Source organism: Halichoerus grypus, chromosome 6 (assembly GCF_964656455.1).
Source record: "Halichoerus grypus chromosome 6, mHalGry1.hap1.1, whole genome shotgun sequence".
Lineage (NCBI taxonomy): Eukaryota > Metazoa > Chordata > Mammalia > Carnivora > Phocidae > Halichoerus > Halichoerus grypus.
The window spans coordinates 131305076-131377164 of NC_135717.1; the positions used below are offsets into that span (position 1 = coordinate 131305076).

Consider the following 72089-nt stretch of genomic DNA (forward strand, 5'->3'; position numbering starts at 1 on the left):
CTTATAGACATCTTTGCAAGGACACTTCCATGGTAACTAAATAGAAACCCAAATTTTGTTCTTATGTTTTCAGCCTTCATTTTCATTTAACAAGTTTCTTCTAAGAAGCTCTATTGTTTAGAATTCTGTCCTCCTCTCATATCTGAAAAAAAAAAAATCTCAAGAAACAAACTGAAGGTTGCTGGAGTGGTGGGGGGTGGGAGGGATGGGGTGGCTAGGTGATGGACACTGGGGAGGGTATGTGCTATGGTGAGCGCTGTGAATTGTGTAAGACTGTTGAATCACAGACCTGTACCTCTGAAACAAATCATATATTATATGTTAAAAAAAAAAAAAAAGAAGAAGATAGTAGGAAGGAAAAAATGAAGGGGGGGGGAATCAGAGGGGGTGACGAACCATGAGAGACTACGGACTCTGAGAAACAAACTGAGGGTTGGTGGGGGGAGGATGGGTTAGCCTGGTGATGGGTATTAAGGAGGGCACATATTGAATGGAGCACTGGGTGTTATACACAAACAAGGAATCGTGGAACCCTACATCAAAAACTAATGATGTAATGTATGGTGACTAACATAACATAATAAAATAAAATTAAAAAAAAAGAGAAAGACTTTTTTCCATTGGATATTCTTTCCTGCTTTGTTGAAGATTAGTTGACCATATAGTTGTGGGTTCATTTATGGATTTTCTATTCTATTCTATTGATCTTTGTGTTTATTTTTGTGCCAGTACCATACTGTCTTGATCACTACAGCTTTTTTTTTTAAGATTTTATTTATTTATTTGACAGAGAGAGACACAGCGAGAGAGGGAACACAAGCAGGGGGAGTAGGAGAGGAAGAAGCAGGCTTCCCGCGGAGCAGGGAGACCGATGCAGGGCTTGATCCCAGAACCCTAGGGATCATGCCCTGAGCCAAAGGCAGACGCTTAACAACTAAGCCCCCCAGGCACCCCATGATCACTATAGCTTTTTAATATAACTCTAAGTCTAGAACTGTGATGCCTCCAGCTTTCCTTTTCTTTTTCAAGATTGCTTTGGCTATTCAGGGTCTTTTGTGGTTCCATACAAATTTTAGGATGGCTTATTCTAGCTCTGTGAAAAATGCTCATGGCATTTTGATAGAGATTGCATTAAATGTGTAGATCACTTTGGTTAATACAGACATTTTAATAATATTTGTTCTTCCAATCCATAAGCATGGAATGTTTTTCCATTTCTTTGTGTCATCTTCAATTTCTTCATCAGTGTGTTATAGTTTTCAGAGTACAGATCTTTTACCTCTCTGGTTAGGGCTATTCCTAGGTACCTTATGGGTTTTGGTGCAATTATAAATGGGATTCATTTCTTGATTTCTCTTCCTGCTGCTTCATTATTGGTGTATAGAAAAGCATTACCCTGATACCAAAACCAGACAGACTCCACTAAAAAAGAGAACTACAGGCCAATATCCCCCATGAACATGGATGCAAAAATTGTCAATAAAATACTAGCAAATTGAATCCAACAGTGCATTAAAAGAATCATTCACCACCATCAAGTGGGATTTATTCCTGGGCTGCAAGGATGCTTCCATATTCACAAATCAATCAACATGATACATCACATTAATAAAAGAAAGGATAAGAACCATATGATCCTTTTAATAGATGCAGAAAAAGCATTTGACAAAGTACAACATCCATTCATGATAAAAACCCTCAACAAAGTAAACCCTGATTTTTTAAAAAGTTACTGAAACTAGGCTTCTTGCAACTGTATGTCTGACGTAGGTGGATTCTCCTAAAGCTTGTTGTGAGACCCCACTGCTAATATAGTGAGCATTCTGATGTTTCCATTTGGGTTTTCTCAAAAGTAGAGTCTGAGACTAGGATTAGGGTGCAAATAGTTCATTTCAGAGCCGAAAGAAACATCAGAAAGGTTAGGGAGGGGAGACACACAGAACGAGAACAGAAGGCACCAATAAAGTTTGCATCATCAAGCCACCAATCACTGTGGGAAATTTTACAAACCAAAAGGAAACTATGCCTCAAGGGTAATGAAGCTAGGGTATTTATACATCAATTCCTATTGTTCATTAGTTGATGGCTGCTCCCAGGGAGTGCTAATTGCTTGGTACCTCTATCTACCATATGGAGGCAAATGAAGCCTTAGCAGTCATAAAAAGCCCTCAGGAATAGACATGCAGGAACTGGTGGTTGGAAGTCCAGTTAGCATGCACTAAAGGTCTAGGAGATATGGATGGGGCACCAATGGCATCTGCTATAAGTATTGAGCTGCTGTTCCAGGCAAATAGGTATTGAGTTAATGATTACATTCACTGCATTGGTCTCTATAAGAAATATTTTAGAAGCACCTGACAGAAAAATTGTCTCCTTGCTAACACCAAGTCTAGGTCTAGTCAAACTTTTCCTTCTCTGATAAAAGCTCATAAATGTGCCCCAACTAAAAGTCATTGATTATTGTCTTCTTTCACTTACGCTGATGATAAAATGGAAAAGGCATGAATTGAACATGACCTTTGGATATGAGCTTGACTTACCTTGATAAAAGTAGGAAAGATGATTGAGATTTGAGTTACAGGTGAAGAGACAATTTCATCCTCCATCTGTATCCACTCTCATGTTCCCTACAAAACCCTCCCACCCTGGTTTCAGGAAGGACCACCCTATTCTGTTTTTTTTTTAATTTTATTTTGTTATGTTATGTTAATCACCATACATTACATCATTAGTTTTTGATGTAGTGTTCCATGATTCATTGTTTGCATATAACACCCAGTGCTCCATTCAATACACGCCCTCTTTAATACCCATCACCAGGTTAACCCATCTCCCCACCGTCTCCCCTCTAGAACCCTCAGTTTGTTTCTCAGAGTCCATAGTCTCTCATGATTCCTCTCCCCCTCCGATTCCCCCCCTTCATTTTTCCCTTCCTACTATCTTTTTTTTTTTTTTTTTTAGCATATAATGTGTTATTTGTTTCAGAGGTACAGGTCTGTGATTCAACAGTCTTACACAATTCACAGCGCTCACCATAGCAGATACCCTCCCCAGTGTCTATCACCCAGCCACCCCATCCCTCCCACCCCCCACCACTCCAGCAACCCTCAGTTGGTTTCCTGAGATTAAGAATTCCTCATATCAGTGAGATCATATGATACATGTCTTTCTCTGATTGACTTGTTTGGCTTAGCATAATACCCTCTAGTTCCATCCACGTTGCTGCAAATGGCAAGATTTTGGTGTGTTTCTTTTTTTGATGGCTGCGTAACATTCCATTATATATGTATAACACATCTTCTTTATCCATTCATCTGTTGATGGACATCTTAGCTCCTTCCATAGTTTGGCTATTGTGGACATTGCTGCTATAAACATCGGGGTGCATGTACCCCTTTGGATCCCTACATTTGTATCTTTGGGGTAAATACCCAGTAGTGCAATTGCTGGGTCGTAGGATAGCTCTATTTTCAACTTTTTGAGGAAACTCCATACTGTTTTCCAGAGTGGCTGCACCAGCTTGCATTCCCACCAACAGTGTAGGAAGGTTCCCCTTTCTCCGCATCCTCGCCAACATCTGTTGTTTCCTGACTTGTTAATTTTAGCCATTCTGACTGGTGTGAGGTGGTATCTCATTGAGGTTTTGATTTGGATTTCCCTGATGCCGAGCGATGTTGAGCACTTTTTCGTGTGTCTGTTGGCCATTTGGACGTCTTCTTTGGAAAACTGTCTGTTCATGTCTTCCGCCCATTTCTTGATTGGATCATTTGTTCTCTGGGTGTTGAGTTTAATAAGTTCTTTATAGATTTTGGATACTAGCCCTTTATCTGATATGTCATTTGCAAATATCTTCTCCCATTCTGTCGGTTGTCTTTCGGTTTTGTTGACTGTTTCCTTTGCTGTGCAAAAGCTTTTTATCTTGATGAGGTCCCAATAGTTCATTTTTGCCCTTGCTCCCTTGCCTTTGGCAATGTTTCTAGGAAGAAGTTGCTGTGGCTGAGGTCGAAGAGGTTGCTGCCTGTGTTCTCCTCAAGGATTTTGATGGACTCCTGTCTCACATTTAGGTCTTTCAACCATTTTGAGTCTATTTTTGTGTGTGGTGTAAGGAAATGGTCCAGTTTCATTCTTCTGCATGTGGCTGTCCAATTTTCCCAACACCATTTGTTGAAGAGACTGTCTTTTTTCCATTGGACATTCTTTCCTGCTTTGTCAAAGATTAGTTGACCATAGAGTTGAAGGTCCATTTCTGGGCTCTCTATTCTGTTCCATTGATCTATGTGTCTGTTTTTGTGCCAGTACCATACTGTCTTGATGATGACAGCTTTGTAATAGAGCTTGAAGTCCGGAATGGTGCTTTTCTTTTTCAACATTCCTCTGGCTATTCGAGGACTTTTCTGGTTCCATACAAATTTTAGGATTATTTGTTCCATTTCTTTGAAAAAAGCGGATGGTATTTTGATAGGGATTGCATTACACGTGTAGATTACTCTAGGTAGCATTGACATCTTCATAGTATTTGTTCTTCCAATCCATGAGCATGGCATGTTTTTCCAGTTGTGTCTTCCTCAATTTCTTTCATGAGTATTTTATACTTTTCTGAGTACAGATCCTTTGCCTCTTTGGTTAGATTTATTCCTAGGTATCTTATGGTTTTGGGTGCAATTGTAAATGGGATCGACTCCTTAATTTCTCTTTCTTCAGTCTTGTTGTTGGTGTATAGAAATGCCACTGATTTCTGTGCATTGATTTTTTATCCTGCCACTTTACTGAATTCCTATATGAGTTCTAGCAGTTTTGGGGTGGAGTCTTTTGGGTTTTCCACATAAAGTATCATATCATCTGCAAACAGTGAGAGTTTGACTTCTTCTTTGCTGATTCAGATGCCTTTTATTTCTTTTTGTTGTCTGATTGCTGTTGCTAGGACTTCTAGTACTATGTTGAATAGCAGGGGTGATAGTGGACATCCCTGCCGTGTTCCTGACCTTAGGGGGAAGGCTCTCAGTTTTTCCCCATTGAGAATGATATTTGCTGTGGGTTTTTCATAGATGGCTTTTATGATATTGAGGTATGTATCCTCTATCCCTATACTCTGAAGAGTTTTGATCAAGAAAGGATGCTGTACTTTGTCAAATGCTTTTTCTGCATCTATTGAGAGGATCATATGGTTCTTGTTCTTTCTTTTACTAATGTATTGTATCACACTGATTGATTTGCAGATGTTGAACCAACCTTGCAGCCCAGGAATAAATCCCACTGGGTCGTGGTGAATAATCCTTTTAATGTACTATTGGATCCTATTGCCTAGTATTTTGGTGAGAATTTTTGCATCCATGTTCATCAGGGATATTGGTCTGTAATTCTCCTTTTTGATGGGGTCTTTGTCTGATTTTGGGATCAAGGTAATGCTGGCCTCATAAAATGAGTTTGGTAGTTTTCCTTCCATTTCTATTTTTTGGAACAGTTTCAGAAGAGTAAGTATTAATTCTTCTTTAAATGTTTGGTAGAATTCCCCTGGGAAGCCATCTGGCCCTGGGCTCTTGTTTGTTGGGAGATTTTTGATGACTGCTTCAATTTCCTTAGTGGTTATAGGTCTGTTCAGGTTTTCTATTTCTTTCTGGTCCAGTTTTGGTAGTTTATACATCTCTAGGAATGCATCCATTTCTTCCAGATTATCTAATTTGCTGGCATAGAGTTGCTCATAATATGTTCTTATAATTGTTTGTATTTCTTTGGTGTTGGTTGTGATCTCTCCTCTTTCATTCATGATTTTATTTATTTGGGTCATTTTTCTTTTCTTTTTGATAAGTGCGGCCAGGGGTTTATCAGTCTTATTAATTCTTTCAAAGAACCAGCTCCTAGTTTCGTGGATCTGTTCTACTGTTCTTTTAGTTTCTCTTTCATTGATTTCTGCTCTGATCTTTATTATTTCTCTTCTCCTGCTGGGTTTAGGCTTTATTTGCTGTTCTTTCTCCAGCTCCCCTAGGTGTAGGGTTAGGTTGTGTATTTGAGACCTTACTTGTTTCTTGAGAAGGCTTGTATTGCTATATACTTTCCTCTTAGGACTGCCTTTGCTGCATCCCAAAGATTTTGAACAGTTGTGTTTTCATTTTCATTTGTTTCCATGAGTTTTTTTAATTCTTCTTTAATTTCTTGGTTGACCCATTCATTCTTTAGCAGGATGCTCTTTAGCCTCCATGTATTTGAGTTCTTTCCGACTTTCCTCTTGTGATTGAGTTCTAGTTTCAAAGCATTGTGGTCCGAAAATATGCAGGGAATGATCCCAATTTTTGGTACTGGTTGAGATCTGATTTGTGACCCAGGATGTGATCTATTCTGGAGAATGATCCATGGGCACTAGAGAAGAATGTGTATTCTGTTGCTTTGGGATGGAATGTTCTGAATATATCTGTGACGTCTATTTGGTCCAGTGTGTCATTTAAAGTTTTTATTTCCTTGTTGATTTTTTGCTTAGATGATCTGTCCATTTCAGTGAGGGGGGTGTTAAAGTCCCCTATTATTGTATTGTTGTTGATGTCTTTCTTTGCTTTTGTTATTAATTGGCTTATATAATTGGCTGCTCCCATGTTAGGGGCATAGATATTTACAATTGTTAGATCTTCTTGTTGGATAGACCCTTTAAGTATGATATAGTGTCTTTCCTCATCTCTTATTATAGTCTTTGGTTTAAAATCTAATTTGTCTGATATGAGGATTGCCACCCCAGCTTTCTTTTGGTGTGCATTATCATGGTAAATGGTTTTCCACTCCCTCACTTTAAATCTGGGGGTGTCTTTGGTTCTAAAATGAGTCTCTTGCAGACAGCATATCGATGGGTCTTGTTTTTTAATCCAATCTGATAGCCTGTGTCTTTTGATTGGGGCATTTAGCCCATTTACATTCAGGGTAACTACTGAAAGATAGGAATTTAGTGCCATTGTATTGCCTGTAAGGTGACTGTTACTGTATATTGTCTGTGTTCCTTTCTGGTCTATGTTGCTTTTAGGCTCTCTCTTTGCTTAGAGGACCCCTTTCAATATTTCTTGTAGGGCTGGTTTCGTGTTTGCAAATTCCTTTAGTTTTTGTTTGTCCTGGAAGCTTTTTATCTCTCCTTCTATTTTCAATGACAGCCTAGCTGGATATAGTATTCTTGGCTGCATATTTTTCTCATTTAGTGCTCTCAATATATCATGCCAGTCCTTTCTGGCCTGCCAGGGTGTTGCCAATCTAATGTTTCTACCATTGTAGGATGGGTCTGTTGCCAATCTAATGTTTCTACCATTGTAGGTCACAGACCTCTTGTCCTGAGCTGCTTTCAGGATTTTCTCTTTGTCTCTGAGACTCGTAAGTTTTACTATTAGATGTTGGGGTGTTGAACTATTTTTATTGATTTTGAAGGGGGTTCTCTGTGCCTCCTGGATTTTGATGCCTGTTTCCTTCTCCAAATTAGGGAAGTTCTCTGCTATAATTTGCTCAAATATACCTTCTGCTCCTCTCTCTCTTTCTTCTTCTTCTGGGATCCCAATTATTCTAATATTGTTTCGTGTTATGGTGTCACTTATCTCTCGAATGCCCTTGTGATCCAGTAGTTGTTTATCTCTCTTTTTCTCAGCTTCTCTATTTTCCATCATTTGGTCTTCTATATCACTAATTCTCTCTTCTGCCTCATTTGTCCTAGCAGTTAGAGCCTCCGTTTTTGATTGTACCCCATTAATAGCCTTTTTTATTTCAACTTGGTTAGATTTTAGTTCTTTTATTTCTCCAGAAAGGTTTTTTCTAATATCTTCCATGTTTTTTTTCAAGCCCAGCTAGTATCTTTATAATCGTCATTCTGAACTCTAGTGCCAACATCTTACTAATGTCCGTATTGATTAGGTCCCTGGCAGTTGGTACTGCCTCTTGTTTTTTTTTTTTTTTTTGAGGTGATTTTTTCCGTCTTGTCATTTTGTGCAGAGGAGAATAGATGAATGAGAGAACAAAATGCTAACAGGGTAACAATGACCCCAGAAAAATATACACTAAACAAATCAGAAGAGACCTGAAACTGGGGGAAAAGAAAGGGAAAGAAAGAAAAAAGAAAAAAAAAAGAAAAAGAAAAAAAAAGAATATGATCAAATATGATCAGGCTGGTGAATAGATCAGTGCCACACACTAGATTTTGGGCGTATTTTGGTCTGTTAGTAGAAACTGCCTCCCAAAATTTTAAAGAAAGAAAAACTTATATATGTACAAAAATAAGGGTTGATGCGATGAAGGGATGGAATATGACTGTGAAGATGAAAATTATAAAAGATTTTATAGAAGGAATTGATAAGAAGTTGGTTGAAAAAAAGAAAGAGAAATTTAAAAAAAAAAGGGAGAGAATGTGATCAGGCAGGAGACTAGAACAAAGCCATACACTGGAGATTTAGGGTATATTCTGGTCTGTTAGAAGAAACTGTATCCCAAAATTTTAAAGAGAGAACAACTTATATATATATATACCAAAAATAAGGTTAACTACTATGAAAGGATAGAATATGACTCTAAAAATGAAAAATAAAAAAGATTTTTAAAAAAGGGATTGATAAGATGTTGGTTGAAAAAGGGAAAAAGAAAAAGTCAAAAAAAAAAATAGAAAATTAAAAAAATTAACTTTGAAAGACTAAAGAATCATGGGGAAAAAGCCATGAATTCTATGTGCAGTATTCCCCTAGCGCTGGAGTTCTGCCTTTCTCATCTATCGGTAAACTTGGTCTTGGCTGGCTGTTCTTGCTGATCTTCTGAGGGAGGGGCCTGTTGCTGTGGTTCCCAAATGTCTTTGCCAGAGGCGGAATTGCCCCGCCCTTGAGGGTCGGGGCTAAGTAATCTGCTCGGGTTTGCAGCTTTTGTTCCCTGCAAGCTTTCTGTACAGCTTTGGAGGACTAGAGTGAAAATGGCAGCCTCCCAGTCTCCGCCCCGGAGGAGCCAAGAACTCGGGGCCCCGCTCCTCAGTGCACCCCCAGAGAAAAGCAGTCGGTCACTCCTGTCTCACTGGTCTCCGGCTGCACTCCGTGCTTACCCGGCCTGTGACCGAGCGTTTCTATCTCTGGCACCCAACTTGGTGTGGAGTCTCCAAACCCAGCAGATCCCTGTGGTGCGCTCCTGTGCCGCTCCTCCCGGGGGAGGAAGGGGAGTCTCCCCGGATCTGCTGCTTGTTGGGTCCCTGCTGGAGGAGCAGTGGCCCGACTATGCTGTGGGTCACGGTTTATGGCAAACCCGAGCTGAGAGCCTGCACCTAGCTCCCTCTCTGCAGCCGGCTTCTCCACTCCGATACTTGGGAGCTCTGCCACACTCAGGCACCCCCGGTCTTTCTGTGACCCCGAGGGTCCTGAGACCACACTGTCCCAGCAAGGGTCCCACCCCCCGCTTAGCCACTGGAGCAATGTCCCTCAGCGGAGCCGACTTCTAAAAGTTCCGATTTTGTGCTCCGCTGCTCTATCACTTGCCAGAAGTGGTGGACGGAAGCCCCCTCCCCCACCATCTATCCTCCTGAATATCGCCTCGGATTCACTTCTGTGCACGTCCTACCTTCCAGAAAGTGGTCGTTTTTCTGTTCAGAGAGTTGCTGCTATTCTTCTCTTCGATCTCCTGTTGAGTTCATAGGTGTTCAGAATGGTTTGATCCCTATCTAGCTGAATTCCTGGGACCAAACGAAATTAAGTCTCCTACTCCTCTGCCATCTTGCTCCTCCTCTCCCCCATTCTGTTTTTAAAGCTTATTCATTTCTCTTCTGTCTCTGTCTCTCCACCTCTCCCCAATACATTCATAAAACTTGATTCTCCTGTCTCATAATTGTTATCACATACTAAAAATAAAAACATTATGATATGCTCTACTTCATTTATGTTTCATTGGATTTACATATTTTTTGGAGGTGGCATGATATATATGGCTGATAAAAAGAGGATTGGACTAGAAATTTTATGAGACCTGAATTCTAGTACCAAATTTACCAACACATGAGTTGAGTGATCATGTACAATTCATTTACCTTCCCTAAGGCTCAATTTTATGATGAAGAAAATTCAGGTTTTGACCCTAGGGACCCTTCCAATTCTGAAAGCCTAATTCTTTAGTTGACTTGGAGCCTGGCTACTTCTGTCAATGTGGAATCTATTTTATTTTTTGTCTTAGATTTTTCCCTTCCAAAAGGCTCTCTAGAGTTAGACTCACTAGAGAGGAAGCAGGAAGCTAATCCCATGGTTCCATTAAGAGGAAATTAAGGGAATCTTTTCCTCAAGTTCGAGTCCTACTGCCTGTCATTCCACTATATTTTAATTTTTCACATTGCAAAGGCTTAGCCAATATTACTAAGTATCACATTGGAGAATTAGGCCTACTCTTTGATGACAGAATACCTTATCGGCTGACACTATAGCAGAACACGGTGGGGTGGGGAGAGTGATGACAGGGAGGGGGCTAGAGGAGTATGAACACCAGGAAAGAGAAATAAATAATGAGGCTAATGGGGGAGACAGAGAATGTGGGAAGACAAACTGCTTAATTTACTGTTATTATTTTTTTGCCTGACACCTCCTTTCCACAATGCCCAGCATAGCCCCAAGTCCTGTTTGGGCAGGTGATTTTGATGGAATGATGACATGACACTTTTAGAAAATGGCATTTATGAAGGCCAGAATTTACTTGGAAAGAACTACGAAACTGAATCAAAATCAAAATAAAAATTTTCCCCAAATGCAATCTTACTTTTATACTGAATGGGTTTACATCCATATTTTGGATATCTACCACCAAAACTTAACAGTTAATAAATGAATTTTTTTGAAAAAATACAGCTTTCAGCAAAATTTATATATATATATGTCTTGAAAGTTATTAACAAGTTCTCTCATTTGCTTATATAACTCCTTTCTTTTGCTTCTATAACTCTGGTCATTTTATGTCTAAGCCTGCTATATGTGTTTCAAAGGAGAATAGCCTGCTATTTAGAGCCTCTCAGCCATCATCACGCAATCAGACTGCCACTCAGCACATTGTCACCCAGACAGAAAAGAAATGCCATCTTATCTGTACAATTTGTCACCCAAATAGCTCTCTGAAACTCCTTTGCTTCAGAGTGAGAGTGGAAGTTAATCCATCCAACAAGCCAGACATGATTTTCCTAAAAAGGTCAGCTGATATGCTCCTCACAGAGACCATAAGCATGTATACAGCAAGCTACCAATAGTCACTTTAATATTCTTCCAGTACCATCACATTTGCACGTGGTATAAGAAAGTCGCTCAAGAATGGTGGTAAATCTGTGGGCTGACAGATTCTCCTATTTGCATTGAAAGAAACCGTGGAATGTCTCTTGGATCCAAGTTCTATTTGTGAATTTGGTGTGAATTTTTAGTTGGCCTTCTGTTCCTCAACCATAGCCTGAAATCTTAGAAACATTTGCTTCAGCAGGACAGCTAGCTCTTCAATGAGCACATTATTGAGCCTTAAGATCATAAACATGACATTCGTTTATCTCTACAGTATCACTCATCTGGATTCTTTTTTTTTTTGGATAAAGAGCATGTGCATGCCAGTTGGGGGGAGGGGCAGAGGGAGAGAGGGAGAGAGAAAATCCTAAGCAGGCTCCACACTCAGCGTGGAGCCCTATGAGGGGCTCCATCTCATAACCCTGAGACCATGACCTGAGCCAAAATCAAGAGTCAATGGTTAACAGACTGAGCCACCCAGATGCCCTGCCCATCTGGATTCTTTACACTAATGCAAGAGAAAGGCAGAAGACAAGTGGAAAGAAAAGAAAGGCTCCCTAGGACAGAAAGCTCCCCTTTCAGTCTACCTGCTCAGGGATGCATTTACCAGGAGCCTGAAGTTTCAGTGACCTCTTACTTTTTGGAGGCTCTTATAAATACTCACTTACATATGCTTATATTCATAAAATTTTTTTTACTTTTTGTTAAAAGAAATGATAGAAACTTGATGACCCACAAACTTAGTTTCATCTCTTTTGCTGGGGAATCCTAGCAACTCTGAATGGCCTTTGTCACCATCTGATTCCTGAATTCTAATGTGTAGAAACAAGAAGCCATAGAGAGCAGTTGAGTTCTACAATTATCTGGTGCACTTTATTAACAGTGGGAATTGATGTGGATAATTAACAGTCTAGCAAATGTTTAATATTTAACAAAATTTCTTTATATATATTCATTTTACTTTGTCTGTCCAGAGGAAGCTTTCAAAGAATAGTACCTGTGAAAAAAATTTTTCGATTATTTTATTTTATGTCCATGAAAACTTGAGAACTCAAGTTTATAGAGTTTGGCAATATTTTAAAGAGAGATTTATCTCCTAAACCACTGTAAATGGGATGGGCAGAAATGATAAATTTATCACAAAACAGAGATAGTATATTAAGAAGCATTTCAAAATTACAAAATTCTAATCTATCTCTTTCACAGATTGACTGTCGTATTCATCCCGAAGGGGAAACTATTAGTAAAAAAGGACATAATATGCTGATATTGGGCATATTTTATATTGAGCAAGACTATTTAAAATTCTTCACATAGCATATTCAGGCTGCATTTTAATTAAATGTCATGCAGAAGTGTTCAGCTTTTGAACCATGTGATAGTCCCAGGACAATAGTAAATTTCCAGGGAAAAACTGAGCGGCTAAAAAGTCATTTCTGAAATTGTCCTTTGTTCCTTATTATTTCAATTAATGACCTTGTTACTAAAAAAATATCTATTTAAAATATTTCATTCTCCAATAAGTGATTACCTTGTTTGATATCAAATGTCTTTACAGCATAACTAATATTTACATCACATGATGTTATTTTAAATGATTTTTACATACTTTATCTCACTTAAACATCACATCAACCCTATCAGTTTTATTGCCCTTGGGTTTCAGCTAAGAACATTGAGACTCAGAGTGGTTAACTATTCCTAAACCTCCAGTCAATATATTACAGGGCCAGAATTTTAACCACATCTCTAAAATTTTCTATTAACTCCCAAACTACCCTTTAGTTGAATTATAAATGATAGTTTAGCATAAACCACATTTTTAAAGTTTGCTGCCATAAGCACTGTTGATAGCTCTGTACTTGTGTTACTTTCTTTTCATTACCTCAAAAAGCAAGGCTCAAAAGAATAACTTTTATTTCCAACACGGATAGAGAGACACCAAATGAAAAGAGCCAGAAAGTATAAAACCAAAATAAATAATATATAGCTATTAAAAATGTTTTCAGAGGAGAGAAGAGAATGAAGAGTTATTGTTCAGTTGACACGGTGTTTGAGTTTTGCAAGACAAAGAGTTCTGGAGACACAGGGCCGTGATGGCTGCACAACAGGCGAATGTACTTAGTGTCACTGAACTGTACACTTAACATGGTTCAGATGGTAAATTTTATATGTACTTTAACCCAAAAATAATTTTTAAAAGATAAACAGATGTTCATAGTTTGAAATTTTTGAATTCTAGGGGAAATAGGACTAACCGCTAAGAGTCCTGGTCCAGGGCGCCTGGGTGGCTCAGTTGGTTAAGCGACTGCCTTCAGCTCAGGTCATGATCCTGGAGTCCCGGGATCGAGTCCCGCATCGGGCTCCCTGCTCAGCAGGGAGTCTGCTTCTCCCTCTGACCCTCCTCCCTCTCGTGCTCTCTGTCTCTCATTCTCTCTCTCTCAAATAAATAAATAAAATCTTTAAAAAAAAAAAAAAAAAGAGTCCTGGTCCATAAAGGTAGTTATTAATGTTTGGCTTGTATAATTAAAATGGGATCGGTTTTTAAAAAATTAGTGATATGGGAAAATGCTCATGATGTGATATTAAAGTGGGGGTAAAAAGCAAACTACAAAACCATACAGAATAATAGCACAGATTTTTTTCTTAAAAATTTGTACAAGTACTCAATAGAGATTAGAAAAAAAGGTACCAAAATAATAGTGATTACACTTCTAAATCAAGGGTGAGCAGAAGTTTTTCTGTAAAGAGCTATATAATAAATATTTTAGGATTTGTGGGCCACATAAGGCCTCTGCTTCATGTTCTCTGTGTGTGTGTGTGTGTGTGTGTGTGTGTTATGGTGGTGGTGGTGGTGGTGGTGGTGGTGGTGATTTACAACTCTTCAAATATGTAAAAACCATTCTTAGCTCAAGGGGATACAGAAAAAGGCCCAGAGCAGGATTCAACTCTCTGGCTGACTCCTCTTAAATGAGGGAGCTATGGGTGATTTTTATTTACTTCTATGCTTTTCTACATTTTCAAAATATTACACTATGGGCATGTAGTAGGTTTCTATAATTGGAAAATAAAACAGCATTACGTTATGATCTTAAAGATCTCCTCATATTCTGCATGTAATGCTTTTCTCCTTTCTCCTGAGAAGCTCATAAAATTAGTAGGATCTGACTATCATCTGTTATCCTTAAGGAAATTACCCAAGATCTGAGTGCCTCTTCTGAGAATACGGACCATACTGAGGGAGGAGAAAATAACAAATTCAGACAATGTCTAGTGCAAAGTCCTTTGGAGACTGTATTTGTTTGCCTCCTGTGATTCTATTAGAAAAAAAGAGGCGGGTTGGGGGCGGGGGGAGTAGTTAGATGTCACCTTTGAACCGGGATGGAAACAGGAGGTATAACATCTGGCTTTAGCTTAGCATTGCTTTTATAATAAATAAATGGTCAAGGAAATAAGCCAGAAAAACAAATAAACCCTTTGGTTGCTGTCTCATGGTGTCATGAAACTCCCCTTTCATTGTGATTAGAATACAGAAAAGTCAGTTTTACTTCACAGAGGGGTCATCTCTAATTTGGGCAATATCTTGCAGGTTAAATTTCATGCTCCCTCTGTCCTCAAAGAAGTTACCAGACTATAGGCAACTCAGGCCTAGTTTGTTTTCTCATCTTCCTGAATCTCCTGATTCTCAGAAACTTTCTTGCTTCCCTGTTTTTTCTATTCTCAATCTTTATTTTCTACTTTTCCTAAGTATCCTGATACAAATGATTGGAAATTCTTCTATCCCAGAACTGAAATTGTTGTGCTTGCAAATCCAGTTTTACAAAGGGATGATCCTGACGACCTGAGTTCCATGAAAAGAACATTAGACGGGAATGGAATACTACATCTGAGATCCCCTGAGAACATGGGCATGCCTATCATGGCTTCGTGGCCATGCTAACCAAATGTGGTCTGGGCCTCTCCATGTTTCCTCTGCAGCAGCACAAGCTTTACTTACAGTGAAGACTAAGTGAGGAGCCATCTGACTTGGAAGATAACTAAGCATTTTACTCACAGGTGCACAGACCTTTTGTAATATTAATCATTAATAACAGAGAAGGTACTTACTTGGCATAACAGGCTTGTAGGGTCATGGCTTATTAATGATTTAATTCTCATTTTTCAAGGGAGACAGGCAGAATTGCCTAACATAGCCCCCGTGTCAGCATCTTTACTATGGGCTAGATGTTTGTGTCCCCCCATTCATATGATGAAATCCTAGCCCCAACATGATGGTATTAGGAGGTAGGGCCTTTGAGAGATACTGAATGAGTTTGGTGCCTTATGAAGAGGCTCCAGAAAGATCACTCTTTTTTGCCATGTGAGAGATCCATAGCCTTTTTCCACACAGTGAGAGGGCACCAGCTATGAACCAGGATGAGGACTGTCAGCAGAAGCTGACCGTGCTGGCACCTTGATCTTGAACTTCCAGCCTCCAGCACGGTAAGAAATAAATTTCTGTTGTTCATCAGTCTGTGGTATTTTGTTAAGACCAGCCCAAACAGACTAAGACAATGCCCTTGTGTGCTTTGGTTGTATAGGATCTGCCCTGAGGGGGCAAAAATGATTTTTGGAAATGCTACTGCGACCAGAGGTTCTGAAGAGGATTATATCAATATGAACAGAATTAAAGCAGCGACCAACCAAAGATGTTCTGATATGTCCTCCTCCTTGACCATTCTTTCCCATTCTTTTAAAATCAACTCATGATGCCTTCAAAACAGCCTGTTCCTGGCCTGTGCTAAGAGAACATCCCTGCTGTCGTCGTACTTAAGAGGGAGGTGGTATTGGAGGCTAACTTCAGCAGATGAATCAGATGTGGGCTCCAGCAGGCATGCGGACAGGAAGGCTCCAAAACACACTGGCAACAGACTGAATGTGGTCAGATGGACTGTGCTCAGGGTTTTAAGGCTCACTCACAATTTGGAAGTCACCACCTCCAGCACATCTCTGTTGCCATCTCATTAAATAGCAGCCTTTTTCTCTGTGTTCCTGGGTTTTTTTGGTTTTGTTTTGTTTTTTAACTGTGCTTTAAAGCTTAAAAGGAAGTCAGTTTTGTCACAGATACACCTACAGAATACACAGTGCTTTACTGCTCTTCTTTTCAATTAATCTTTGCTGTGCTGGCCTGGTGGGACTGTGTTCTCTGGCCGTGTTCCAGAGGACTCCAAGACTGACCCCATCTACCTGTAATCATTTCCTTGGTGCTTTGATTATTTCTTTCTGTTTTCCCCTGGCAGTAGCAGCTCGATTAATTGAAGCCACCTCTTTGGTGGCATGTCCTCTATTCCCCAAGAGGAGCTGAAACTCCATGTGTTGCTCCATTGTTAGCATACCGCGGTTTGCATATGAATCTGATTGCAGAAGAGGAGCATGGGGTCAGCCTGAATCCAAATTGCGTCTGCTGGGGGTTTGCAAAACTTGCAATTGGAGCAAGTGCGTGCATATTGCTCTGTATCACAAGTGTGCCTTGATTTAAACAAATTGAAGTGTGGAAAGGCATAATTTAGAAAACTGAGAAATCTGAGGTGATGATTCTTAGAAGCATAATCTCTGAGATAAAAGGAATCCTAGAAACCACTTAATTCAACCTTTTATCTAATATATGGTTCCTTCTTACAAAATCTCTTATAAGTGGCTCTCAACATTTGGAGCATCCAGTGATAAGAAGCATATTCTCTCAAGAAGTCGTTCCTGCCATTTTCAGAGAGATAATGAAGTTTCTCCCATATATTAAACCAAAATCTATTCCCCTATTTATTCAGCCCATTTGCTTGAATACTCACACTTGCAACTACAGATGGTCCTTGACTTATGATGCTTCTACTTACAATTTTTCAACTTGATGATGGTGCAAAAACAATACACATTCAATAGAAACCATACTTTGAATTTTCAATTTTGAACTTTTCCCAGGCTAGCGATATGTGATACAATATTCTCTCATGATTCTGGGCAGTGGTGGCAAGGCGGCTCCCAGGGAGCCACACGGTCATGAGGATAAACAGCCAACACACTTACAACCATTCTGTTTTTCATTTTCAGCACAGTACTCAATAAATTACATGAGATATTCAACACTTCATTATAAAATAAGCTTTATGTTAGATTATTTTGCCTAACTGTAGACTAATGTAAGTATGCTGGGTATGTTTGAGGTAAGCTAGGCTAAGCTATGACATTTGGTAGCTTAGGTGTATTAAATACATTTTTGACTTACAATACATTCAGTTTACAGTGGGTTTATTGGGATGTAACCCCATCCTATGTCAGGGAAGATCTGTATATAGGAAAATTAAAATTCTACCCCAAATTTCACATTGAAGACAACTATAATACTCCACAAATACTTTTTTCTCCAGGCAAAATATTCTCAGGGTTTCAACCTTTCCTTATAATATCATGATTTATAAATCTTTCTTCTATCACATTGGTTGTTTTTTTTTTCCTCACTGACAAAACTGCTTCTCCTAAGGTGGGTCCCAGAACTAGACTGGTGATCTGGAGGCTAGGTATATAGAAGGGAGCTTATCATATTCTGTAACCAGAAACTACAAGAGAGGCAGGAAATAATTTTTTAAATGTCAATAATAAGTTCTTCCTATCAACAATTATTTGAAATATAAATGGACTGAACTCCCCAGTCAAAAGACAGATTGGCTGAAGTGATGTTTTTAAAAAAGCAAAAGTATATGCTACCCACAAGAGACTCACTTTAGATTTAAGGACACACATAGGCTGAAAGTAAAGAATGGAAAAAGATATCCCATGCAAATACTAACCAAAAGCAAGAAGGGGCGGTCAGGCAAAATGTACTTTAAAAACTGTCACAAGAGACAAATATATAACTATAAAAGGGTCAAATCACCAGGAAGATGTAATGATTATAAATATATAGCACCCAACATAAGAGCACCTAAACCTATAAAGCTAATATTGACAGAACTGAAAGGAGAAATAGACAGCAACACCATAACAGAAGATTTCAATACCCTACTTTCAACAACGTATAGAAATCCATACAGAAGGTCAATAAGGAAGCAGAGTACATGAACAACACTATAGACCAAATGGACTTAGCAACAGTACACTTCACTCAACAGCAGCAAAATACACATTCCAAGCACACACAAAACATATTCCAGGATAGACCACATGTTAGGTCACCAAACAAATCTAAACAAACTTAAAAAGATTGAAATTATGCCAAGAATCTTTTCCAACCACAGTGGAATGAAATGAAATCAATAACAGAAAGAACACTGGTAGTCATAAATATGTGAAAATTAAACAACATATTCTTGAACAACGGGTCAAAGAAGAAATCAAAAAGGAAATTAGAAAATATATTGAGACAAATGAAAAAAAAAAAAAACGCAACACACCAAAACTTATGGGGTGCAGCAAAAGGAGTACTAAGAGGAAATTTTATAGTGATACTTACATTAACAAAGATGATTTCAAATAAACAACCTAACTCTACACCTCAAGGTACTAAAAAAAGAAGAACAAAATAAGCCCAAAGTTAGCAGAAGGAATAATCAAGATTAGAACAGAAATAAATGAACAGAAAATAGAAAAGAATAAAACTAAGAGTTGGCTTTTTGAAAAGATCAATAAAATTGACAAACCTTTAGCTAAACTAACTACAGATAAAAGAGAGAAGACAAATAAATCAGACATAAAAGAGGAGACATTAAAACTGATGCCACCAAAATAAAAAAAGATTATAAGAGACTATTATGAATAATTATATACCAAAGAATTGGATAATTGAGAAAAAATGGATAAATACCTAGATGTATAACCTACCAAGACTGAATCATAAGTAAATAAAATACCTGAATGAATCTACAACTAGTAAAGAGATTAAATCAGTAATCAAAAACCACCCAACAAAGAAAAACCCCAGGACCAGATGGGTTCACTGGTGAATTCTACCAAACATTTGCAGAATTAACATCAGTCTTTCTCAAAGTTTTCCAAAAAATTGAAGAGGGTGGAATGTTTCCAACCTAACTTTATAAGGCCAGCATTACCCTGATATCAAAGCCAGAAGACACTATAAGCTAACTACAGACCAATGTCCCTGATAAATATAGATGTAAAATCCTGAACAAAATACTAGCAAATCAAATTCAACAGCACTTAAAAAGAATCATAGGGGTGCCTGGGTGGCTCAGTCATTAAGCGTCTGCCTTCGGCTCGGGTCATGATCCCAGAGTCCTGGGATCAAGCCCCGCATCAGGCTCCATGCTCCGCGGGAAGCCTGCTTCTCCCTCTCCCACTCCCTCTGCTTGTGTTCCCTCTCGCTCTTTCTCTGTCAAATAAATAAAAAATTAAAAAAAAAAAAAAAGAATCATAATATCATGACCAAAGGCGGTTTATCCCTGGGATGCAAGTACAGTTCAACATACAAAAACTAATCAATGTAAAACACCACGTTAACAGAACAAAGTTTTAAAAACACAAGGTATCTCAATAGACACAAAAATCATGTGACTAATTCAACACCTTTTCATGAGAAAAACACTAAAAAAACTGCAAATAGCATGAACTTACCTCAACATAAAAGTACCATATATAAACAGCCCATAGCTATCATCATACCCACAAATGAAAAACTGAAAGCTTTTTTCTAAGATCAAGTTCAAGGCAAGGTTGCCTACTTCTGCCATTTTTATTCAACATAGTACTGAAAGACCTGGCCAAAACAATTAGGCCAAAAAAAGAAATGAGACACATTTAAATTGGAAAATAAAGAAGCAAAATTACTTCAGCATATGACATGATCTTATGTGCAGAAAACTGTAAAGATTACACCAAAAACAATCTGTTAGAACTAATAAATTCAGCAAAGTTGCAGGATAAAAAAATTAACATACAAAAATCTGTTGCATTTTTATATACTAATAATGAACAATCAAAAAATGAAATTAAGAAAACAATCCCACTTATAATAGCATCAAAAAAATAAATAAAATACTTAGGAACAAATTTAACCAAGGAAATGAAAAACTTATATACCGAAAACTATAAAATACTGCTGAAATAAAATTTAAGAGACACAAATTAATGGCAAAACATCCTGTGTTCATGAGTTGGAAGAGTTATTAAATGGCCATGCTACTCAAAGCAATCTACAGATTGAATGCAATCTCTATTAAAATCCCAGTGGCATTTTTTAGATATAGAAAAAAGACTTCTGAAATTGTTATGGAACCAAAAAGGAACCTAAATAGTCAAAACAATCTTGAAAAGGAATGAAGATGGCATCATGCTTTCTGATTTCAAAACATATTAAAAAGCTATGGTAATCAAAATAGTATGGTCCTGGCATAAAGACAGACTTGTAGGACAATTGAACAGAAGACTGAGCCCCAAAATAAACACATGCATATGGTCAACTGATCTTCAACAAGGGTGCCAAGAATACACAATGGAGAATGATAGTCTCCTCAACAAATGGTGTTGAGAAAATTGGACAGTCACATGCAAAAGAATGAAACTGGACCACTATCTTATACCATACACAAAAATCAACTCAAAATGGATTAAAGACTTAAACATTAGACCTGAAACTGTAAAACTCCTAGAAAAAAACATAGGGGGAAAGCTCCATGACATTGGTCCTGGCAATGATTTTTTGGAAATGAGATGAAAAACAACAAAAGCAAAAATAGATGAATGGAATTACATCAAACTAAAAATCTTCTGCACAGCAAAATCAACAATCAATAGAATGAAAAGGCATCTACAGAATGGGAGAAAATATTTGCCAACCATGTATCTGATAAGGGGTTAATCTCCAATATATTTAAGGAACTCCTATAACTGAATAGCAAAACAAAACAAAACAAAAAAATCCTAATAACCTGGTAAAAAGGTTATTGGGCAAAAGACTTGAACAGATATTTCTCAAAAACAAAACATATAAATGGCCAACAGGTATATGAAAGATGCTCAACATCACTAATCATCAGGGAGATGCAATCAAAATCACAGTGAAATATCACCACAGCTATTAAGATGGCCACTGCTATAAACTAAATGTTTGTGTGCCCCCTCCCCCAAATTCATATGTTGAAGCCTAATCTTTGTTGTGATACTATCTGAGGGCAGAGCCTTTGGGAAGTAATTAGGTTTGGATGAGGTCATGGAAGTAGAGCCCCCATGATTGAATTGGTGCCCTTATAAGGGGATGAAGAGCCCAGAGATCTCTCTCTCTGCCATGTGGGGACACAGTGACCAGACAACCTTCTGTGAATCAGGAAGGGGGCTCTCACCAGAGAACAAATCTGCCAGTGCCTTGATCTTGGTCTTCTAAACCTTCAGAACTGAGAGAAATAAAGGTTTATTGTTTAAGCCACGCAGTTCATGGTATTTTTGTTATAGCAGCCTAAAATGACAAAGATAGCCATTATCAAAACAAAATAGAAAATAACAAGTGTTGGTGAGGCTATGGAGAAATTGGAACCCTTGTGCAACTGTTGGTGGGAATGCAAAATGGTGCAGCTCCTATGGAAAACAACATGGAGATACCTCACAAAATTAAAGATAGAACTACCATATGATCCAGCCCTCCCACTTCTGAGTACATATCCAAAAGAAATGAAATCAGTATCTTGAAGGAATATGTGCTCTCCCATATTTATTGCAACATTATTCACAATAGCCAAGAGGTGGAAACAACCCAATGAACATTTATTTATTCACTGACAGATAAATGGATAAAGAAAATGTAATATATATGCATGATGGAATATTAACCATAAAAAAAGAAAGAAATCCTGTCATATGCTACTATTTGGATGAATATTGAAGACATTATGCTAAGTGAAATAACCCAGTCACAGAAGGACAAATATTGCATGATTCTATTAATATGAGTTACCTAAAATAGTCAAACTCATTGAAGCAGAAAGTAGAATGGTGGTTGCCAGGGGCTGGGGAGGGGAAACTGGGAGTTGCTACTAAATGGGCATAAAGTTTCAGTCATGCAAAATGAAACAGTTCTAGAGATCTGCTCTTCACCATTCTGTCTGTAGTTAACAATATTATACACTCCACTTAAAAATTTGTTAAAAGGGTAGATGTCATCCTATGTTTTTACCACAGTAACACTAATTTTTAAAAACCTACTTTAATTTCCAGACATATCAATATCCCCAGCAAAAAGAGAAACCTGCATAGGAAAAAAAATAGAAAAGCTGTGGATTTCTACCATGGCCATGGATGCACCAGACTTTCCAAATAATCTTGCCATCTGGAAGCCCATTCTTGGTCTTTAAAGTATTTAAAGGCTTTGCAAAAGTGCTCATAGGTGAAACAGCAGGAAGCATCTACAACCATCTCAGAGGGAGCCTTCTGCTTCCAGGAATAAAGTCACACATTCACAGGTGCTTCCTGTTTTTTCAAACACCTTGCCCACCTTTTGCACACCAAGCTTGCATTCTGCAAAACGTGAGCCCAACAGGAAGCTGCCTGCAAATTCAGGTAGCTTTTCTGATTCTTAACGAGGTCTTGAATATACTTTCAGAGAAATGTCAGCAAAAACTGTAGTCATTTGGAGAAGAACAAGTCTGGAAGAAAAATACACAGAGGACTAGCACCAAGAGGGTGAGAATATTTTTCTGTGAAAATGCTGTCTGCAAGTTACATATTTAAACAAATATATGTGTTTTCTTTATGTTTTGGGCTCCTGTGGGTGGAATTAGGAGAACTGACTGCATGTGGGTGGTGTCTGTCATTTCTCTGTTGTGAGGGAAGGAGTGGAAGAAGGAAGGTGAAGCAGAGAGTAGGAAGGAGAACTGGATGGCTGTAATGCCCCCAACTAAGCTCAGGGGAAGAATTACTGGAAGAATTTTTCTATTTTGGGATGCTCACAAGCTTGTCCTGAGATCTCAGAGCCACCATTTTGAAATGAGCATGAAGAACATTGATTAAATTGTGATAGTGTTCCCAGTAAGCTTTGATTAAACTATTCTGGGTAGTGTCTTCTTAACATGGTCAGAGGTGGACTTGGAATAAAAATTGCAGGCTCTGTACTCAGTTTTCAAATGGGTTCAGAGAAGAAGTTGTTCAAGGCAATGAATGACAAGTCATGTATTATAGGTAATGAATAATCTTGGGTAATAGATTGATTATTTGTAATTAAAATTCAAAACTGGAGAAATTAGTCATTTCTAGTAACAATATTTGTTTAGCTCCCAATTTATATTTTTATATTTTCTTTTGTTTTTTCCATTTTTGTCCAACCGTGTTATCAAATTAAGTTAAATTGCATAAATGTTTTTGTTTATTAAATTGACTCTTTGATGCTCTTTTTTTGCTACAATGAAATTAAGATCAATAACCACAAAGGTAAGCTTCTTCTGGTTAACTGGCAAAAAGGCTGGATGGGAGAATTTTCCTCTTCTGGGATTCAGACAAGTGTCTGTAACCTACACCGGTGAGAACTGGTCCATATACATCCTAGAAGACCACACTTAGCAGTAAATTAAAGGAACAAAGCTAAGGTTGGTTAATTTCTTTTTGCTTGTAATAACAAAGATGGAAACACATGAACATCTTATATAACAAACCAAAACTTTCAAATACATTTTATTTGGAAAACTTTATACATCTAAGAGTTTGAAAAACAATGATTTTTTTTTTAACTGCAAAATCTCTCCTACACAAGAATTTATTCCTCTTTCAGCTGTCTCATGTAGTTTGGTAAAGCAGCGTGTCACTGTGGGAGAATATCTATTGAGGATCTCAACATGTAAATGCTATCGATTCAAAGAAGTCCTTGTGCTGAGGAACCTGACTTCCTCTCTGGACATACATATAACACGGTGCAAAAAAACAAATAACGACAAAGGCAGGCAGGGTTCTAGTCACTTGGTTCTATTGCTTACTAAATGTCTCCGGGTTTCTCATCAGCAAAATGAGAAAATTGGATTAGGTATTCTCTGAAACCTTTTCTGGCTTTAAAATGTATTGATTCTTAGGTTTTAAGAAAACCTAGAATAGAAGACAGCACATGCTAAGTGTCAGATGAGTGGCTATATTGGTTCTGAAAAGGAAGACATTAAAAAGGCCTGGAAAAACTGGGATGAACTCTGCAAACAGAGATCATGAGCTGCATCTGGAAAAGGGGCAGAACCTAAGAAGGCAGAGAGGAGAGGCAAGAGTCCCCAGGCTCACTCAGCAGATAAGCAGATGCTTGAATATGGCTAGATTCAGAGGGTGTTCAAATATGGCCAGATGCACATCTGAGTACTATAGATAAAATCTTGTTTCTTGCTGCCTTAACGTGCAAGGTTAATAAAGGTCACTTGTAGAAAAGTATTGTAGAAAAGAAAGAAAAACTTGTAGAAAAAGTTTAGTAAGTTGAGACAGATGTTCTAATAGGCACAGTATCCTCAGAGGAGAGCCACCAAGATTGGCTGGATTTTCTTAAATTTTAATTTTAATTCTAATATAGTTAATATACAGTGTTATATTAGTTTCAGGTGGACAACACAGTGATTCAACAGTTCTATACATCTCCCAATGTTCATCACAACATTGTGCTCCATAATTCCCATCACCCAGTTCACCCCCTTCCCTCTGGCCACCATTAGTTTGTTCTCTGTAGTTCAGAGTCTCTTTCTTGGTTTCTCTCTTTTTTCCTTTGCTTATTTGTTTTGTTTCTTAAATTCCACATGTGAGTGAAATCATATGATATTTGTCTTTTTTAGACTGACTTATTTCGCTTAACATTATACTCTCTAGCTCCATCCAAAACGGGTCAGCTACATGCAAAAGAATGAAACTGGACCACTTCCTTACAACATACACAAACATAAACTCAAAATGGGTTAAAGACCTAAATGTGAGACCTAAAACCATAAAAATCCTAGAAGAGAGCTCAGGCAGTAAAGACTCTGACATCAGCCCTAGCAACATTCTTAAAGATTGGCTGGATTTTAAAACCAGAGCTCTCTTTTAAATAGTTTAGTGTTCCTTAAAAAAGTTCAGAAAATATGTCTTCTGGAACAAAAACTATGCAAAATCATAGGCTAACGGGACCACTGGCTCTAGGCAAGGGAACAAGTCACTAAGGGTAAAAATGATACTACCCAACAACTAAGAAAGCGGCAGCTTCCTACTTTCAAGTAGGTCTACGTGACTCCTGCTCTTTGCTCTCTCACCCCATTCTGCTCTGTCAATCAGTTCCTTTATGATCTCTCTTGCTTCCAGGCCAACTCAGGCTGTATGGTCAACTAGTATTAGCTCCCACTACCCCACTTCTTTGTCCATCTGCTATTCAACGATCCCATTCCTTGCTCTCCCTAATTCTACTCCTAAGCAACTGAGCCCTGTTGTAGAAAATTGGAACTGTGCTGAGTGTGGCTTCCATACAGAGTTCTTTTTAACTCTAATTAGACTATCATTGTTATTCAACCATTTTTAAAAATTCCTCCATAATCACCTTCTTAATCCTCAGATTCTTACTGTTCTACCTTTTACTTCCTAAAGGTATCTTTTACTATCTTTTTCTTTTACTTTCTAAAGGTATCTTACCATCCTGTATCCTTGAAAATTTTGATGTTCCGTGATACTTTCTCAACTCTCCCTATCATTTCATCTCCAGTTTATGCCGTATCTTCACCCAGGTACTTACTTAGCTAACATTTAAAACATTTATGACCTCACTGATATGAGGAATTCTTAATCTCAGGAAACAAACTGAGGGTTGCTGGAGTGGTGGGGGGTGGGAGGGATGGGGTGGCTGGGTGATAGACACTGGGGAGGGTATGTGCTATGGTGAGCGCTGTGAATTGTGTAAGACTGTTGAATCACAGACCTGTACCTCTGAAACAAATAATACATTATATGTTAAAAAAAAAAAAAGAAGATAGCAGGAGGGGAAGAATGAAGGGGGGGAAATCAGAGGGGGAGACAAACCATGGGAGACTATGGACTCTGAAAAACAAACTGAGGGTTCTAGAGGGGAGGGGGGTGGGGGATGGGTTAGCCTGGTGATGGGTATTAAAGAGGGCACGTTCTGCATGGAGCACTGGGTGTTATATGCAAACAATGAATCATGGAACACTACATCAAAAACTAATGATGTATGGTGATTAACATAATTTAAAAAAACATTTATTATGATCCAGGCCCTTATCTACATAATATCACTTAATCTTTTCAACAACGTTGTGAGGTAAATACTATCATCTCAATTTTACAGATGAATAAGATGTGTGCCCAAGATCATTCAGCCAGTAAAGAACAAAGCCAGGATTTAAATTTAGGCAGTTTCAGCTTAGAGACTGCCTGCATTCTATTCCCTCACCCTGAGGGGAAGTGGGGAAAGGGTATGTGTGTTTGGGTGGGGGGCAGGATTTGAACATCCATATGTATATATGATGTCATATCCAAGACTAATCTGTCTCTTCTGCCTCTGCCTTCTATCCCATCCTTACTCACCTACTCAAGGACTTTGTATTTGCTGTGTAACAAATTACCTCAAAACCTGGTGGCTTAAAACAACAATCGTAGAGCATTGCTCACAAGTCTAAAGGTAGGCTGGATATTTCTGCTCGTGTGGGCCAGTTTGTCTAATTGTATCTGTACAATTAGATAGCTGGAGACCTATCTGGGACTGGATGGTCTAGAATAGCCCTACTCACATGTCTGGAAATTGGCCTGATGTCAACTGGGGTGACAAAAGTGGCTAGGCCACGTGTCATCATCAGAAACATCCAGGGCCTGTTCACATATTAGTGATTGCAGAATCCCGCCCCCCCCCCCCCCGCCCCGCCTCCAAAGGGCCAAAAGAGAGCAAGCCTCTGCGTGCAATCACTTTACACGTCTCTGTCTGCATCACCTGTGTTGTCTCATTAGTCAAGCAAAGTCAGGGTCAGGCCCAGAGTCACCAAAGGGAGCCACAACTACAAAAGCCTATAGATTTTGATGCATTAATTATATACTACCCCTTCTCTTTAATTCATCCCTTTCCACTGACTCCTTCCCTTTATCTACCAATTTGGTGGACTATACTCTGTTCTAGAAAACCTCCCTTCAATCCCATATGCCCTGAGGTATTACGTAGCTAAGTATTAGGGATTGACTGCATCACTGAAAGTTCTCTGAATTAACTTCCATGTAGAAAACAATGATACTGAAAGGATGAGGTAGTTTAAAAATATACAGTAACCACGATAACTGTAAAGAACTTAGACTTTTATTCAGGGAGGAATACTATTTAGAAATGTTGACACAGGGTGATAATAAGAAAGCAGACTTTTAGTTGGTTATATTTGTTTTTAAGTTCTCAATAGACAATGCACCCCTCACTACCTGTGCCCGAGACAGATGTTCCCACTGCTCTGTCCTTGTACGCCAGTGCTCCAGAATCTTTCTTCTGAGCCTTAGCAAGGATGCAAGACATCTCACCTTGAAGTTTCATCTTCATTTATACCTCATTATGTTAAAAGACAAGACTAAAAAAGACCCTAATTTTTCTCTGGCTTTCCCTAAGCTCTACTGAAGGGCATATATACTTTTAGCTTACAAGATTGTACATAACTGCTCTGTGATTTTCCAGCACTGTGTGAGAGTTTCCATTGCTCCACATCTTTGCCCATACTCATTATTTTAATCCTTTTCAGTTTAACAGGTATAAAATAGTATATATTTTAATTTGCTCTTCCATGCTATAAAAGCCTTGTATGCTTCATTGTAGAGAATACTCAAGTGAAGTTTTTCTTTTATTTCTCCTGCTCCATCCCCCAATCTAATTTCTTTTAGGACTAATCTAATTCCTTTCAGTTTGTGATCTTTTAGCCGACAAATTAGTCACCAGTTTTTTCTGGGTAAATATATCTCAAAACAGGTGTTTACTTCACACAGTAATAGAAAAGGTAAATTATTTGCCTAAGTAGAGGTGATATGGCTGTGCCAGTTCTAAGGTTGTGAAAATGTCTCTTGATTTTGTCTCCAATTTTCATTCTCTTAAGTCCTCCCACCAGTTGGTAACCACTGGGAGCAGCCAAACAAAGCACTGCGTGTAAGGTTCTATTTGTGATATTTGCAGCTTGGCTTAAGAAAATGAAGTCGCTGTAAGTCTGATAAAGATGTACTCCTGTCACTTTCCTACTCCTGCACAGTGGTGAGGGATTTCAGACATGAACGGAGCTCCACTGGACTTGAATTATTTTGAAAAAAACCTCAGATAAGCACCTGAGTTCTGGGGCCTTTTACAAAAAAAGAACTTTATATTTTAATTCCAGGATTTTATTGGGAAGATGAAGGTTGTTGCTTCCTTCCTTTAGAAAATCTCCCTCTGTATTTATGCAGCTCATGACTGACTTTCCGCTCTTATTCAGAGAGCTACAAGCTGGTGTTCAACTCAGTGAAAGCATCACAATAGCCGGCACTGTCAGATCATTAAATACAACATTACACAGTTATCGACAGACATTATAAAACCTTTTTTAAAAAGTCATTGAAGAATCTTAAGTGATCTAAAAAATGTCCATAATATAAGGTTGAGTTATTGGCAATATATATATGTAATATATGTAAAATATATGTGTATACACACACACACACACACATATATATATGCACATACCAAAATATTAACAGTGGGTATCTTTGAGTGAAGAGATTATGAATTAGTAAACACTTAAAAATGGATTTCTGATTTGCAATAGTTCTACCAAAAACATGTATTGTTTTTATAATCCAAAATGATTAGAATAAGAAGTTATTAATAAAAAAGATAATGTGGCAAAAGTTCTGGGAAGACTTAATCTTATACTGTAGAAGCTTTGAGGCAGTGATATATACACTTATTTTCCCTTTTGCTTTCTTGAGTTTGACATTGGTTTAAGAGAATAATGGAATTGTAGCTCACGAGATCTATTCTGTAAACAAACATTCAGCAAATTCAGACATGTACAGGCAAGTTTGGTAGTCTGCTGGGATCTATTTGTGTGAAGGAAAGAGGGTCTTGGTAGTGAAAAGTTATTATTTTCTTGATGGTTGATACCACTACGCCCTCCCAAAACCCCATTCACTGTGGCATGGGGGAATATTTAAACTTCCCAAGCATTGGGTGGCATTCCAGTTGAGGAAGACATGCATCATTATAGTAGAGATGGAGTACACAAGCTTAGTTGAGAGTGTTCTTGGGGTAAAGAAGAATTCAGTTAGACCTTCATACAGTAATAACAAGCTTCCTACTCCTTCAGAAAACAATTGTGACCCTCAGGAGAGGAAGCTATGAAAGAGAAGTTAAATTAATGCTTTATTAATCAGTGTTGATACAAAGCAAATAGGTCACAGGGCACTCAGTTTCATTAATATTCATCAAAGCATCATTACATTCATGTAGAAGCCTGATAGGAAAGAGAGACAGTCGATGGATGATGTCATGAGGATCTTCCCCCCTTCTTCAGTTCCTATTGCATCTATTATAATAATAATCATAAATTCATCTCTTAGATCAACAAATTTAGAGATTTTTAAAATATGCTATTTTATCCTAACTTGTTAAAATCCCTATATACAATTTCATAAGACTGGGGGTGAATTTAAATAAACTTTTCAAAGCAACTGAGCGTGTGTTTATGAAATGGTCACACAGTGTGTCTAGCACTGTATGACATATTGTAGAGGCTAAAGAGCTAAGACACTCCCTCTAAAGAAAGATCTTAGGATCTTATTGGGGAGATAATAATAGACATACATGTAGCACACAAACAACCTTACATATTCTAGGAGGCATAGTAGGGTGAAGTATAGACAAAGAAAGCGCAATTTTAGAATAAAACTCTGGATTTGGCTCCCCTGAAAATCTAATCTCAGTTCCTTTTATTACTATTGGGCAAGTTACTTAAGCTCTGCATGCGTCAGCTTCATCTATGAGAATATGGTGAAAAATTAAATCTGCTGCATAAAGTAATCTATATGTCATATGTTTAGAAGAGTGTCTAATACACAGATGGAGCTCAATAAAAACTAGCTCTTATCACCACCATAGGTAAAGAAAAATAGTTCAGAGAATACATCTGATACTTGTAAAATACCAATTGCCAGAGCTGGGCCAGACTTTTGACAGAAAGTGATGCCTTTTAGAAATGGCACGATCAGATTTCAAAGAACATTTTCAGGTTTGCATTTTATAAAAGGCCAAAGATTATTCATCCCAATGACAGCTGCAAATCATTCCCAGACAGAAGAGAAAGTGGAAAAAATATGTCAGTTGATTATTTTCTTTAAAAAAAAATCTCAGGTCACAGATTTGAGGTTTCTCTTGAAAGTTTGAAAAAGTCCACAGCTCACAGTGATGACAATCCTGAGGATATAGGAAAATCATTTCCCATGCAAGAAGAAGAAACTATCTAAAGAAGAGATAAGAGTGTGCCATGAAATCAAAAAAGGTAAGAAAATAATATTTATTCAGTCAGTCAGTCAGTCAACAAACATATTAAGTGCCTATTACATAAGACATGGCACTGGGATCTAGAATCTAAAATTAAAATAGTCCGTACCATCAAGAGTTTTTGACAGACAGTTAAGTGATAAAACGCAATGTGATAAAGGTTAGAACAAGTCCCTACAGAAGGCATGCAAGGGGTATACAAGGCAGGGATCAGGAAAGGCCTCCTGGAGAAGAGGCTTCTGGATGGGATGCAGGATGAAGTACTGCAGGTACTTTACTATGGCTACAGCAGCAGTGTGGTAAAGCATGGCATGGAGCTAAGCCTGAAGACTGAAGTCCAGGCCATGTGAAGTTCTGCCTTTATTCTGAGACCAAACTGAATCCATTGAAAGATCTAATGAAGGGGAATGATTTAACTATTTTCATTTTTGTAAAATAACACTCGTACACTGGAAGCAAATTGGAAAGTGGACCAGAACTGAGCTTTTATGAATTTTGTAGCCAAAAAATCTTGTATAGTTTTCTATCTATATGAAGTCTGTGAAGTTCAATGAAACTCCCTTTCTCTTAAATCTGTGTGGCTTGCTGATCCAGTCCAGTGCTATTATCCATTCATCATCAGTCCTCCTCATACTCCTACTCAGTTCCCTATAATTAATATGGCTGTCACAGTAGATGAAGAAAAGGAGGATGAGGAATGAACTTGCTTTTTCTCTTTTTCAAATAGAAACTAACAGACACTTGGGGAGCCCATACCTTGAGGAGAGAGTATTATGCAGTGGTTAATAGCACAGGATCTTGATTAAAAGGCCAGTTTTGCCCATTGCTCTCTAAGTGACTTTGGGTAAATTTGTCAATATCTCTGGTCTCAGTTTCTTTATTACGAGATAGGACTAAAATCATGTCTGCCTTGTATTAGTCAAAACTGGCTAACTACTGTAACAAATGAACCAAATCTCAAAGGCTTATCACAATAAAAATTTATTTCTGGCTGAAGTCAAGAAAAGGCATGCACTCAAATGATAGAATAAGTTAAAGGTAGCAGGATAAAAGCAATGCATTCAGAAATTATTTTTCATATACACATATAATAACTAATGAGAAGACATAATCATAGAAAAACTTCATTTACATTAACAACAAAGAAGATTAAATACTCTGGAATAAATGTAAAAGGAAAGGTGCAAAAACGATGTGAGGAAAACACCCCTGAAAGCTATAGAAGGAGAGCTGGACAAATGGAAAGACACTCCATTTTTGTTTTTGTTTTTGTTTTTTAAGAGAGAGAGTGTGCAAGCTGGAGGAGGAGAGGCAGAGGGAAAGGGAAAGAATCTTAAGCAGGCTCCACGCTCAGTTCAGAGCCCAACACGGGGCCCAGTCTCATGACCCTGAGATCATGACCTGAACCAAAAATTAAAAGTTGGAGGCTTTAACCAACTCAGCCACCCAGGCACCCCAACACTCCCAGTTTTGGAGTAGCATGACTCAATATAATAAATTGACCATTCTTTCTAAGTTAATGTAAAATTTAATACAATCCCAAGAAAGACACAAATAAGCTTTCTTATGGAGGTAGACAAGTTGATATTAAAAATCACGTGGAATAGCCAAACTGTGGAAAGAGTGAAGATGTCCATCGACAGATGAATGGATAAAGATGTGGTATATATATATATATATATATATATATATATATATATATATACACACAATGGAATATTATGCAGCCATCAAAAGGAATGAGATCTTGCCATTTGCAACGACGTGGATGGAACTGGAGGGTGTTATGCTGAGCGAAATAAGTCAATCAGAGAAAGACATGTATCATATGACCTCACTGATATGAGGAATTCTTAATCTCAGGAAACAAACTGAGGGGTGCTGGAGTGGTGGGCAGTGGAGGGATGGGGTGGCTGGGTGATAGACACTGGGGAGGGTATGTGCTATGGTGAGTGCTGTGAATTGTGCAAGACTGTTGAATCACAGACCTGTACCTCTGAAACAAATAATACAATATATGTTAAAAAAAAAAAAAAGAAGAAGAAGAAGATAGCAGGAGGGGAAGAATGAAGGGGGGGAAATCGGAGGGAGAGATGAACCATGAGAGACGATGAACTCTGAAAAACAAACTGAGGGTTCTAGAGGGGAGGGGGGTGGGAGGATGGGTTAGCCTGGTGATGGGTATTAAGGAGGGCACGTTCTGCATGGAGCACTGGGTGTTATACACAAACAATGAATCATGGAACACTACATCAAAAACTAATGATGTATGGTGATTAACATAATAAAAAATTTTTAAAAAATCATGTGGAAAGACAAACATGCAAGAAAATCCAAGAATATACTGAAAAGGAAAGACTGGGAAGAAGGAATAGCTCTTATCAACATAAAATATGCTATATAGTCTTTGTAATTAAAATGGTGTGGTACTGGTGCATGAACAGACCAACAAAGAGAATAGATAAGAAAACCCAGACATGGACCCAGGTACATATGGAAATTGAGTATACGGTAAAGGCGGCATCACAAATTACTAGGAAAAATACTGTAACTTTAATAGATTGTTCTGAGACAGCAGGATAGCCATTTGGAATAAAATAAAATTAGATCCACACTTCACACACCATACACGAGCATAAACTCCAAATGTAACAGGGATCTAAATGTAAAAAAAAAAAAATTGTAATTTACTAGAAGAAAACACAGGTGAACAGGTAAATTCCTTCTCAACCTTGGTGTAAGAAAAGATTTCCTAACTAGGATGCAAACCCAGAGGCAATTTTTTAAATATTGAAAACCGGCTATATAAAAATAAAAATTTACCTGTATGACAAAAAAATCATAAATAAAGTCAAAGATAACAAACTTTGAAAAAGTGTTTACAACATAGCTCTAACTATAGATAGAATACTAATATTGCTAATATATAATGAACTTAAAAACTGAGGGGAAAAGAATCTTTAAAAACTCATGAAAATGGAGAAAAGGCAAGAGGAGGCAATTCACAAACAACTTATAAAAATGACCTCTGCATATAGGAAAAGGTCTTTAACCTCATTCATAATTAGAGAAATACAAATTAAAACAATACTGGTATATAATTATCAGATTGGCAACAATTTAAAAATATGACAACACATTCTGTAGAGAAACAGGCACTCTCATACATTACTGGTAGGAATGCAAACTAGGACAAGTTTTGGGGGGGAAATTTGGCAATACCTAAGCAGTTACGTCTACATTTACCCTTTGACTCAGCAAGCCCACTTTTTTATTTAATTCCAGTATAGTTAACATACAATATTATATTATTGCAGGTGTACAATATAGTGATTCAACAATTCTATACATTATTCAGCACTCATCATGGTAAGTGTACCCTTAATTCTTATCATCTATTCCCCCCATTTCCCCCACTCCCGCTCTCCTCTGTTGGCCATCAGTTTCTTCTCTAAAGAGTCTGGTTTTGGTTCATCTCTTTTTTTCTTTGTTTCTTAAATTCCACATATGAATGAAATCATATGGTATTTGTGTTTCTCTGATTTATTTCATTTAGCATTATACTCTCTAGATCCATACGTGTTGTTACAAATGGAAGATTCCATTCATTTTTATGGCTGAGTAATATTCCATTGTATGTATATATACCACACCTTCTTTATCCATTCATTTATTGGTTGACACTTGGGCTGCTTCCATAATTTGGCTATAATAAACATAATAAACATAGCATATTATAATGCTATAATAAACATAGGGCTGCATATACCTTTTTGATTAGTGTTTTTGTATTCTTTGGGTAAATACTCAGTAGTGGAATTACTGGATCATAGGGTAGTTCTATTCTTAATTTTTTGAGGAAACTCCATACTGTTTTGCATAGTGGCTGCACCAGTTTGCATTCCCACCAAGACTGCACAAGGGTTCCTTTTTCTCCGTATTTTCGCCAACACTTGTTGTTTCTTATGTTTTTTATTTTAGCCATTCTGACAGGTGTGAGGTGATACCTTATTGTGGTTTTGATTTGTATTTCCCTGATGATTAGTGCTGTTGAGCATCTTTTCAGGTGTCATCTGTATTGTCTTCTTTGGAGAAATGTCTGTTAATGTCTTCTGCTCATTTTTTTCATTGATTTGTTTTTTCAATGTTGACTTTCATAAGTTCTTTATATATTTTGAATACTAACGCTTTATTGGGTGTGTCATTTACAAATAACTTCTCCCATTTAGTAGGCTGTCTTTTAGTTTTGTTGATTGTTTCCTTTGCTGTGCAGAAGCTTTTAGAGGTAGTCCCAATAGTTTGTTTTTGCTTTTGTTTCCCTTGCCTCAGGAGACATATCTAGAAAAATGTTCCTATAGCTGAAGTCAGCGAAATTACTGCCTATCCTCTCTTCTAGGATTTTTATGGTTTCAAGTCTCACATAGAGGTCCTTAGTTCATTTCGAATTTCTTTTTTCATATGGTGTAAGAAAGTGGTCCAGTTTCATTCTTTGCATGTGGCTGTCCAATTTTCCCACACATTTGTTGAAGAGACAAACTGTCTTCTTCCCATTGCATTTTCTTGCCTCCTTTGTTGAAGATTAATTGACCATATAATCATGGATTTATTTCTGGGCTCTCCATTCTGTTCCATTGATCTATGTGTCCTATTTTTGTGCCAGTACCATACTTACTGTTTTGATTACTCAGCTTTGTAGCATATCTTGAAATCTGGGATTGTGATACCTCCAGTTTTGTTTTTGTTTTCAAAATTGCTTTGGCTATTTGGAGTCTTTTGTGGTTCCGTATAAATTTTAGGATTATTTGTTCTAGTTCTGTGAGAAATACTGTTGGCATTTTGATAAGGATTGCATTAAATCTGTAGATTGCTTTGAGTATTACGGACACTTTAATAATATTTGTTCTTCTAATCCATGAGCAAAGAATGTCTTTCCACTTCTTTGTGTCATCTTCAACTTCTTTCATCAATGTTTTATAGTTTCCAGAGTACAGATCTTTCTGTACTTTCTGGTTAAGTTTATTCCTAGGTATTTTATTATTTTTGGTGCAATTGTAAATGGGCTTTTTTGTTTTGTTTTAAGGTTGAATTTATTTAGATTAATAAAACACATATTTATCTTTCTGCTGCTTCATCAAATGTGTATAGAAATACAGCAGATTTCTGTATATTGATTTTATATCCTGTAACTTTACTGAATTCATTTATCAGTTCTAGAAGTTTTTTGGTGGAGTTTCCAGAGTTTTCTATATATAGTATCATGTCATCTGCAAATAGTCAGTTTTACTTTTTCCTTACCAATTTGGATGCCTTTAATTTCATTTTGTGTCTGATTGCTGTGTCTAGGACTTCCAATACTCTGTTGAATAAAGGTGGTGAGTGGATATCCCTGTCTTGTTCTAGACCTTAGAGGGAAAGCTCTTAGTTTTTCACCATTATGATGTTCACTGTGGATTTTTCATATATGACCTTTGTTATACTGAAGTATGTTCCCTTTAAAACTATTGTGTTGAGGGTTTTTATCATGGATGGATGTTGCACTTTGTCAAATGCTTTTTCTGCATCTACTGAGATAATCGTAAGGTTTTTATCCTTTGTCCTGTTGATGTGATGTATCATGTTGATTGATTTGCGAATATTGAACCACTCTTGCATCCTAGGAATAAATCCCACTTGATCATGGTGAATGATTTTTTAAAATGTATTGTTGGATTCAGTTTCCTACTATTTTGTTGAGGATATTTGCATCTATGTAAATCAGAGATATTGGCCTTTGGTTCTCATTTTTGGTAGTGTCTTTATCTGGTTTTGGTATCAGGGTAATGTTGATCTTATGGAATTAATGTGGAAACTATCTTCCCTCTTCTATTTTTTGGAATAGTTTGAGAATAGATATTAACTCTTCTTTATATGTTTGGTAGAATTTACCTGTGAAGCCATCTGGTAGTGGATTTGGATTTGTTGGGAGTTTTTTTTTATTACTAATCTAATTTCATTGCTGGTAATTAGTCTGTTCAAATGTTCTATTTCTTCCTGATTCAGTTTTGGGAGGTTATATGTTTCCATTTGTTCTAGGTTATCCAATTTGTTTTGGCATATAATTTTTCATAGTATTCTCTTATAATCCTTTGTTTTTCTCTGGTGTCAGTTATTTCTCTTCTTTCATTTCTGATTTGGAGTTCTCGCTCTCTCTCATGAGTCTGACTAAATGTTTATCAATTTTGTTGATCTTCTCAAAGAACCAGCTCCTGGTTTCATTGATCTGTTCTATTTTTATTTATTTATTTATTTATTTATTTATTTATTTATTTATTTATAGTTTCTATACTATTTATTTCTGTTCTGTTCTGTTATTATTTCCTTCCTTCTGCTCATTTTGGATTTTGTTTGTTCTTCTTTTCCTAGCTCCTTTAGGTATAACGGTAGGTTATTTGAGATTATTTTTTTGTTTCTTAAGGTAGGCCTATATTGCTATAAACGTCCCTCTTAGAACAGCTTTTGCTACATCCCTAAGATTTTAGGTCATTGTGTTTTCACTTTCATTTGTCTTCATGTACTTTTTTATTTCCTCTTTGATTTCTTGGTCAACTCTTTCATTGTTTAGTAGCATGTTATTTAACCTCCATGTATTTGTGTTCTTTCCAGATTTTGTCTTGTGATTGATTTCTAGTTTCATACTACTGTGGTTGAAAAAGATGCATGGTATGACTTCAGTCTTTTTGAATTTGTTGAGAGTTGTGTTGTGGCCTAATATGTAATCTATTCTGGAGAATGCTCCATGTGCACTTGAAAAGAATGTGTATTCTACTGTTTTAGGATGGACTATTCTGAATATATCTGTTAGAGTCATCTGGCCCAATGTGCCATTGAAAGCCACTGTTTCTTTGTTGATTTTCGGTTAGGATGATCTCTCCACTGATGTTAAGTGGGGTGTTAAAGTACCCTACTATTATTGTATTAGTATCAAATATTTTATGCTTGTTATTAGCTGCTTTATGTATTTGGGTGCTCCCATAATGGGCACATACATATTTATAATTGTTATACCTTTTTGTTGGATTGTTCCCTTTATGATTATATAGTGTCTTTCTTTGTCTCTTGTTACAGTCTTTGTTTTGGAGTCTATTTTTTTTAATTAACATATAATATATTATTGGTTTCAGAGGTACACGTCTGTGATCCATCAGCCTTATATAATACCCAGTGCTCATTATATCACATGCCCTCCTTAATGTCTATCACCCAGTTACCCCATCCCTCCACTCCCCTCAACCCTGAGCAACCCTCGGTTTGTTTCCTATGATTAAGAGTCTCTTATGGTTTGTCTCCCCCTCTGGTTTCATCTTGTTTTATTTTTTTCCTCTCTTCCTCTATGATCCTCTGTTTTGTTTATTTTAGAGTCTATTTTGTCCAACATATGTATTGTTAACCCTGGCTTTCTTTTCACTTCCATTTACATAATAAATGTTTTCTTATCCCTTCACTTTTAATCTGCATGTGTCTTTAGGTCTCAAATGATTCTCTTGTAGGCAGCATATAGACAGGTCTTGTTTTTTTATCCATAGCAAGTCCACTTTTAAGAATTTATCCAGAAGATACCCCTTCAATAATACAAAAATATATTTGCATGGGTTATTAATCACAGCATTGTTCACTGTTGCAAATATTGGAAACAATGCAAATGTCTAAATATAAGAGAGTGGTTAAATAAGTTACATACATCTACACAGCTGTAGGAAGAAAAAACTACAAGAGGATTTCTATGAACTAAGATGGACTGTTTTCCAGGATACATTAAGTAGAAATAAGACAAGTGCAAAGGAGTACCTATTATGTGCCATCTTTTATAAAAGAAAGAGAAATAAAATATACATGTATCTACTCATTTCTGCCCCCCCAAAAAAGATAACCTGAAACTAAAGATTACTTACTTATAGAAATAAGAGGGAGGGGCATGAGGTGGAAGGGATGATGGCAACAGGGTAAGAAACAGTTCTTTGAGTATAATTCTTTGTACAGTTCTGAATCTTAGAAACCATGATAATATTTCATCCACCAAAAATACAAATAAGTGATTCAAATCAAAGAGGATGAGAGAAGAACCCAAAATTCATACAAATAATAACAAATGAGTCTAACTCTATTACAAACTACACTACCCTGAAGGGGTTGGGGAAGAAAAGAGTAAACCTAAATAAGTTTGAAAACAGTATTTTGACTATGTGCTCTTAAGACTAAAGACAAAAGGAAATGTACACAACCATTGTGTACTAGTTACTCACTTCCTCCACCCCCCAAAGGGGCATGAGTTAGTTATTCTGAAACTAGTTCATGTTATCTTTTAGGACTGTGCAAACAAGTAAATAAACTTTGAATAATGAAAAGCAGATTTCTTACTGTCAGAGAAAGGAGTTACAAATAAGAAAACGTATAACCGTAAGTAACTATTTTAATTTTTAGGGTTATCCTTGGAAAAATGACCCCAGGGTTGGAGCAGGGAAAGTATAAAATTAGCCTGAAACATCTTGTGGTGCAAGAAAAAGATGTGCTCAAAAAAATAATGGGCAATGTTGAAAGGACACAGAAATCAACTTGAAGAGACTCCCAATGGTCAAATCTGGGTCAATCTGAAGAACAAAATAAATGATAGTAAAGGATTAGAACATACAGAATAAAATATCTATGTCTCTCTTTCTCTCTCTCTCTCTCTCTCTCTCTCTATATATATATATATATGAGAAAAAAAGAAAACCTCTCTTCTTTACAGAATTTTAATTAATAAATGTCAAAAAATGATGGAAATAAAAAAATTCATTTGGAAATTAGTGGGTTAACATAGGATAAGGTACAGGGTATTTACATAGTTTTAAAGTATCTCTTTATAAGATACTAATTAAATACAAAGGGAAGAATAGTCCCTTTATAGTACAGAAATCCATTAAACACTACCTTAACCAAGTGATCAAAATTAACATCACCAGAAATAAGCTACATCAACATCATAGACTCCAAATACAATGAATTGAGAAAATTACAATGTCACTTCTGTGGCATTTATATGTATAATATGAATTTAATCATTATTGATTTAATCATAATCTAGATCCTGGACCATAAAATGGGCATTTATGGGATAATTGGCAAAAGTTGAATAATGTATGTAGATTAGTTAATAGTATAGTATTAATGTTAATTTCCTGATTTTGAAAATTGTACTGTATTTAAGTAAAATATTAATATTTAGGGAAGTTGAATAAAAGGTATATGGAAATTTTATAATATATTTTGTACCACTGTTGCAAATTCTTATTAATCTGAAACTATTTCGAGATAAAAATTTAAAAAAATACTAAAGAAAAAAAAGCATTTTAAAATCCTGCCATCCTGCACATTGTTAGAGCTTGGAGTTGAGGCCGCTGGCTGGCTGATGAACTCACAAGTGTAGGTAGTGTGCTACACGAGGGGCAAGACCACAAAGGTCTCTGGCCCAATGAGTGGAGTTTGATAGTAATTCTTGCTACAAGTATAATTCAAATGTGTCAGCTTTAAGGAGAAATCCTTTTTTAAATGGTATTTTCTTTTCTCCATATTTCTTAACTGCTTGGGCCTCACACGTTATTGGGCCTTTTCGATTTTCAGAGCAACTTGATGAATCCTGCTATAAGGTCCTAAAAAGGGAGCTCACTCAGTGGGTCTGATGTGGTGGATGCTGGCCAGCGAAGTTCTGCGCATGCGTGGCACCATTTCCCGAGAACACCCATGGATGGTCATGCCTGATCTCTACTTCTACAGAGATCCTGAAGAGATTGAAAAGGAAGAGCAGGCCGCTGCTGAAAAGGCTGTGACCAAGGAGGAATTTCAGGGTGAATGGACGGCTCCAGCTCCTGAGTTCACTGCTACTCAGCCTGAAGTCGCAGACTGGTCTGAAGGTGTGCAGGTGCCCTCGGTGCCTATTCAGCAGTTCCCTACTGAAGACTGGAGCGCCCAGCCGGCCACTGAAGACTGGTCTGCAGCTCCCACTGCTCAGGCCACTGAATGGATAGGAACAACCACTGAGTGGTCTTAAGCTGCTCTTCCACAAAGGCAAATAAAATGGAAATAGAAATGGAAAAGGTTGACGGAAAATAAAGTTTGTAAAAAAAATAAATATATAAAATAAAATCCTGCCATCTATGGTTATATAAAATTTTGCTTTTAAAGGAATAACCTGACACCCTCTCAAAATAAAAGGATATTTTCACTCAAAATAAAAATGTTAAACATTTGCTTTATGAAAAGCTAAAAAATATACATGGGAAGATATACATATATATTTTAAAGATTTTCTTTGAGATAGAGAGAGTGCATAAGCTGGGGGAGGGGGAGAGGGAGAAGCAGGCTCTCTGCTGAGCAGGGAGCCTGATACGGGGCTCATCCCAGGACCCTGGGATCATGAGCTGAGCCGAAGGCAGACGCTTAACCAACTGAGCCACCCAGGTGACCCTGGAAAGATATTTTTTTACATAAATTCTCCCACAGATCAGTATGTTCCCTCTCTCTGACTCATTATTTTAATTTTCCAAGTATTGCTCATATTTTCAGAGGATAAGATCTAAGTAATGATATAATTTTTCTATGAATAAACTCCTAGTGATTGTACCCAATGGTCATTGATTGTCTTACAGTCTAATTTTATGTATATACTGTTTTAGGCAACAGATGTCAGGGAGTTCCTTTTCTGTCCAAGTTATCAGCTGTAATTTAGCAGTAAAGAAGTGTTGGCCCACATGTGACAAGTACTCATGTGCAATTATGAAGTTTTCTTCTCTATTTCAGAAAGGAAGGTGAAGAACTGGAGAACAGGATAAAGGCCTGGAATCCCTGCTGCTCCAAAAGGGTGAGGACAGTTTTGTCAACTATAAGACCCTTCACTACTCTGTGCTTTTTTCACATTCTTAGTCTCAGCTTACGTTGAAGCGCGCTTTAGTTTCTTAAAATATATTTATTTACAACAAGCAGCTAATTAGGATGAATGCTTTTTAAATTTCATTTTAATGAAATGTTTTGCTTTGGAGAACTCAAATAAAACCACAGCAAGTCCCCTGATTTTACCACCAGAGGGCATATGACATTAAGAAATACGGCCAACAAAGTCCGCTTGCTTCTGAGATTCTCTGATTTAATGGTTTGAAATCTGTAGTTAGCCACGTCCAGAAATAAACTCATTCAGAAGACAAGTAAGGTATGTGCAGATGAGGACAGGAAGAGGTTAGGAGTGAAAAACTCACTTTTTTTATAAGAATATAATCCTCAACCTTGTTCTCAAAAATGCTCACCTACATTCATTTATTAATTACATTACTGATTTAGGTTAAAACACTCCATTCAATATTGCAAAAGGCTGGCAGTAACGAATTGTGATGTTTCCTCTCCTGGTGACGTTTAAGAAAAATATTGGCTGGCTAATGCAATGGAATCTAGAAAATGAGGGATGAGCTAGTCCAGAATCAATGAGGCCAAAAGGTCTTTGAGTTCAATTTGTATATGGATCAGTGAACATCTCTGTAAATCAGGTCCACCCCCTCACTGTGACCAGTAGGTGCACATTGTGGGTCACAGAGGGCATGCAGAGACAGTGCATATGCACGAGCACCCGGCCAGCCCCATGAATCAAAATGAGTGCTCATTCTACTGATGTTGGGTTGATGAGATCTCCTTACAAATATATGGTATTTTGATCTTGAAGTTAGAAATTACTTGGAGTAAAAACAATTTAAATTTCCCTGTTCCTTCTACCATCATTCTCCCATTTCCCCCTTTCTTATTTCTATTTCCTTTCTCACCTAAGCCCCAACCCCCCCTTTTTTTCTTTGATTGGCACGTACATGGAAAAAGCGATGAATTATTGATTTTAATGGTTTAAAACTTATTTCAATTCTGCTAATAGTTGTGCTGAAACAGTCTGAATGGGCAGGTGATCTTAGGCGTGGACTTGAATCCAACTGGTCCCTGCATGAAATGGCACCTCACTTAGTCATTATACTGAGGTCACTTCCTCCACATTGCATAAAAATCTCTCATGCTCATTTCACAGATGAGCAATTTTGAGGGAAACTGTGCATGTTAGTTGGAATCAGTAGGATATTTCTATATCTAAAACAGTCCATGTTAGTTTGAGGATGGTCATGACTAATACTGCATTTGTACAGCTGAAATACCAGTGCACCACATTTTTCTCCCACAATGCTTCCAAATCTCTCTAAACAGGTAAAAGCAAACTAGAGAGCTAATTTTCTTGGCTAATTTAGCCAAAAACTGTGTAAGTATTTGTGATATATCAAGGAGGATGGTTGTGCATTATCTGGAATGTTTTATATTATTCTAACATGTTTGAGATAATTGCAATGTTTCTTTATTTTTTCAGAATAGTCCCAGAAATAATTATATAAATGTTCTGCATTGCCTAAAATTTACTGGTCTATTTTTTGCTAATATAGCTCATTATTCATTCCTACTTTATCACCTTCAGCTTTTTAATCAGTCTTTTATTATAAGATTTAGTGTTCCTCTTTAGATGTGAGTGTTGAGCCCTAGCTCTGATAGATGAAAATCATCTTTTGAATCTGCCAATTCTGACTGTTCTTACTGCTGCGATACCTTTGAGAACCAAATTCTTCTTTAATGAAGTTGAGTGGGTTTTAAAAGCAAACCTGCCTTCATCACATTTTGCCCCCCCGCCCAGGCCCTGCTCAGTGTGAAGCCCATGGAAATTGATACTATTCTTTTGCTTTGAGCATCTGACTAACCTCTATGAGTCCATATTGGACATGACAGAGAGAAAGAGACCATACCATGAGCTTAACAGAGTTCACTTTCCCATCCCTAGTCACTCATTTGTGTGCTCATGAATTACACTGTTTTGGGGAATATCCAAGGCTAAGCTGGTTTATATGTAGCAACTGTTTGTAGGGCAGCCAGATTTTGCTGACATCCAAGAATAGAATGTTAGGGTATACTGGATAGAACCTCACCCTAAGGATCCAGGTTGAGATTGAGGTTACACCCTCACACCTGGGTAGGCTTCAATATGTCCCCCAGGTAGCAGGGGTAGAAACATCAAATACTACCTAGATATATGAAGAATATGCAGCTTTCTTTATTTTCTATCATAGATTTACTCTTCCTCATAAACATCCACCTAACTGGGTACCAGGGGATGGAAAACACTCTTTTAAACTTGCCAATAATAGGAATTATTGTCTCTTCTCTTTTAAATGGACTCTTCTATGATGATTTTCTTTTGGATAAATGTTAAATCTTTCCTCTCTTCCTTTGCTCTTTCCAAAGATAGGGAGAATGGGGCTGATATGATCACATGGCAGCAAGATCAAGGCATGACAGCGCTCTTGATCCCCAGTGAATGGTTTGGTCCCCTCCCAGCTGATGTGTCACTGGGTCCACACGGGCCATTGGAACATTATGCTGGCACATACTCTAGTCCTGATCATTTGCCTCTGATGTGTCTTCTCACACTGCAGCAATTTGTGCATCCTCAGGCCTCTGCGAATTCTCTGGTCTTCTAAGCGCCAACACATCCACTCATTGAAGCCTAAGAGACCCGTAGGAGTCAAAGTTCTGTCTCATCCATATAGCCACTTGCCAAGGCCACAATTATTCCATCACTTCACATGTCTGAAAGGCTCTTTCCTCCAGAGTTTCAAGCAGTGATAGGGGAAAAATTGGACTCTTCTTTGAACTTTCTAAGCAGGATACATATACTGAAAAAACTGCGTCTCTGATTCTCCTTCCTTTCTTCCTCAGCAGTCCACAGCATGGAAGGGAAAATATCCCATTACCTGTAAGGAACTTATTTTTATATCCTCTTTGCATACCCTCTCTTTTTATATCCTTTCTGAGGTGGTATTTTGTCTTTTTTTCTAAAGTCATAGCAGTGGACAGGTTGCAGAGAGAGAAGCTAGTTCACCCACCAAGAAAGATGCATCTGGAGAGATTCCAAAAATATTCTCTCTGTCACACCTAACTTGTATATAAGCTTCAGTTTCCTCAGCCAAAAAATGGAGAAAATAAACCTGGACCCACCCTCCAGGGATGAAGAGCTCTATCTCACTCTTGATATCCTTCTGGATAAAAACTCTAGGAAGTGGAATGTTATAGATCTCTATTTCATAGAGGGTTTGCCCTCTCAAGAAGTCTATGCTAGTACACAATTCTACCTGCCAGATTAGCCATAAGACAGCATGTCACACACACACACACACACACAGAACCATTCTCTACTCATACCCTCCCTCTCTTTGGAAATGTCCTTCAATCTGTGTTAGGCTCAAACAGCAAGACACTGATTAAAATTTCAATATAGTTACAAGTCTAGTGAGTTGACTTTTCTTAAATGATTCAAAAACCTTAAAAACACAACTTACAAGAACCTTTAAGAGAATTATTCACTCAATAAATATTTTGTGAGCATCTACTATGTGACAAGTATTGTGCTGGGTTCTTGGATGCATCAGTGGTCAAAACTGACCCAAAAACCCACAACAAAACAAAGGAGGCAGGAGGAAACTTTTGGAGATGATGTAGGAGTTTATGGCACTGATTGTGGCAATGGTTTCACAGGTGTATATTTACCTCCAAATACATCAAGTTGTATACATTAAATACAATCATCCATCAATACAGCAGTTTAAAAAGCAGACTATGACCCTTGCTCTCATATTTGACAAGAAGGGAAAAGGATGAGAAAAAAGGAGGCAGATAAGCAATATACTTAAGGTATACATATATATAAGTAAATAATATTGTACATTAGGAGCAGACAAGTAGATTAATAGGAAAAGTGGAACACAAATTATTACAATGATTAAAGTAGTTACTGTTTTACCCTCACTTAGCATATTAAAGATTATTGACTCACTTATTCATATTTCTCAATTAATTTATACCTTCCAGTGTTAAAGTAACCTTTAACCAACAGAGAAAGAAATATTATCTCAGACCACCAAATGCTGCAGTTTGCAGGTTATGATCAATTAATCCTTAATCAAGACCTGGGGCAGGGCGCCTGGGTGGCTCAGTTGTTAAGCGTCTGCCTTCAGCTCAGGACATGATCCTGGGATCAAGCCCCGCATCAGGCTCCCTGCTCAGCAGGAAGCCTGCTTCTCCCTCACCCACTCCTCCTGCTTGTGTTCCCTCTCTTGCTGTCTCTCTCTCTGTCAAATAAATAAATAAAAATCTTAAAAAAAAAAAAAAAAGACCTGGGGCTTTGTTGAAATTTCCAGAGTGATTCAGACTTAATCCAGTGGCCATTTTTGCCTTCCCTGTCTGCCCCCCCTCCTCTTTCTAGCGTCACAGGGTACTTACAATGTCAGTGGGTCTTTTCAAGACCACATCTTTCTTTCTTCTTTCTTTCTTTCTTTCTTTCTTTCTTTCTTTCTTTCTTTCTTTCTTTCTCTTTCTTTCTTTCTTTCCTTTCTTTCTTTTCTTTTTTTTTTTTTTACATCTTTTACACTGTTCCGGTTTCTGGCAATCTGTCATGTTTTTCTGAAATGATATGTTCTTAAAGGTTTACTTGGCCAGCAAAACACACTGTTGTCCTTTCATTATTATAAATACTTTTGGAATGATTTGTTAGCATTATGATCAATTTATGATCCCTTGTCAGCATCTCTTGATAATTAGTCCAATCATCCAAGAGGTTTTATTTCCTAGAAGATGAGAGATTGTGTTTACTCTGATTAATATGGTGAATCTATCTTCTTTCAACCCTCAATTTCTACACATGTATTCCTACACTGCTGGTCACAATCTTTCTTATTCTTGGTATACCTCTTACTTTTTCAGAACTCCTGGGATTACTCATAATTCTCTTTACCTTGCCCACATACAGGAAAAGTATATATTTATGTTTAATAAAGGACCATATATCCAATAAAAGAAACAGAACACTCACATATGTCAACACAACCATTCCCTTAAAATTAATAAAAATTAAGCATATCTATTATGTTCAATCTTCTTTCACATCACAATGTCTTTTGTGAACTTCATCTTTTCCCATTTTGATTATCATTATGGATTCATGGAATCAAGAACTCAACTTGTTTATAAATAATTTTTTATACTGAAATGGTTTTGAGCTGGATAGTGGAAATCCCTCAAAGCTGACTCTGTTGTCAGCATTACTCCAGGTATTTTTAAAGCCACTCTGCATTCAGACAAGAGTAAAAGGTCCACCTAGTCTTCAAAGAGCTTGGGTTCCTTTTAGTGGAGAGTTAGAAAAGAACGAAGTCCCAGACATTATAGAGCACATTTGACATTTTATATCTCAACCTCTTTAGTGATAGAACATGTTAGGAGTACACATGTATATATTTTTAGTTTAGCTTTGATTTCCTAAATTCATTTTATTTTCTTCTGAAGTATTTCTTTCTACAACATACTTAAATCCAGAATGAGAAAGAACCCTTCAGAAGGGGTTAGATCAGTATTATCCCCCATTTCTACCCTCCAGCTGAAGCTAGAACTCAGATCCTTTTTCTGCAGCGTTTACTCTTATCTTTCAGCTTGGAAATTGGGGGAAGTTTCACACACACAAAAATAACATCTGAGCCAAGTCTTGAAAAACCAGAGAATTTACCAGCAGACTGGTGGTAGGGGATGGGGTGGGAATGAGATATAAAAGGTACTCCAGATAAAACTGAGCATATATATAGGCACATCATGTGTGAAGATCCAGAGGCATGAAAGGGACTTGGAGTAGAATGATGGGAGGAGAAGGGAGTGAGAAGAGATGAGGGCAACATTGTATGTTTGGTGAGTGTATGAGAGATCTTAGTGTGCCACACTAAGCAGTTTCATTTTTATCCAATGGGTGATCGTAGTACAAAAGTAACTAGATGGTTTTAAGAAATGTCCTGGAGAACTAGTCAAGGTAAACTTATAATAAATTCAAAAAAGTTATTTATGTATATTATCAACCTTCTTTCAGCATGAAAAGAGTTCTTCTAGAAGGGGGTTAAAGAAGGAAAATTTTACGTATTAAACTTTTAACAAACCCCTGATATTTTTATAAGCTGAAGTTGATGAGTCAGTTCTAATGGAGATACCATCTCACTGTATGATGGTATTACTTATCCATCTCCTTCACCCAAAGAAGAAGGGATCAGACATTGTGCCATTGTGGTAGTCAGAATTCTAAAATGACCCCCATGATCTATGCCCCTGGTGTTACATGCATGATTCCGTTACATCTTTGATTAGGTTACATTATATGGCAAGAGTGAAAGGATTTTGCAGATGTAATTAGATCCCAAATTAGTTGACAAATTAATCCAAAAGGAGATTATCCTGAGTGAACCTGACTTAATCAGTTGGAAGCTCTTTAAAAGGATTTTGGACTTCAAGGAGGTCACAAAGAGATTCTCTTCCTGGTTTTGAAGAAGCAAGCTGCCATAATAAGTTCTACAACTACAAGGAAATGAATTCTACCAACAATTATGTGAGCTGGAAAGAGGAATTTGAATCTCAGATGAGACCCCTGACCTGGCCAATACCTTGACTACAGGTATTGTGATACCCTAAGCAAAGACCCAGCTAAGCCACGTCTGGACACCTGACCCATGGAAACTGTGAGATAATAAGTATATATTATTTTAAGTTCCAAAATCTCTGGTAATTTGTTATGAAGCAATAGAAAACTAATATACCTATAGAATGGTAAGGAAAATCACAATAGAATTAATACTTACCTATTAAAATAGGCAATGTGGTTATGGTTAAAGGCTACATGGGTTCATATCCCAACACTACCACCTACTTGCTATGCAATTTGGGCATCTTTCTTCATGCTTCCATGCCTTGATGTCCTCATTATGAAAGAAGGATAAAGGTAGGGCTTAACCTCATAGGATCATTCTGAGGATTAAAGGACTTAATTTATGCCAAGTCCCTATAAGGGTACCTGCCATGCAGTAAGCACACTATAAAACATTAGCTATCTTCATATGATGTTTTTCTACTAATTATCAATGGATCTAGATATATCAAAGGCTTTCTTCATATACCCCCCTTAACAAATAAGAGTATCATCCTATTATAAACATTCAAGGCATCTTATAAAAAGATCAAATTTATCACTGTGTTGTGTTTCCATAGTCAATTTCAGTCAGAAAAAAATTAAATAAAGGATAAAGTAATATAAGAAAACATGGTCTCAATCTTAAACTACAAAAATAGCTGGGGGAGGCCTTACCATATCTGGAACTCTTTATGCTCCCTTAGGATTTGGGGATCAGTCACAGTTCCAAAGTAATCACTAAAACACATGAGCAGCTGCTAAATTCTTGTGTTATAATTGCTGTGTGTTATTTCCAAGGAATTGTACAATGCAAATATTCCATATCTATACAAGAAAATTGAAGGAAATTACTTTGGGGAAAGTTATTTAGCTCTGGTAGGTAGAAAGGTAGGTAGGTTAGTAGGTTGGTAGGTAGATGGATAGATGGCTGGATGGAAGGAAGGAAGGAAGGAAATAGAGGACCTGGAATCCTAATCATGAGAAGATACATCTTGAATTCCCTGGGTCGAATGCATTGAATTTTAAAGAAAATATCAAAAATGTAAGCAGATTAACACAACTAAAATTAATTTCTTGCTCACAAAATGGTTTAAAGTGAGATTGGTAGGGAAATTCCTCTCCATGCAATCATTCAGTAACCAAGACTCTTTCCACCTTGTAGGATCCTCCCTACCCTATGGTTTCATTGTCATTTGCTTCCACCTGACAGAAGGACAGAGAGCACGAGGGAGCCCATGTGAGAAGCTGTAATGGACCAGACTGAAAGTAGCATGAATTTTCCCTTTGCTCTCATTCTATTAAGGACAACTCAGTCACATGGCCATACCTAACTGCAAAGGAGAAAGGAAAATACAGTGTGGTCTTATGCCAGGAGGAAGTGGATTTCAGTGTACAGGAAGCAGTCTCTGCCGTAAGTACACATGCAATTTGGATGTGCAGCTAGTACATGATTGAAAATTTACAGGAGAAAATATAACTCTTGAGTCAAAATAATCTAGTTTCCAGGGGCGCTTGGGTGGCTCAGTCAGTTAAGTGTCAGACTCTCGATTTTGGCTCAGGTCATGATCTCAGGGTCTTGAGATCGAGTCCCTTGTCAGGCTCCATGCTCAGCGGGGTGTCTGCTTAGGGTTCTCACTCTCCCTCTGACCCACCCTTCACCCTTGCACGCCTTCTTGCTCTCTTAAAAAAAAAAAATCTAGTTTCCAAACTTAGCCCCTTGACAGTTGTCTGATCTTAGGCAAAATATCTCCCTTCTCTGTGCCTTAATCTTATCAGTTCTTCATCTTTTAAATGAGGATTTGAAAATCCTACAGCTTAAGATTCTTAGGAGATTGAAATGAGATAATATGTTTAAACTCATTAAAATAATGATTGGCATTTATTGTTATCAATAGTTATAAATATTTCATTCTAACTGTATTGTTGGTTTGAGAGACAAAGAAGCAAGATGTCCTATTATTTGAGCTAAGAAATCAAATGTACAGAATCAGAATATATTATTCCAACTGAATTATTGGATTGAGAAGGTTTTAAAAGGTAGAATCTTCACACAATAGAAGTTCATTTCTTGCTCTTGTAAAAGTTCCTGGGCAAGTGTTCACATTAGCAAGCATCTTCCATGCAGTCATTCAGAGATCCAGTCTTTGTCCATCCGGGGCTTGCCCAATCCCTAGGGTTTTATCATCATTCTATCCAATGTGTAGAGATACACTATGGAAGCAATATGTGATGTGGTTTGAACTAAGAATTAAGTGTTTCAACATTAGAATAATTGAAGCTCACAGAGAGAAAAATTACTCTAATTTAAAAATAAAATGAAAGCAACCTTAAAATATTATGGAATTGAAAATGTTGGTAGTGTAGCTCTAGAGCTGAGATACATAATAATCTGGTTATCACATATTTAGATTCAGGTTGTTTGAAATATTTTTAGGTTTAACTTCTGCCACATATAAATGTGTACCACCATACCTAAGGAACTCCATGAACACTCAGGTCCGGAACTGGACCTGAGCTATGCACTGCTTATCATCTGAAGCAAGTAACACTATCATTGATAAGCTGAATTCTGTATAATTGAAAGGATTAATTTACAGAGTGGTTCTGAAGTCTGGATTACTGTGAGGATGCTGTCTAACCAATGCAGTTACCAAAAGCAGAGAACAGCCCTTGTTCAGCATTTCTCAAAGTTGAGTTGTACACAGACTTCTTTTATAGAAAATTAATTTTCACTAAGCCCCAAGAATATATCCATGGTCTTCTGGTCTTCAGATTCCAATCTGAAGAATATAACCTTAATCAAAATAACTAAGAGCAAAATATGGCACGGCATGCCTCATCTTCTTGGTTTCTCTATCATATTCCAACTTACCTGATTTCAAATCCTACTTCCTGTACCCCCTTGTCACACTCACACACTTTTTGTGCTGTTCTCTCTAATAAGCTTCTCGGAACACACCCCCCTCCATCTGATTGCCTTGGTTCTACCCAAGTTTACCTCTTAGGCCTTGTTATAGTTTGATGAACTCTTGCTGACCTGATAAACCTATCGGAACCAGTGCCCTCCATCCCATGTGCTTCATTTCACAATATGGTAGTCAATGTTCTCACTTCTGTAGGTTTCCCTGCTTCTGAGTGCTTACCTTGGCTGGACCACATATTAGGGAAAAGGTAGGAAGGACACTCGGGGTACCATCCGTGTGCCAAGCCTCATGGCATCATTTCATTTATTACCCTGGTGTCCTTGGGAAATTACTGGAGCATTTCAGCTTCCTTTCCACCTCTGCAAAGTGGGGATGGTAACAGTTTCCTAGGCTCAGATAATAGCTACTGTTTATTTAGGTTCTTACTATGTGCCTGGTTCTCTGTCAAGTGTTAAATGTATTATCTCATTTAATCCTTATACCATCCCTGGGAGGTAGGTTCTTAGTATCATGCCCACATTTTTAGATGAAGAAATTGACGCAAAGGAAGGTTAAGCAGCTCAATCGGTTTGGGAATAGCCCTTGGAGCCTTAGAGTTTCCAGGTGATAGCAACCCAGTTCATTTACTTGCTTCCTGAAGTACAGTAACAACAGAAACTGTTATGACTAGAAGCACATTTACAATAAATACATAGTCTCACTGTGTGCTCACTTGAGCAGCACTTCTGTGGTAGTTCTTTGCCACCCCAGCCCATTTCACCAAAAGTCAAGCAACATGAACTTAAATTTGACCTAGTTTAATCAAAATGTGGGTTGTGGTTCAATTATTTGACAATTGGTTACTAAGAATTTAAAGTGTCTAGCCACCACTATAAATGTAGTCTTTCTCTTGTGGTCTCTCTCAGAAACTAAGGTTGTCATTTCTCACTGCTACATATACCCTGTAACTCCTCCCCAGGAACCTGAAAATGCAGAGGGAGCTGCTTCACCACAGACCCCATATTTCAAGGTGTGGAATTAAAGAGGCATCATGGGATAGATCTTGAGATGACATTCCCCCTAGTCAACAAGACCCAAATGTCAGCCCTTATATTTTTTGTCTGCAGCGGACTGGTAGCATTAGAACCTTGATTTTCTTCAATAATGGTCTCTATCATTTACTTCCCACTTAAGGAGCAGACAGACTCAAGTAGAGAGGAAAACAGACTGAACTCAGGACTGCTGGTGTCAAAAGGATGGTCAGACCACAGCAAGCTGATACCCACTGGCTGTGGTTCCCTCCACTACCAGTACCATGGGCTGAAGTGAGAGGATCAGAGGTGGCTCAACTTTGGGGGGGTCAAGACTCATCTCTGCCCTGCTGGCCACACCCCTGCTCAGTCTATAAGGCAGGAGAGGAGATGTTTTGATTAATAGACAAGGATTATACACCAGATTCCAATGCAAGAGTGAGCTGTTGCTTTCCTGTTTCCTGTTTGGGTCACAGGCCTCCTTCAGCTACTCTGGAATGTTAGAATTAGCAATCTGTTTTGAGTTTGGAAAGGTCTGATGTTCCTTTATGTGGGGGTGTTCACTTATCAGAAGAAGAAGAAGAAGAAAAAAAAGCCAGCCTCCTGCTGTCAGCAGTGTAGTGTGGAAATGTAGCACATCCTACTCTGACATTTCTTTTCTGCCTCCTGAGCCCCAGTCACTAGATTGTGGTTTCCAGGTTGTTTTGCTTTTTATTTCTTTCTAATTGGTTTTACTCTTCATGCCAAATGTCTTAAGTCACATTAATTAAAGACGTAATATTTTTGAAGTAACAGGGAAAGCGGGTATCAGCCTCCTGCCAGGATGGACAGATGGATTTACAAATGCTTTGCCTTGTGTGAGGCCCTTTTGCTGATCCTCCTGGAGTGGTGGATTTTGATAGCATTGCCCCATACCTCCATGGCTTCCATTTCCTAATCTCCAAGGGTTGAAACCACTGCCACCTACTTATCTCTCAGGGAAAGCTTGAGACTTATCCAGACTTCCCCAACTTCTCTTTTCCGACCCTTGCAACAGTGACTATCCTGGGAGTACCTGACATACGAGGCTTTGAGCTTCAACTCTGGTCATGTCCCCCTGGCAATTACCTCTACCTGGGACCCTAAGCAGTTTGCATGACCACTAAAGGTGTGAGAGCAATTGATATTTTTGGAAACGTTAGATGTTGAAGGTCAATGCTTGTTTTAAACACTTGTAACAAACACACACACACATACATTTTTCTGTGTCTATGTCAGTCTTCTCAATCAAATAACACTACTTGCCTTCTTTGGATGCATCACCACCATAAGAGAACAAAAAGAATGCAAAGCAACAATGGCCAAGGCACTTGACATATCTTAATGATACCCTACTCCTTACTATTTGTATTTCCATTTTACAAAGGAGGAAACTGAGGCCAGGAGAGGTAAAGATCTTTGCCCAAGGTCACATAGGACTATCTGGCTCCAGAGTCCACACCATAACCACCATGCTAGGTTGTCTCCAGAATCTCCCAAAGTAGCATACTCTTGATTCTAGAGCCAGGCGTCAGTCTTGAATCCTTGCCTTTTGTTCAACCCTGGTGAACTATATAGAATGACCCAAAAGGAAACATACTTTGCTTCTAGCTCTCCCTGAAAGCCCTGATCCAAAAAACTAACAAGCCACAAGCCTCTTGCTTCTTCCTTTCAGTGTCGTACCCTCAGGCTCTGGTGTCGGGGAGCCCTGCTCTGTCTCAGCTCTGGCACCAGCCAGCACCAGCCCTAGATCTGGCCCAAACCAGCTCCCCAAAGGATCTCTTCACCCCTTCTATTTATCTATTACTTACAACCCTCAGGCCTCTAAACAGCATGCACCCACACCACCCCTTCCTAGCCTGGGGACAAAAATGGGGCAGAGCAAGAGAAGGCAATGGAAGGCATGAGCCTGGTCTTCCTAGACTGCTATCAATAATGGTTTCCACCGCACAGAGGATTTTCATTCCAATGTCTCCACTGTAAGTCTTCAATGGTTCTTTCTTCACCTATCCTGGAGGAGGTTGGAATTAGGGAGAATGAAAGAACAATAGTGATCCTTTGAGAACAGCTGAGGTTTTAAAACACTTAGGAGTATCTACATTCTTAAAAGAAAAATTAGTACAAGAAAAACAATCTATAATAAGTGAGAAAGATTTTAAATTTCTGAGATAGAAGAGTTCCAGGTGGTTTACAAAGCAGGGTTGATCACAGGAGTGGGTTGCTATGGTGTAGAAATGGGAGCCATCAGGAACCACAGGGCTGGGTGACTTATCCTCATGCATAATGAAACATCCAGGTCAATGAACAGAGCTGGGATGGAAGGTCTTTCATGAGACAAACATCAAGGTTCTCTGCATTCAGAGGAGTCACCTTGAGTTCAGTACATGACAACCATTGGACAGGCAGAGGAAAGGTGTATATGTATATGTGTCCATCTCAACAGGAAAGATTACTGGGGGGTGGAAGAGGCTATGTTAAACCAAGGAAATGCCGCCTCCACTTCTCCCTAAAATAAAGGGAAAGGAAGGAATGAGAAGAACACGTGCAACTAGCTTCCTCCAGAAAGCATTTCAAGGTAAGTCATTTCAAAGCCATGTATCTAACCTGAGCCCATGGTTTGAGGAGGTGGAAAGTCTAGATTCTCCCAGCTGGTTTAATTCTACAAACCCCATCAAACTCAACAAGCATATGTTTATACATCACTAACAATATCTATTATCACTTCATGTGCATAATATAATTCCAGCCTGTGGGTAGTTTAATTAGGGAAAGACAACTACTGGCACATAGCACAGGGTAAAAGACTTTGCCACCAAGTATAGAAGGAAAACAGCACGCATTAATAAAAACAATAAAACCTTTGCTCTTTCTGTGGTAGAACTCATTTGGGTTAGAGCTCCCTGAGGCATAGGGAAGAAACATGCAGTGGCAAAAGAGGGAGGTGAAATGGCATGGGACAGAGAAGTGAAAACAAAATGGGAAGGTGCTATCAAAGGAGAAAACAACAGAACTGGAATAACCAAGCATTGCTCATGATAGCTCAACCGCACCACAGCACAGACATGTCAAGCATTTGCCTGGCAGTTATTGGAAAGCCCATGGACAGCCAAACATAAAATGGTGGTCCTATTCCATTGGATTAGTTGGTAACACACATTTTTAGCACTTAGACAAACATTTCTGTGCAATTTAGGTCTGAGAACCAGGGTTCAAGTTTTGGAATTTTAGGGAAACAACTTTCCTCCCAATGTGTTGGTGGAGGTGGCAGCTGCCAAGGGAAGCACCACAGAGTCAGGGCTATCCTGCCTTTCTTGGGCAACAGTGCACAAAGTAAGCAATGTTCCTGATCTCAGGAATTCTCAAAGTCTTTAAGAGATGAATGTGCAATAGGACACTCCAAGGGGGAGGTACAGTAGGTGACATGTCACAAATATATTTAACCGTTGAACTCCTTTATTTTTCATGCCAATCTATTAACATATACAATAGTGTTCTGTTGAAACCGGTTTGAAAAACAATAAGCTCATGATGATGGATTTTATGTATTGACTTGGCTGGCCACAGTGCCCAAATATTTAGTCAAACATTACTCTGGATGTTTTTATGAGGATGTGTGGAAGAGACTTGCATTTAAATCAGTAGACTTTGAGTAAAACAGACTGCCCTCCTAGTGAAGGTGGGCCTCATCCAATCAGTTGAAGACCTGGACAGAACAAAAGGCTGACCTCCCCTGGGCAGGAAGGAATTCTGCCAGTAGACTACCCTTTAGACTTCACCGCAGTACTGGCTCTTTCTGGCTTGCCAGCAGGCTGCCTTTACATCCGAACTGCAATCTTTCCCTGAGTCTCCAGTTTGCCAACCTTGCCCCCCAGATTTTCAACTCACAAAGCCTCCACAATCACATGATCCAATTTCTTAAAATGAGTCTATATCTAATTTCTGTATCTATACTTCCTATTGGTTCAGTTTCTCTGGAGAACCCTGACTCAGATACTAAATTACTGTAAATTTGGAAAATAGAATGGAGTCTATTCCCAGGTAGTCAGATTAACTGTTATTCATGGCACAAAGAGCAAGAGGAACATACATATTTCTAGTGCACCATACAAACAGATTTTGAGATAAAGGGCATCTAAAAACCCAGGCACTAAGACCAAATATGAAACATGTCAGAACAAAGTGAATCTTAAAAGGAAAAGCACTGATATAAGAACTAAGGGATCAAAACATCAAATGAAAAAAATCCTGGACTCTTACTGAGGTCTTATCTAAGGCAAGCCAGACAGACCTAAAGCTTTTAGCTGACATGCAGGCAGAGGCTTCAACTCTGGCGTATGCGTTCATGCTCCAAAAGCAAAGCCACAGAAGGAGGGAAGTGGAGTCACAGGCTTCTGCATGATAAAGGCACAGCCAGAGAAAAATTGAAGAGAAGCCAAAGCATAGAATCGGTGAGGTTTGGGCGGGAAAGGCCCAAGACAAGGTACCAGGGTCCTTACTGATCTCACCCAGCGTGAGGCAAGGAGCCAGAAGCAAGTCATCCCACCCTTCTGGGCAAAGGCTTCACATTCTTCTCACACATGCTACTTTGAAGGCTCTAGAGTTATTAGAGCTTCTATTAACAAATTCTAAGCATCCACACCACAATTCACCTTAACTGTGCTTATGGTCCACCTACTACCTGACACACTATATTTATTTGATGTCAATACTATGTGGTCTCCTAAACAGAATTTGATGTTTATAATAAAAACACAAGGACATATATTTAAAAAGAGTGAAAGACAAAAGTCAACAAATAAAGAAGAAAGGGAAGATTATATTCTGTTTTAAGAGAAAAGCCATAGAAAGAATAGCTAGATTTTAAATTCAATTCAATAAGCATTTACTATAGACTTCTCTCCAAGTCTAATTTCTTCACCAGCATCACACAGAAGTTAGGAAGGCTGCTATTTATCTGCTGTGACCTTGGGCCCAGTTACTTAACTCTGTGACTCTATTTCTCTATCTATAAAATGGAGGTAACAGGGGGAAAAATAAAACTTTCCCAGAAATTAGCAAAACTTCAAACTACTGCCTATTTCTTCCATTCCTAACCTAGGGAAAGTTCCTGAAAGAAAAGTCTGAGAGAGGGCCAACATTTATTGTGCACCTACTATGTTAGCACCTCACAAACGAGCTCATTTAATCACCAAAGCTTGTGAGAAAACTTTTTTTTAAAAGGATTTATTTATTTTTGAGAGAAAGCACAAGTGGGAGGGGCAGAGGAAGGAGAGAAAATCTCAAGCAGACTCCCTGCTGAGCACGGAGATGCGGGGCTCAATCTCACAACCCTGAGATCAGGACCTGAGCTGAAACCAAGAGTTGGTTGCTCAATGGACTGTGCCACCCAGGGGCCCTAGAAAACATTTTTATCAATTACAGATGAAATGAAGTCTTAGAGATCCTAGAACTTAGATCAGAAGCTGCAAGTGACCTAAAATCTACTCTCTCCATAGAGCAGAATCCCCAGGTCAACCTGCCTTAAAATCACTCAAAATGCTTGTTCCTAGGTTCTCACTGAGATCTACTTAATTTCATTCTCTTGATAGTAGCAGAATTTCAATTTCTTGATGGTAGTGGTTTTAATAGGCCACCCATTGCCGTGATTCTTCTGCACACTCAAGAGCCATTGGTTTATTGGTCAGGAGCAGGGACTCTGAAATTAGGCCTGGTCCTGGTTTTGATATGTGACCTCGGGCATATTACTTAACCTTTCTGAGATTTTTTTACCTTATCCCAAACATGGAAATAATAGAAGCTCATAAGGTTACTGCAATGAGGGGCACCCGGGTGCTGTTAGTTAAGCAACTGCCTTCAGCTCAGGTTGTGATCCTGGGGTTCTGGGATCAAGCCCCATGTCAGGCTCCCTGCTCAGCGGGGAGTCTGCTTCTCCCTCTCTCTCTGCCCACCACCCCCTCCATGCTTGTTCTCTCTCTCCCTCTCTCCGCCCCCCCAAATAAATAAATACTGCAATGATTAAATAAATGCTTAGTGCCAAGTTCAAGGTTTGGAACATGGTAATTATTATTTCCTCCACATAACATTAACTTGATTTCCTTTCTGCTTCCTCATTCAACTTCGGGATTCACTAGCTTTGTTTTCTTCCCCATCATTTAACTGAAAGAAGCCAAGTGAACATTACCAGTGGCCTTTTGCTAAATGCAGTGACCTCTTTTCCAATCTCACGCAGCTTTGAATCCATTTTGTCCATCACTTATTCATTAAAACTCTATTGTGCATCGGTTCTGGTCCAGACATTGGGCCAGGTAGAAGGTATATAATGATGAATACAGCAGGTGCAATATCTACCCTCACAGACCTTTAAGCCTATGCTAGGAACACTGATTTCAATAAGTAATCATACGGTGCTATAAAAGAACAGCTTGTCCTGAAAGAAAATGACAGAAAGGACATTTTGTCAAAGAGGGTCAGGGAAGGTCTGAAACCTGAGAAGGAGCCAGGTACGAAAATAATAATTCTCAGGGCGCCTGGGTGGCTCAGTCAGTTAAGCATCCAACTCTTGATTTCGGCTCAGGTCATGATCTCAGCATCCTGAGATGGAGCCCCATGTTCGGCCCCATACTAGGCGTGGAGCCTGCTTAAGATTCTCTTTCTCCCTCTCCCTCTGCCCCTCCCTCCTGCATGCTCTCTCTCTAAAAACAAATTAATAAATAAATAAAAGTTCTCACAGAAGGAACAGCAGCATGTGGGAAGACGCTGAGGTAGAAAATGAGCTTGTCGCGGTGGAGAAAGTAAGAGAACATCCATGTGGCTTGACAAGAGGAAGGGTGATAGGAAATAAACTGAGAGAACAGGCATGGGCTCAGCCATGCAGAGCCCTGTAAACCATCATGAAGGTTTGGAATGAATCCCTAGGACAACCTGGGGCCACTGGAAGACTTTGAGCCAGAGGATAATATAATCACTGTGGCTGTGAAGTAGATGGATTAGACGGGGGACAGAAGAGAAGATGAAAATACAGTTGGTTTGGATAGTTTGGATTTGGGTGCTGAAAGTGGAGGTGGACCCACAAATGGGAGAATTTAAGATAAATTTTCAGTGGAAAATTGAGAAAATCTGGAGATGAACTGAAGGTGGAAAACAAAAAAAGAAGAGGTGTCATGAACTATTCTGAAGCTCAAAGTTGAGCAACTAGCAGAAGAGTAGAGCCATTTACCAAGAAGAGGCATGAAATGTCCCCCTGGGGGAAGTGCCAAGATCTGTACATTTGTAGAAATCTCCCTCGTGATTCTGATGGCTAGCCCTTGTTGAGAAGAGGCAACCTAGAGAGGCTGTATAAAGAATAGTAGTCAAGTTTAATGGCTAACCATCATATCTTTCTTTGGAGGTGGTTTGCCTTGTTCAAGTCTTGTCACTTCCCTGCTATATTACTGGGCAAGTTGGTTTCTTCATCTATAAAATGAAAATAATAATAGAACCTGCCTCATAGGTGCCATAAAATGGGCATCTTATAAAACATTTGGAACACTTTCAAGCTACCATTTTTAGATCAGCAAAACCCAGTGTTTTCACATCTCTAAGGTCTTGCCCTGCCCTTTGCTTGATGGATTCATCTCTTTTTCCATGTGATGATTTCCTATATTCTTCATGGATAGCTTTCCTTGATTACTCCTCCTACCACCAATCATCTAGGCCATTTCTCCTGCTTGCATGATCGCAAAACTTAACACATCATATTAGAGTTATACTTATTTGTTTTCTGAAAAAGACTTAGGACTCCTGGAAGTAGCTGGCCTTATCTTATACAAATTTATACCCACAGAAATTAGTCTGATGTCATGGCTCGAAGCCCAACAAATGAGTTTGTTGGATTTAAATGAATTTAGCTAAATTAAAAGCAGGATACTCTTAGGGAATGCATCTCACAAACTAAGTCTCTTGTTTAATTATATGGTATCATATGGATGCAGACACAGCAAGTTACACCCAAGGGATATAAAAAATTCACCCTAACTGTCTATTTAGGCCCAACCTTAAGCCTAAACCAGTCATGCCAAACATAACACCTTTCTTATCTACCTCTCACCTCTGCTTTGTTCTTCCTGAGCAATGTGGGGCCCATGCCTTTCTGTGGAACAGAAGAAGGGGGAAGGGGGGTGTGGAGGAAGATACACTCCTACAACTTTACAAAACTTTCCTTCACCCCTTAATGAGGGAAAGAAGGTAGAGAGAGAGCTGCTACTGCATGTGCCGGAACAAGCACGCTCAGTCTGGTTTGAGTCCCTTCTTACCATGTGGTCTGGTGTAGACAGTCCAGATATCAGTAGGCAGATACCAGTATTAATACTGTAGCAAAACACCCTGGAACAAACTTTGTAGTAGGACCTATGGTTTTTACCATGCTCTTGTATGGAAGCACAACTTGGTCTCCTTTATGCTAATGCTTCTGGAGTCTTCAAACCCCAGAAAATAAGTGTGACATACTGGTTGTGCATTTTAAACCAAAATAATTTCAGAATTTGGTCTCTCTCATGCTAAGGTTGCTAAAGCCTTCAATCTCCAGAAAGTATGCAGGCGGTACTAGTCATGCATTTTAAACTACAATAATTTGATAAAGGGTTTGAATTCCTAAGGGAAAAGATGAAAGAACTTTTCACTCTACCTTTTAATCTCAAGGCAAATGGACAGAGCAGGAGGCAGTTTGACATGTACAAGCAGATAGTTTTTGGAGCCAAACAGACCTTGTCCAAATCCTGATTCATTCACTTTTTAGTTCTGTGCTCATAATAATACTAATAGTAATACTAACACTTATATGTGTTTACCACATCACACACTGTTTTATGTGCTTTATATATAGTGACTTAATCTTAAGAAAAATAAAACCCACAAGGAAGATACTACTATCATATTTTCCAGTGAAGGAAACTGAGGCACAGAAAGGTTTAGTAACTGGTACAAGCTAGGTAACAGCAAAGCCAGGACTCAAACCCAAGAAGTGTAGCTCTAAACCCATGTAGTCTGTCTCCAGATACCTTTGCCTATAACCACTGCGTTTCCCTGCCCCCATGTACTTCAGGAGCACATCACTGGACTCTCAGAATCTGAGTTTCATTGTCTGTAAAAGTGGGTCTAATGAGGCTGTACTCAGTGAGGCCTGAAGAAGACAATGTAAATTGAACCCCAGAAACCAAAGGGGCACCCATACTAGGTCAAGTGCCTTTAATTTCCAACTTGCTCATTAGGTGTTATCAGAATTCTAGGTAAATTCTAATAAAATTCTAATAAAAGTCAGAATCTAGAGGGCCTATGGACAACAAACGTAATGGCTGGAATGGACAATTTAGAGGTCTTAAAATTTGAGTTTCCCAAAACTCGAATTGATTCAGAAGGCAGTCAGTCTCTGAAGCCAACTATCTCAACACTTCTAAATAAACTGTGGCTTTTACTGACAGAAGTCCACCAACTGGTAATGACCAGCAGAAGTAAGAGTCCAAAGCTTGGAAAACCCAGAAGGAGACCAATTGTTTAGAGCTGGAGGGGCCAGTTAGAAAAGTCCTTGAAACATGATCAGAACATTTCCAGGAAGAGAAGAGGAAAGGCCAATGTCGTGAGAAGAATTTGCATGATCAAAGGCACTGAGGCATGAGAACTCCCTTCACACAGGGTTAGCGAAGGGGGAGTGGGCTCTGAACAACAGCAAGAGTGAAGGAGGCCTGGGAGCTGGAAGAAGCTCTGGCAGGCCTTGAATGTCACATGACGGACCGCAGACTTGACTCTGTGTGCCACAGAAGTCATCAGGGGTTTTTTAAAGGAAAGGATATCCTCGGACCTGTGCTTTAGCAAGACAATTTGTGTAGTGTTGTGTGTAGATTAAAGTGAAGAGCATAGGTATGAGGGAGACCGATTTTGAGGGAGACAGTATAAGGGAACATTTGATTTTCTTTTTCACCAATATAATAAAATACACACCAAAATACACCAATATATTAAAACCTTAAGAGAGAAGGGCCAAAAGTTGTCACTGGACTAAAAATAGAAATACGGGATTACAACCACTAAGGAAGACCAAACTAAAAAACTGTAGTTGTTAACAAACTGCCACATAAAATTTCGGATGTGCGAAGAAAGGCAATTATAGAATTACGCATATATTTCCACCAGATAATGGAATCTGGACAAAGTATGTGAAGTAAGCAGAGAAGTAAACAAAATGTTCAAAGCTCAAGAAGTGCCTTTACTTTTCACCAAGAAGGGCCAACGTTGTTTTCTCTGAAATCAGCTTTCATATGCCCTTGAAGAGAAGCTGATAGAGTATTGTGGAAAACTCGACTTCTGAAATCACGATGAAAAATGCAACTCAACCTGAGCAATCTGGTACTATGTGAGAGCGATAAGTTCCTGAACTTTTGACCCACACACCCAAAAAAGTGGAGTGAAAGAATGTTTCAGAAGAGTCAAGTGAGAGCAGTAGAAAAGAGCATGCTACTTCCCCACCAGCCACATTTGACCTGAGGGGATGGGCGCTGGGAGATTGAATGTGCTTGTCCACACTGGCCAGTGATCCTCCCACAGAATCCCAAACTAAACACCATTTCTTCAAGGTCCCTCCTTTTAAGTTGTAGGTCCCCTATTAAACATCTTTCCCCATACTCATCATCCTCAATACTTGTATGGGTAATTAGTCTAAGTGTTTTTCTCAAACATGGCCTTTTAACTCATCTTTAAATATTTTATGTATGCATACCTTATTTCCTCAATTTAACTGCAAACATTTTTAAGATGGGAATAATTTTATCATCATGGCTTACATGGCATGTAAAAATTAAAACCAACAAAACAACAGTCACAATAATAGCTAAGACCTTTTGAATGCTAACCATGTGCTCAGCATTGTTGCTAAAGCTGCACATGTATTAACTCATTTAATTACATTAACTCATTACAACAAGTACGTAAGGTAGCTACTGTCCCTGCCCCCAGTTTACACCTGAAAAAAACTGAGGCATGGGAAGGTTAGTTATCTTTACCACACTCACATAGTCAGTAAGTGTATGATCTCAGATAGTCTGACATCAGAACTGTGCTCTAATGTACCCTTCAATATTTTTTTTCCTTGAATTCAAATTCCAAAAGGCAAACAGAAAAAAAAATGAAAATCAGAGGCCCTCGCTAGGAACTACAGACAAGATTGGATCAGGAAAGGTTTGGCTTTTTAAAAATGTGGGTAACAATCTTCCTATGATCTCTGCAAGATTTTGTGACCCATCCTAGTCCAGGGTCATCTCTGACATCAACATGGCTTCCTAGACCTCTGCCCCCACTGCAATGCCTTGATCCTAATGTGCTGCCACATCCTGGGATCTGCAGATAATGTGAAGACAGCAGATACAGTGGTGGTAAGTAGAAGAAGCACCCCAAATAGAAAACATACCCATTCCTTACCGAAACCGTGACCTCTTCTCTCACTTTCTGGTTAGCTCATAGCTGTGACGGCCAGTGAGAAGGAGGAGGAGGAAGGACTTCAATGACCCAAGAAGATTTCAGAGCAGAGAACAGAGCAGCATTAGCCCAGCACTGTTCTTTGGTACCAAGTCCCCCTGTCAACCACTGCAGTAAGTACTCATGTGCCTTTGGGTCCTGTTAGCCCCCACAGCAAACCCCACTGGAAAGTAGGGCTGAGCTGTGAGTGCTGTAGGTATTGTCTCCATTCTGTCCTGGTCCTTTGAGACTTTGTGTTTCTACGGGTCTACTCATTGTGCTTCCACTTTGACTTCTCCAATATTGAAGATATACTGCTTCTCTCCAGCTCTCAGGTCTCAGAATACTCTCTTCTTTAGTTCTATCCCTATGATCACTTGTTGTCCGCTTGGCCAGCTACCCAAATTCTCATGAAAGGAGAGTTTCACAATAGGTAATATCACATCAGAATACAAACTGTAGAACAAGCTGCACCTTTACTCATTCTTACCCTTATCATACCCATCACTTACCCTCATGTATCAGGCACAAGGCTTATTCTGGGCATAACTGGGGTAGGGAGATTGTTATGCATCTGAGGTCCCGTTTGGTAGGCCTTCAGTAATGACATGAAAAACATCACATCAGATCGTTGTCTGATCTGTTTACAAAGTTTACAAAGATGGCTACAACAATTCCTCCAATTCTTATGTGTGTGCCTCCTTGCAATGTAACTTTGTCACCACTCTCATTAAGACATAGAGGCTATTTCCCCTCCCCTGGACTGTAAGATGGCCCTGTGACTTCACTTAAGCAGAAGGGGCATCAAATGACTTCAGACCCTTGGCTTTAAAAGGCCTTTCAGCTTTTGCTCTCAGGCTCTTGCTGCCCTGAGACCACCACATAAGGAATCCTGGGCCAGACTCCATGAGGATAAGAGACCATTCCCAGGCAACAGGTAGATCCAACCCCAAGACATGTGAGGGAGGTTGTGCTGCCAGATGACTGCAGCCAAATCAGTGACCCCAGGCAGACCAGCAAAAGAATCACCCAGCTGAGCCCTGCCCAAACTGCTAAAACAGCAATTTATGAGCAGAAAAAATAAATTTTGACAAGGTTTGTTTTGAAGAAACAGCTAATTGATAAAAACTCCAAATGAAAATTGAGACAAGAAACAAATACCTCATGGGCGCCTGGGTGGCTCAGTCGTTAAGCGTCTGACTTCGGCTCAGGTCATGATCCCAGGGTCCTGGGATCGAGGCCCGCATCGGGCTCCCTGCTCGGCGGGAAGCCTGCTTCTCCCTCTCCCACTCCCCCGGCTTGTGTTCCCTCTCTCACTATCTCTCTCTCTGTCAAATAAATAAATTTTAAAAATCTAAAAAAAAAAAAAAAAAAAAAAAAAAGAAACAAATACCTCATATATTACCACGATACAACATACTATCTTTTTAACAATCACCTTTAAAGTTTTATAAATTGTCTAACTGCCCTTCCACTATTATTCCTCCTACACACACACACACACACACACACACACACACACATACTCTCTCTCTCTTTCTCTCTCTTCAATCTCCCACCTGCCCTGTTCATCTCTTTTGGGCATCTCATTTCTCAGTGTCCATATTGGTGTATTGCCAGCTCAGTTTTTTTTAAATTAGCCCTTTTCCCATAGATCCAGCTCCTCCAGTCTATGAAGAGTAGCTATCGCTTACTATGTGTCAGAGACTGTTCCTCACCATCACCTTATGAGGCAGAGCCACCATTATTCTGCTCATTTTATATATGAGAAAGCTGAGGTCCAGTAGATTAAGTCTATTCAAAGTCCCAGAGCTAATCATGAGTGAAGAGGTAGGATTTGAATCCAAGCAGGAAGGCTCAAGTCTATGCCCTTAAGAACTACACTCTGCTGCACTACACTCTCTAGTGGCCCCCAGGCACTCCAAGCCTTACATGTTCAAAACAAAAATCATCATTCTTCTCTCCCAAATCTCCTATTCCTCCTATTCCCTACTCTGATAACGGATTACCATTTACTTACATGCCCAAAAAAACCTCCCCCACCTTTGAGGAGAAACCACATCGTACGGAATCATGCTCTCTCATCCACCTCCCTACCACCACCTCACGTCAGGAGACCATGGTATTTATCTTACACAATCACAAGTAGGCTTGTTGCTAGTGTCCTTATCTGTGATTGAATGGGTCAGCAATTTTCCTTTTTCCTTTTTCTTTCCCCCAATCCATGTCTACATCACTACTAAGAAGAATATACATTCTCAGCAGAATAGCTTACCTTGAGAGGTACAAGATAGTTAGCCACAGTGGTATGATTATGATTATGTGTGTAATTGTGTGTTTGCAGGGGGTGTTACTTGAAGACAGGCTAACGGACTCATTCCAGTTTACCCCAGATTTTCCCTATTTTAGCACTGAAAGTCCTGCATCTCAGGAAACTACTCACTCCCTGATCTACAAACCAGGACGACCGGTCACCCTTCTTGAGGGAGATGTTTAACTAGGTGATTGAATGTAGGAGGCTGTGCTGATATCCTGCCTCCAGTGAAGCCAGCTGGAGTTATGGCTTTTCTCTTCTTTTCACGAAATTAAATGGAAAGAGAGGAGATGGTCACACCACCAATTTCATAAACCCTCATTCAGGTCAACGTAGCAGCAGCTTTTGAAACAGAAGACTGTTCTTTCCTTCTTAAAATATTTTCTTCACTTGGTTTCCAGCATTACACTCTCTTGGTTTCTTCTAGCCTTAATTTCTCAATCTCCTTTAATGATTCCTCTCCCATCATCTAATTGTTGGAAAGCCCCAAGTTTCTATGTTTGACCCTATGATTTTCTCTATTGGTATTCATTAGATAGGTGACTTTATCTAGTGAACCCTAAAGTTCACAATCAATTTTAGCTAGATACAGGGTTAAAGAAAGATCAAAATGTCACCTCTATTACTGGTTTTTGATATATTTATATTGCAGAACATAATTCCAGGCAAAGCTCAATTCTGTTAAGCCATTGCATGTGGTGGTTCTTGTCCTTCTGCCCGGAACTCTGTAGAACTATTTTTCCCCTTGCGTCACAGGGTAACTAGACTTCCTAATATTTTGCTGACTATCTCATTCAATCATAGGAACATTTGTATAACCACAGGCTTCTCCCATTGCAAACTGCATCTTGAAAAACTCACAACCTGGAAGATTAGAAAATTTATACTCTCTGAAGGCAGACATCCCAAAAAGATACAAGAAAATTAATGAAATTTGTTTCTTTTTCCCAAACTCACCAATCAAGTTATGTCAATACTCCTCCTAGGGAAGTGGGACTCCAAAAACAGTGAGAAGTCAGGACTATAACACTAATGGAGGTTCCTCATAGGAACACAGAAACCGGGTATATGTGTTCTCCCTATAATAAATATCATGTTTATGCTAATACCTTTCCATTATATCTCCAGCTTCCATCTCTTCCCTGAGCTTATATATCCACCTGCCTACTCAGCCTCTCTGCTTGGAAGTCTAATAGACGTTTCAAACTCAACATGTCTAATAGAGAATTTGATTATTCCTCCCCCCCTCCCCCACTATCTTCATTTCGGTATTGTTTGCTAGGTTTGCTAGGGTAGTATTGCTGCCACAATGAAATACCACAGGCTGGGAGGCTTTAACAACAGAACTTTGCTTTCTCACAGTTCTGGAGACTAGCAGTCTAAGGTGCCAGCATGGTTGGTTTCTCCTAAGATTCCTCTCCTTGGCTTGCAAGTGACCACCTTCTTGCTGTGCCCTCACACGCCTTTTCTCTATGTACACACATTGCTCTTATCTTCCTCCTCTTATAAGGACACAAGCCCTGTTGGATTCCAGCCCCACTTTTATGACTTCATTTAACCTTAAATTCCTCCTTAAAGCCCCTGTCTCCACAGATAGTCACACTGGGATTTGGCTTTCAACACAGGAAGTGGGGTTGAGGAAAGACACAATTCAGCCCATGACTAATCCTTCCACAGTTGTCCTCCGTTTCAGGAAATGGCACCACCATTGACCAGTTGCTTTGGCCAAAACCTTAGGAATCATGTAGGCTACCAATTTCCTTCACACCCTATATCCAGCTCCTTAGTCAACTCTATCAATTCCACATCCTACCACCTCCACTACAGACTCCAGGTTCAACCATCATCTTATGTCTGCTCTACTGCAATAGTCTCCTGACTGGTTTTTATTGCTTCCTTTCTTGCCCTGCCACAGTCTACTTTCCATGTATCCACCAGAGGTATCTTTAAAAGTAAGTTAGATATCATTACCTCCCTGATTTCAACACCCAAATGGCTTCTCATTATACTTAGAACAAAACCCACCATCATCAACTCCTGCTTACATCTGTCCTTATTGCAGATCTGCATGCATTCTTTAAAAAAAAAAAAGAAAAAGAAATATTATGAAGAACTTTATGCCAATAACTCAACTTTAATAAAACGCACAAATATATTGAACAGCATGAGCTACCATAGCTCATTCAGGAAGGAAGAACTAGATTTTGAATAGCCCTGTATCTATTAAGAAATTAAATCTACTTTTTTTCTGCTTTAAGATTTCTTTCTTTTTTTTTCTTTTTACTCTAAGAAAAAGACAAGAGTAAAAAAAAAATTTCAGGGGTACAGGTCTGTGATTCATCAGTTTTATATAATACCCACTGCTCATTACAACACATACCCTCCCCGGTCTACTTTTTAACTGCAATCTGTTAAAGAAGTTGAATGAAAATCCTTTCCACAAAGAAAATTCACTGGTGAACTCTACCAAGCACTTAAGCAAGATAGAATATCTAAACAAACTCTTCTAGAAAATTGAAGAGGAGGAAATACCTTCCAACTCATTTTCTGAGACTAGCGTTAGTCGAATACCAAACCAGGCAAAGACAGTAATAAAAACTAAAGACCAATATTCCCCAGGAGCTCAGATGTAAAAATCCTTAACAAAACTTTAGCAAGTTGAATGTGACAATACAGAAAAATTGCCATAGCTCAGGACCAAGTGGGGCTCATCCCAGAAGTACAGTGCTAGAAGAAGGGCAAGAAGGCCACTGTGGCTGGACTGAATGAGCTGGGAAGTGGGAAGAAATCTGAGCAGTAAAAGGAAGGAGATCATGAGGCCTGGGCATATGTTCCAAATCATCTGACTTAATTGGTTCCAATGAGCCTGAACTAAACGGGCAATACTAATGGTAAGCACTTGAGACCCTTTTATAGGCAGACAGGGAGGATTTGGGGGGTAGAATAAGTATCACAGAGAATTGTCAACTTAAGGATTTGGATTTTCAATCCCTGGGAAAGGTACCTGGAAAGCCATTGCAGGGTCTAGAGCAGAACAGTGATATACCATCATTTGTGTTTTAACAGTCTATTTTGTTGAGAACATATTTTCATAGAGTAAGGTTAGAATCAGGGAGACCAAATAATAATATGTAAAGCAAAGTATTTTGTAAATAATAAACAAGTCAATATTAATAATCAGTATTGCAGTAATGGTCATTGTCTTGGTGTACCATTTCCGACAAGCTGCTCTACATAGACTTCTTATAAATAACAGTCTTTTGATAAAATACATTTTGGTGGGGAGGGCTCTCAGAGGAATGTGGGGAACCCGGCTTGGATGTGTACTGAAGTACAATGAAGCTAATTGTTCATTGTCAGAAACAAAATGTCATGCTGAATGACAGGACCTTAGAATAATATGGCATTCCTTAATGTGATGTGCTTGGTCCTGACTTGATTGTGATGGCCAGAAATATACAATATTTAACATTATTCCAAAGAGCTGGTCTCATTTAAACCATCCACCTACAGTCATTGTTCCCCTGACTGATGGTCAGAGACCTCTTGTAGGGTTTAATTCCTACTTGTGCCAGAGTAATCCAGAAGAAGCTCCATCTACTACTGAACACAAAATTTCCCAGGGCCTAAGAGATTGGATATGATATTTATCTACAATGGCCAGAGACAATTTAAACCTTTCAGGAAGTAGAGAACCAGAAAGACTGAGAAAATAGAGCCAAAGCTACAACCAGGTAAATGGAACCAAAGATCAAGTCCAAGACGTGAAGCACCAGTGGGTAACAAGCTTATGTTGAGGAGGAGTTGGAATCAGGATTGTGTTCATGGGTAAGGTTGTGAATATGGAATACACAATAGAGCTTTCTTTTACAAAGAGTCTGGAATATGTTTGAGGGTTGGGGTGGCCATTTGTACTAAGTGGTTTAAAAAAATGTATATAATCCAGTAATGCCTAATTTAGTGCTCTACATCATAATGATTTAATTCGTTTTAACACTCTTAAAAGAATAATGCAATGGCGGAGTATATGGCTCCTTTGTGGTTGGAGAGAGATGATTTTTTTGAAGGAAGTAAGTACCCTGTAGAGAATTCTCAACCCCATCCACATATAAAGTCAATTCTGACATGTAAATGTTTTTCACAGGTAGACACTGAAGTTTCTATTTAGCACATGGGCCTTCCGCCTGGGAAAGTCCAGCTTGGCGATGACATTTCGGTCCAGCTCACAAAGTTTACCTATTGGCTGCTGTGTGCTTATAGTGATATTTTCTAAAGCTAAGAATTATTTGGAAAACAAAAGTGATGAGCCAACTAACCCACATATGTCATATTGAAATCTTAGGAGGAAATTCTGCCTACAAGACATATACACACACACACAACCAGATTTTAATATTTGAGTTTCACCAAGTTCTATTAAATGGCTTTGAAATGTTTGAAACGTATCAAAAATTTCCGAGAAATCTTTATTTCAGTATTTTTCTGATAGAAATGTTTGTGAAATAAAAATATTTTTCTTTTATTCATTTATATACTCATTGAATAAACACCATTGAAGTCCATCCTCAATAGTTAGCACTCAGTTTATAACAATGAAAAGCATAGGTCCCTGCACTCAAGGACTTCAGTTTAGTGAAGGAAAGAAACGTATGCAAGTAGCTACAACTCAGAGACAAGCTGATCAGAGAAATATAAACAAGTACTTAAGGTTAAAGAGAAGGAAGTGACTAACTGCCAGGGTGTTTGAAGACCAGCAAAGAGTTATACACGACCTGGATCTTGATGGACTGGAAAAGGAGAAGCAGAAAGAATGACAGAAGGAACAAAGCTTGGAGGTAAAAAAGAGCACAGTAAGCCTTCTACCACATTGAAGAAGCCTTCTACCTTTTGGTACCCCCAGCATCTAGCACCTAACCAGTAATTAATTGTAACCTGTTGATCTTGTGTCTGTGGCTGAAAATGATGGGATCATTTTATGCTTATTATGAAATTACGATAGTGATAATGATAATGACAAAATAGGATCTTGCTATAGAGCCTGACTAAAGTGTTGAGGTGATTGTGTGAACCAGTTATTTACTATAGTAATCAACCTGCTTGCATTTTCAATTTCTAAACCCTTCATTATACTCTGATAAGTACTAGCAAATGTTATGGCTATTTGTTGAGTCTGAAAGATTAAGGAAGCTTTTCTTCTTTGACTATAGTAAAGACACCAGTTCTTCCAAAATAAATTTGTATATTCTAAATAATTCCTGTCAAAATTTCAATAATATACACACATAGACACAACTAAATTATGCTAAAATAAATCCGAAAAGTAATACAAATGAAATAAAGAAAACTAGTACAAAAAAACTAAGACTAGACTAATCCTGTCAGATATAGCCCTATTATAATATGTTCTATAGCCTCTGAAATAAATATGTATTACTGGGTTAAAAATAAACAGAATGTACAGCTCAGAACCAGAACCTACGAAATATAGCAGCATGGTATTCAATAAAGGAGACGCCATTAATCAATGAGCAAGTGAAGCTTTAGTCAATAGTGCTATCTGAGTCATCAATTAGTTTGGAAAAAAAGTTTATTTATAATCTTATTTCATTTCACACACCAAAATAAATTTTAGATAAATTAAGTAAATAAACACGAAAAATCAAACAACAGAAATTAGCTGAAAAAAGGTAAAATGAATATCAAATGCCTAGAGACAAAAGGATTTACTAAGCTTAGAAATGATGAAAGACATAAAGGAAAAAATGAAAGATGACACTATTCGAAATAAAACTTCAATACAGAAACTGAAAAATCATGAGACTAAGATCAAATTGTGGAAAGGCCTGCTGAAAATATTAAAAACAGTATCTTACTGTATCATGAGCTTATATTACTTGACCAAAAACTCTACAGAAAAAAAGGGGAGTGGGTGGGAGATACAAATAAATGCAAAATTAACTAAATATGAAAGGGAAATTAAAAACAATTGTATTTATTAATTATAACTAATCAATAGGCATATACAACTTATATTCATAATTAGTAATAGAAACACAAAATAAAACAACACATATCAC

The 72089-nt window shown here is 38.4% G+C and overlaps 1 long non-coding RNA gene and 1 pseudogene across 1 annotated transcript; both read left to right on the forward strand.

Annotated features, from left to right (window-relative positions):
- Window positions 1-22736: 22736 nt before the first annotated feature.
- On the forward strand, window positions 22737-40783 carry LOC118552304 (uncharacterized). The gene is made up of 3 exons (XR_013448576.1): window positions 22737-22886; window positions 34011-34062; window positions 40330-40783. It is a non-coding gene; the product is annotated as an uncharacterized LOC118552304 (long non-coding RNA).
- On the forward strand, window positions 40074-40215 carry LOC118552317 (small nucleolar RNA SNORA62/SNORA6 family; annotated as a pseudogene).
- Window positions 40784-72089: the final 31306 nt, after the last annotated feature.